Source organism: Vidua macroura, chromosome 3 (genome assembly GCF_024509145.1).
Source record: "Vidua macroura isolate BioBank_ID:100142 chromosome 3, ASM2450914v1, whole genome shotgun sequence".
In the NCBI taxonomy this organism is placed as follows: domain Eukaryota; kingdom Metazoa; phylum Chordata; class Aves; order Passeriformes; family Viduidae; genus Vidua; species Vidua macroura.
The window spans coordinates 85485399-85554642 of NC_071573.1; the positions used below are offsets into that span (position 1 = coordinate 85485399).

The 69244-nt window shown below is 38.2% G+C and overlaps 1 protein-coding gene and 1 long non-coding RNA gene across 5 annotated transcripts; one reads left to right on the forward strand and one right to left on the reverse strand.

Moving 5' to 3' along the window:
- Positions 1–18649: 18649 nt before the first annotated feature.
- On the reverse strand, positions 18650–32645 carry LOC128805707 (uncharacterized). Of its 2 annotated transcripts, XR_008436532.1 has the most exons (4): positions 32439–32645; positions 20830–21078; positions 19715–19846; positions 18650–18686 (listed from the first exon to the last, which is right to left on the reverse strand). It is a non-coding gene; the product is annotated as an uncharacterized LOC128805707 (long non-coding RNA). The 2 variants fall into 2 exon arrangements; XR_008436531.1 differs by lacking the exon at positions 18650–18686 and having other exon boundaries at positions 19401–19846.
- Positions 32646–32963: 318 nt separating this feature from the next.
- Positions 32964–54138, forward strand: ASRGL1 (asparaginase and isoaspartyl peptidase 1). 3 transcript variants are annotated; one of them, XM_053974573.1, is made up of 7 exons: positions 32964–33042; positions 34073–34341; positions 38519–38661; positions 43646–43800; positions 48020–48138; positions 50021–50131; positions 52776–54138. In XM_053974573.1, the coding sequence occupies exons 2-7, from the start codon at positions 34155–34157 to the stop codon at positions 53009–53011; spliced, it is 951 nt and encodes a 316-aa protein (XP_053830548.1). In that variant the 5' UTR covers positions 32964–33042; positions 34073–34154; the 3' UTR covers positions 53012–54138. The 3 variants fall into 3 exon arrangements, with proteins under 3 accessions (XP_053830548.1, XP_053830550.1, XP_053830547.1); XM_053974572.1 differs by lacking the exon at positions 32964–33042 and adding an exon at positions 33127–33691; XM_053974575.1 differs by lacking the exons at positions 32964–33042; positions 50021–50131 and adding an exon at positions 33125–33691.
- The last annotated feature ends 15106 nt before the right edge of the window (positions 54139–69244 follow it).

A 69244-nucleotide genomic window follows, 5' to 3' on the forward strand; every position in this document is an offset into this window, starting at 1 on the left:
AGAACAGAAGAAGTAAGGGTGACGTTCTGTCCCCTGCTGCTCTAAGGGGTTATGATGGAGACAGCACTCCACTCCTGTTGAGCAGAGCTGGCTGCTTCATAAGGCATCCTCCTCTGACAAAGCTGAATGAGACAGAACTCATCTTAAATATAGAGGATAGGAGCTCACAATTGCTATAGGTCAAGTGCTTTATTGCTTATTCATTAAGTTTTTTGTTTTTAAGTATAGGTTATTCATCTGTGTAAATGTTTAAAGCAGGAAATGGAGCCCAGCTGACACTTTCTTGATTTAAAATGTTCCTCATCACACCCCTCTGTCTACTAGCCTTTGCAATTTCAGTTGAGCTGGATACCACTGTGTAGAAACATCTACTGTAGCCTGGCTTACTCAGCCACTGCCATACCAACTTTTCTTCCATTAATAAATATATTCAATGCGATACCTCTCTGAATAATGTAACTGATTATAAGAAAATTGAGCCCGAGACACATTTTTGAAGGTTGACAGGTAACTTAGCATCAAATTTCATTGTAAAGAAACAAACATGGCAAGACCCCTGCTAACTAGCCATATAAATGGGTAAAAATGTATTTTCAAAGTTATCTCAGTATTCAAAGTATTTGTCTGGGACTTTGTGAAAACTGTATTTCAAAGTCAGAGTAGACTTGGATTTTAAGATATGCTTTTGTTTTCTCTTTCCAGGTGAGTTTCACTGCCAATTACATCCCTAGAGTAATTCTTATCACCCTTAAAATTTATAGTAATTCTTATCATCCTTAAAATTTATCTGGCCCTTTTCAAGGATTAAAAATCCCTCATAAAATTCATTGCATGTTAACTGGGAATGCATTGTTGTGTGGCTTCCATTCCTTGTGTGCTTGTAGCCTGCACATAAAGCAAAGGCTGGTACTAATAATCTTGCCTGTATTACATACTAATTACTGTCAGTAAATTCAGAATTCACCTCCTCATCCTTCTCTTTCCTCAGTCAACCAGTACTCACCAATATATCAACCATATCTATCATATCACTGGAGAGATCCTGATAGAAGATCCATGAGGATGTTAAACTCTTCCCTCAGGAGCCCATATCCCAGTCAAGAATCTCTCCATTTGGTGTGTTTCTGACTTCTTGGGCCCTCTGAAGTTCCCAAGGATTTTTTACAGATTTCAAAAGGAACAGGATAAGGATAGTAACATGTATGCTCACTGTTCAAAAGAATCATAAATATTCACACTACTTCTGGCAGGTATATTGTCTGGTTAGTCAGGATAGAAAACAGCAGGCAAAGAACTCTTTTTGTCATTAAAATCCTAGTGGTTCTTTATCTCTGTTCATCAGTAGACTTTGCCTTTTTGCCCTTCCCAGGCAAGTCCTTCAGGCCACATCTCAAAGATTTAAGGCATCCTTTGCCCAACAGTGCTGCTATCAAAATCTTCTCTCTCCTTGTAAACTGCCTTCTTTCTCCCCCAGTTTAAACCCCACATTTTTGCTCTCTCATTTCTTCTCCTAGAAAAACTAAATTATAAATTTTAGCATCTGAGATTGCTAAAATACAGAAGGTATGAAATCTTGTAGAAACAAGATACACAAATGTTCTGATGTAGACCAGGACCTTTTCGACCTGCAGAGCATGGAGACAAGACCTGTAGTATTAGATAAAATTAACTAAAAACAATGCCCCATTCCACTGGCATCTCATATGAAAATAACCTGGGTGATTGTAGCTCCTTACACCTTCAAGCTCAAATTTAAGAAGAAGAAGAAAAAAAAAAAGTTGTTTATTTGGCTCTCACTGGTAGCTATTTTCAAATTATATTGCTTTTTCCTTTACAGATTGAAGTCACCCTTGATAACTTGGCATCTACAATTTCCAATTCTAAATTCTTGGAGCATTACAAGAAAGTTTGTGTGTAAATATCTTTAGAGAAGCAAAACTTTCAAAATGCTGTCCATGTAAAGCATAGCAACTCTGCATGGGTATCTATTTTAATTGTCTTATTTGTTTCTTAGTGGCAATAACATTACTAGTTCTTTTATCTCTTGCTGGCTACTCCATTGCTTCAAGCAGGTTGAAAAATAATCTAACTAAAAAGGAATTCTAAACCACTCAGTTATCATGCTTTCCAATTTACTATGCTTGGAATACTGCCATTTGAAAATAAAGGCCACAGAATTAGAAAGAGTACTGTGCCTTGATACTTTTTCCCCCTCCTTATATATAATAAATACTTATTTCCTCTCTACTGATGAAGAGGAAACTCAGAGTGATTAGCTTAGCAGTAAGTGGCTCTATTGTAGACATCTAAAGTTAGATGAGATGAGACCCATCTTTCTTCATAGTGGAATATTTCAATGCTGCTGGCTGAAATCTCTTGCACTTGCTGGGACTCCTTCAGCAAGTTTAAGTGAGATTGTCCTTTGGTGACCTAACATCTTCACAGCTATAAGCTCAGTGAATATCTGCAGCAAAGCAGCAACCTCTTTCCAAAGTGAGATATTACATATTATTCAACATGGACTCAGTGTTTGGAAACACCAACTTGAATTTTCAACTTTTTTGGTTAAGAGTGTACCTTTATATCCTGGCCAAGATAGCAAATTATATGCACATCTGCAATAAGTCTCTGTACTATTGCTGTTCAATAGGCCATGGACTAGATTATCCTCCTCAGAGAAGAACAAGATTCTTATAAAAATTCCTTACTCTCAATGGTTTTATTCATGTTGCAGTCACACAGCTGTTACTGGTATTGCTTTCTCACACTTTGAATCTGGAGATGGCCAAAAAACATACCAGAAGAATAGGAAGTAAAACTGAGAACAACTTTCTGGTAAAAAAAAAAATCCAATTGCAACTGCCTCAAGCAATCATATAACACAAACTCTTTCATAACTCAATCAAGCACTTTGTTACTGTTAGAAGATTCTTCCAGAACCTGAATGTTTTGAGTACTAAAATCCTTCTTTGAATTTCAAGCCTGGAATTAATTCATGCCAAATTCTCTTCATCTATGCTGTACTGCTGCCCCTTAGTTTAAACAGCTCTACTCCTACACTGATCTTTATATTTATAGGCAGTGATCATCTCTCCTTCTAGCTCTCGATTTAGTGCACTGAGAGCCAATCTCCCACAGGCTCTCCATCACCCTAATTGTCCTGTTCACCATTTCAAAAATGCATTCCGCCTTCTCTTTTTGCACACAGATGAACAGGACAGCATAAAGTATCCTGCACGAAAACTCATCAAACTATATTAAACTTGCATTAATATTTGCAGATCAAAGAAAGCATGGTTGGTGGAGATTTTTGCAAAGATGTAGGCAAGAAGGATGTCTATTCTTTTTATCTAGGATATATACAATAGCCACACCTCCTTTTGAGACTAAATGGAACTGTTAGAGATGGATGTCCAGTACACACCAGCCTGATCAGGAGTTACAAATGCAACCAATTACACACACGTTGCGTTCCAAGTCATTGCTGCTGGTGCCCTCCTCAGGGGTTTTTGAGATTGCACTGTGTGTACTAAGTGCAAATAATAACAGATAATAATGCCAACCACATAAAACTTCTTTTCTTGTGTATGGAAAAGTGATTTAAATAACCACCAAAGAAGATCTGCTGTTCAAAGAAACTCCAGTGCTGAGGTGCTCAAATGCTTGTACATTTTGGCAGAACAAAATGCCGACTTCTAAAGCAATCTAACTTCACAGCCATGACATTCATCAGAAGACTCTAGAAATTAGTACTTATGTGCAGGACGTGACACAAACTAGAAATTAAATTTCCCTTATTTTCCATGTTTTGAAGTGAAATCTCTGGCATGACATATGCCATAGACAGAGACATTGATGGCATTTTTGCCAGGCACTGCAAAGGCTGCTGGAAAGGAAGGCTGTGTTTTCACAGTACAGGATCTATCTCTAGAAATCAGCATGTCTGTAGAAGGAGAACTGTGATGTTCAGTGTTCACAAGGTGTTGAAAAGGATAGTGGGACATCTAGGTGAAATATTTTCTTGTCTGTCAATCATTCAAAAAGGCAAAGGTCCGGTTGTTGGTCTCCACAATAGTTCTAGTTACTTGCTGCTGATTCAAGATACACCACTTATATCACAGCTGACATTTCTACTTGAACCAGATCCAATCCATTTTATGCTTATTCCATCCTTTCCAGTACATAAGGAGGCAGCAATACAAAAATCAAAGCATAAATAATACAGAAATACCTAAGTATATGTACCTAATTTATGCCATGAAAAATGCATTTTAATTAATTTTTCAAGAAGGCAAAGATGAATTAGATGAGCAGAAATAAATATTATACACCAAATGACATAAAATTTAGACTATTTTATAATCTTCACTTTAAAACGGGTGATGGCCTTACATTTCAAAAAGCTAAGATATAAATATTCTCCTCTCAGCTTTGGAGAATATTGATTCAACTGCAAAATATGCATAGATAAAAACACCTTCCTGGGTCAGAACTGTGGCTTAACCAGTCACTAGTAACAGACAAAGCTTTAGAACCTGATGAAAGTTCCTTGGATGACCAAATTCTGTGATTCTGTGAAACAGTAGGAACACTGAAATATAAAGGAGAAAACATCCATTTTCCTTGAGATTCCTTCTAAATAGCAGTCCAATGGTTTTCTCACTGAAATGAGAAAATATCTAGACTTTATAGCACAATTATTTCTGTTCAATTATCAAGAGGTTTTGAATTTTGGTGAGATCTTGAAGGCATTGTTTTGAAGAAGTAACTTCAGTGTACTAATTGTGTGCATGTAGAAGTGCAATTATGTGTTCCCCTTCTAGTCATCCTTTCCAAATATGAAATTGTAGCAAATTATAATTTTACAGATTTTGGTAAGAGGTTTTTCTGAAACAATAAGAACATTTTATTGATAGAATAAGGGAAGAATTAAAAGTATGGAACAAGAAGATAAAAGAGAACTAAAAAGAAGAAAAACAAATAGTCGTAAGATAATTTGTAAAGTAATTATAATTTTGGTGATTCTGATCCTCATGTGACCAAAAATCTATTTATAAGGAAATTTGATATTAGATTATAGGAGGAGAAATATTTTTCAAAATAAAATATTTGCAGAATTACTACTCAAGAAACCAGATGAGGCTGAAAGTAATAACATTATGTATGAAAAAAAAAAAGCTTGAAAACAGATCCTGTATTAAGGAAGAAATTTGTTAACTGATCAAAAATGGGCTAATAAGAGAATGATAATACAGAGAGTGGAGACAAGTATGAAAAGACTGTTTTAAGAAACAGCTACTATTATGTTTATGTAACTCAGACAAGAAGAGAGGAATCTTCAGTGTAAAAGGTAGTTCAGTAATGAAGCACTAAAATTGTTGAAATGGAAGAAAATTGGTCTGACTAAAGACCGGGAAACTATGTATTGTTAAGACTAAGAAAACAGAGGAGAATTAGATTAAATACCATAAAAATAGAAGAGGACATTCCTACATAGAGGATGCTGAAAATTAGGTGAAAGAGAACGACAATATGGAAGCTTAGACTGCGGAATTTCTTATAAATAAATGTTTTGAACAAAGTATTCTCATGTCTGAGAAGAAAAAAGCAGACTTAAAGGCAAATGAAATGTTGCTGGTTTAGTCACATCTCTTAGGCAAAAAGATCCACAGCTTTTATAAGTCATGCATATTGTCATGGAAACAAAATTGGAAGCCTTGCTTTGGTGAAGGGTATTTTGAGCCCAACAAAAGCAAAGATGCACATTTGCTTGTTTCAGTTATGCTAAACAGAGGAGGTCTGTTGTCAAGTTATCTTTGGATAACTCTGTTATAAAGACAGCTTTACCTAATGCTTTTAACTTATCCTCAAATACAGAAGGAAGAAAGAATAAATAAGAAAACTATTTATTGTAAACAAATATTACTCTATTTTCGCAATTTCCATTTAATTTTCCTATTGGATGAATTCAAACAAATTTACTTTCTGGATTACTAGGTTTACATTACCATCATACAGAGAAAGAAGTGTTCAGATGTTCTTGGACCACTGTTAAAAACAAACTGTGTTATCTTTTAGATAAATCACATATAAAGGGGAAATACAACTTTGGTTCCTCCTTGCACTATTCAATTCACTGATGGAAAATATTATGGATGGCATCTGAAGTTTCTGACCATTCTGAAATATCAATTGATTAATGCATTGTTTAAAACCCAACTAATGTGACATAATAACCATGCGACCTAGAAAAGTTATTTGGTCTAAACCAGACTCTCATTAAAAAAGAAAGAAAAACAGGAAGAGTTTAAAAAGGGTAAATTAACCTAGAAGTGATTGAGAAAACTCTTGTATGTCAGAGATGTTTAGGATTTATCTAGGCTGGAGTAAGGTGTGCTAAGAACTATGTCTTCCTTCTGAAACACTGAATAAAGAGATACTTTCAAAACAGACTAACAAAGATATTCAAACCATGGAAATGTCAAAATATTTAAAATTTGCTGTCCAAACAGCTTAAAAATTTGAGGTTTCAGTGAATACTGTTCAAAAGGTAATTTCATCTCATTAGGCAGTCACACATATCTACAGACATTCATTTCATCTCTAATGGGCTGTTCAAAACGTTTTCCAAGAAAAGAATACAACTTTAAATGAAGACAATAGAAACCTGGTTCAAAACAAAACATAGAGGAATTGTTTAGGTGCAAGATGGCCCCAGACAGGGATTCCTTTGCCAATGGGGTCTGGATGTTTCCATTAACTCAAAGGGCCAGTATAAGTTAATGGAAAATAAATCCTCTGACGTTACAAAAAGCAGAAATCATATGAAGCACAGGAAGTTCCCAAGATGAGGATGGATAGAGATTGGTAGATTGTCAGGTGTAAATATCAGCCTTGCTCTCATGTTCTCTATTTGCTTATTGCTGCTGTTGGATTCATGAAAGGCAGCCAGAGTGATCTTTGGTCTGTCATACCATGCCTGTTTATGTGTTCTTCTAGTCTAAGCACTTCCTCCTCAGTTAAGAAACTTGCCTCTCATTGCCATGCTACCATATGTTCCAGTCATTTAAACCTTCTAGCCACAGGTCTTGAAAAACATAACCCGGTTTATACAGTTCTTTCTGATACCTTTTTTTTTCTCTATCAGATTAATTTCTGTTCCCTAACAGCCATTCAGCCATTTTTGGTGTTGATTCAGTAGTTTCTGTGTGTTTGAGTTACTTTTTCAGTAACTGCTGTTTCTAAAACAGCAGTTCTGCCATGTTGCCTGTCTTTTAATATTTTGAAAATGCTGGGGAGCAGGTTCATGTTTGAACTGTAATTCAAAAGCAAAGAGCTTTATTACCTCTGCTGTGCAATCTCCACCTTCTGGAAGTCACATCTCTGAAATCTCCATGGTAGTTGGTGTGACCGATTCATGCCAAGCATTGAGAGCGCTGCAGTGCCTGCAGCTCTGTCCCCTTCTGAGAGCCAAAGAAATGGCTAAGGCAAGAATCTAACTCATGTCTTTGCGTTACAGGTGAACCACTTTTCCCAAACTTGCATAAACACTAGCACCCAGTGCTCATCTAACCTCTTTGCCTACATTTTGGAGGCATTTCTGATATCATTCCAGTGAAGAGATCTTTCAAATAGCCTAGGAAATTGAGAACTTTTCCTAGTCTGGACTTGTGAGGGCTCTTCTTTTGCCATTTCAGGTGAAAGTGCTCCATCTGTGTGTACTTGTTCTGAAATAAAAGATCACTGCCTGCTTGTACAAAGAGTCTACACAAATCAATAGCAAGCAGTGATCAGCAATGTTTTATCCTCTCAGAGGACACTGAAGAGGATGACACAGGATAGAAGCAAGGGTCTGGCTGCTCCCTCAGGAAGGAGCAGAGGGCGACCCCAGCATAGGCTGGGGGCATCCCGCAGGGTCTGAGCGCATCGGGCACAGATGGACACATCCATCAGCAGTGCCAGGCACTGCAAGCAGTCCAGCAGCTCCAGAAACACTGGCTCCTTCTGCTGAGGGAAGCAGTTAGCAGTATCCACCATGTAGCTGGGCCAGGGACTGGCCACCCCAAGACAGGATGAAATGGAGCTGCTGGGACTCAGGAGAGGGTTGGGGGAGGCCCTGGGAGGCTGGGCTGGGACATGCAGGGCTATCTGTACCTTCCAGGCTCAGGCATTGAGTTAACCTTATGTCCAGTGAATATTGCAGTACTATACATGGGAAAAGGAGATGTCAAAGGGGAAGAAGGATACAGTATCATGCTAGGAACCATAAGCCAAAACCTTTTCTATTTAATTAGTATGTTCTTGTTACCAATTTTTTTTAATCCTGGCAAAAAGTTAATATAGCTGATTAGATTTTTTCCTCTTCTGGCCAGTCTAAATGCATAGTGGTCAAATCCTTCCTAACTAGGATATCACATATATATTTCAGTTCTCCCTCATTACTCCCTCAAAAAATTATCTAATTAGTTAATAGAAAACATCTGGCAGTGAATTAAACCTAATTGGCTGATTTAAAAAAATCAATATAGTAAAAATGGAAAATTAAATACAGAACTTTCTATAGGCAGTGGTTTAGTTGATCAGATTCTTAGACTTTTTGAAGATCTATGATGGGTCCATTGTAACCTTTGGCATCTAAACTAGCTACTGTAGACTTCCTTTTAAATCTGGCAAGACAAATACATGCTTTTTAGGTGTGTTTATCCTAAACCTTGTATCTAAAATGTGCCCTAGAAACTTCTCTTCATGGATCATAAAAGTGTGTTGGCTACTTTAGAGTGTAAACACTGCATAGCAGACAATTCAGGATTAGGTGAGAGAATCCCACATTGTCTGAATGAAGACTAAGATTTTGTTCAGATTTTCCTAAAAATGTTTGTTCCTTCTTTCTGGTGTGTAAATCATCCTATCAGCAAGATATTTACAGAAGTGTGTTCAGTTCTGTCTAGCTCCATTTAACATCTTTCTCTCAGCAACACCAGAACATGCCTTGCAGAAGGAAGCAAGTTTGCTAGAAGTCATTTGTCAACTTTGATGTCTTCCTTCCAGACACTCAGTTCTGTGAAACTTTCCCTTACTCAGTTAGACTGTCACAGCTCATTATTGTCATACTGTAGCTCGATGTATTAGCTTTGCAGTCTCAGATAGCTTGATAGCCATCAATCATTTATAATACAAAACTCAAACCCCTGGCTAATTTTTTTATGAGGCGACCAAACCAAATTCTTCTTATTACAATGTCATTCTGCTTGTTTTCTTTGTTTGCTTTTGGTCACATGAAAGTAGGGACTATATGATACTTCCATCTATTTGTCACACCCTTCAAGAAAACAGTGACACCAAATCAGCCCAAAACAATCATATATGCCTAATTATTTTAATTCTATTAGAAGCTTGCCTTTATAAGACATTTCTCAAAACTATGCCACAGTTAGCCCTTTCTTAAGTGAGAGCTACTTGTTAGGCCATGGAAAGTTAAAATAACTTTGTTAATTGAAAGCAAAATGTTTTTGTAAAGAGGACAAAGTAGAACGCTTATTTGTACAAACACACTCATACAAAACTTGTATAGCTGGTTGAAAAAAAATTTGCTGTCACATTTTTCTACAAAAATGCTATTCCATGGAAATCAAAACTTTCTGTAGGAATGGACCAGTTTTGGTGACCTTTCATAAGGAAAAGGCAATTCAAGTTGAAGGATTCCAAAGGGATCAAAATATTCCACTTTGATCTCAAGTTTCAATTTTTCTTATTAAAACCTCTCTTCATTTCCAAATGTAGTTTTTCCACTGTGAATTATAAAACTTAAAAGAAGAAAACATGAGAAAATAAGCCTTTCATTTTACTAAGAGGGAAATTTTAAATAGGTAATTTTCTTGAAAATTTCTTGAAAGTGTTTTTCTTCATTCTAGTATTGAAGAAAAGCAGTTCTTTAAATCCATTTCCCACAGAATATGAAAACCATTTCCTGAACAACTCCAATAATTTCTGAGGCATATATTTCAGAAAGAAATCCTTCTCCACTTACCATTTCTTCTAAGACAGACAGATGAATCATGCCCTGGAGGTGCCTGTTTCTTTCAGCTGGCTATAAAGGGAATCTAGGTTGATGAGTCTAGACATTGACAACCAACTTTCAGATATTTACCCTTAGGCAAGACGACTACTTTCTATTGAAAAGATGAAAATAGTATACAATTACTTTTCAGTAAGCATGATTTTTTTTAAATCATGCTTAAGGGAATGTTTATCAACAGTTTGTCTTCTAATTATATGCCTTGAAAGATATTAGCTGGGGAGGTGGTGGAATCCCTGCCATCCCAGTGCAAGAATTTACTGAGAATAACTATGGATACCTGACAACACCTTTGTATCATTTCAAATTCAGCAACCCCAAATTTGTGAGAAAGCTTAATAAATACAGATACACAGAATTCTGTCCTCCCTCTTCTTCCCTTGGGGACAGCAGCCTTGGGAAGGCTGGAAAAAATCCTAGTGTCCTGCTCCCAAAGAAAGTAACTGCAGCATGTGGCAAGAGCAGCATGGGTGAGCTGTGGGTCCAAGAGGAGGCATCAGGGGATGTTCTGTACTATAACAGGAATTCTATCAAACCTTGACACGTGATCAGAGAAAAAAGTGGTGTGCTAGTGCCTTAAGACATATAATAAACTACATTTTGGGTTATTTTGCCCAGAGAAAAGGAAGCTCAGGAGGGGCCTTGTCACTCTCAAAATGACCTGAAAGAAGATTGTAGAGAGGAGGGGTCAGCTTCTTGTCCCAGGCAACCACTGACGGGATGAGAGGAAATGGCCTCAAGTTCCACCAGGAAAGGTTTAAATTGGATATTTGGGAAAACTTTTTCAGTGGGAAGGTGGTCATGCATTAGAACAGGCTGTGCAGGGAAGTGGAATCAGCATCCCTGGAAGTGTTCAAAAGGTGTGTGAATGTGGCACTTGAGAACAGGATTTAGTAGTGAATATGGAGGTGCTGGGTTATTGGCTGGTTATTTCCAATCTTAAATTTCCTATGCATTTTAGAAATTTCATGGAGAAAGGTGAGTAGAGTCAGCTTATAGGTATTTTTTGTTGTCAAGCTTTTCAACGCTGAAGCTGGAGAATAATATAATTTATGTAGAGGCTAATTGAAAAAAGAAAAACAAATAGTGTTATATTGTACATGTGCATCCAGACAAAGATGTCATAGCTGAAAAATTTAGCAGGTGAGTTGTACTTTTTTGGACTAGGGCAAATATGACCACAGAGAAAACATAAGCAGCTTCTCTTTCCTTACAGTTTTGGAGCCAGAAAGAGAGAAGTTATATGTTTATTGGGTCATTTTTCAAAAAAATTAAGAATTAAGGTTAGTTGAGAACTGAAAATAACTCTTATTTTTTTTGTTTTCTAGGAGTCTAGTGTTGATTTTCTCAATCTGAAAGGGCAGAAGATATGCCTGGGATGCCTTTACTGCCTTAGCAGAGTTTTGCAGCAGTGAATTATTTTGAAGAGAATGCATTTACATTCACTTTTGTACATGCCAGTGGACTTTCAATTAGTTGCAGATACCATTTAAGATGTGGCTATAGTGATACAGTTCAGGTATGCAAAATCAGACAGTGTTTTTCCTTGGCCCTTACTGGAGGAGGAAACACCACTGTCAATAGCACACAGAAAAGGAAAAGGCCAACTCACAGGGCACAGACACAAGCGTCCCCCAAGGCCAGTGAGCAGTTGTAGGGATCCCATGTCACTCTTCTCTCCACTAGCTCCAGGGGTGACAGAAATACCCAGTTCCCATCCCTAAATTTCTGTTTGTTATAGCACAATGGAGATTGGCTAATGGTTGTCTGAAATACTGTATCAGAAAAAAGAAAATAACTTGGCTTTATAGCTGATGATGTCAATGACCTTTCATGACATGACAGTTACAGCAATAGTAAGCACTTAAAAACAAGTTGATTCTGCCCCTGTCCTCATCTACTTCCCCATTCCAGATTATAAAAGTTATACCCACACTGGCCATTCAGAGCCTGTTCCTTTTTTTTCATCCCATTACAGCAACAGTATTTAAGAAGCAAAAAACATTAATAGAATCTAATAGTTGTTATAAAAGCTTGCTCTTGCTTTCTCCAAAGGCTTCCTTTGGAGAACCCCAGGACAGAAATTCCTCAAAATACTTCTCAGAACCTCCATGTCCATAATACAATCAAAATTGAATAAACATACATATTTCACAGCACTTACACCAGCTATTCTTTGCACATGAAAAGCTTCTCTGGGTCATTCATCCAAGCACTGTTAAATGAGTGCAGGTACTCCTGGAGCAGAAACAACCTGGAACAGAACCACCTCTGTCCTCCACAGTGCGTGAAGGAGGTCTGTGATAGCCCCTTGCCATGAGCTTCTATGGGAGAAAGGTGAAATGCTTCACATTGGCTGGGAGATATCCCTCATTTACAAGGGAAGAAAATGGGGAACTGGGTGGGGGGGGGCAGCAAGACTACTGTCCTTTGTCCCTCTTGCTGCTCTATTCTTTCCTTCCTCTCTGACCTGAACTTCACTATACTACCTTCCCTTTACCAGAATGATGTCTTTTGGTTCCTGCTCTTGCCTCACCCTTTACTTTGCTCCTGTGCCCCTTACATTTCCCTTGTAAAACACAGAGACTGTCACGTCAGTTGCCTTATTATATATTGGATTCTGTTAATCCAGACATCTGAGAGATCCCTATGGGCTTCTATAAGTTCTTGCTTGTGGTAGCAGCTCTCTGGTCACAGAAACAGACAACTTTCCCAGGCATTGTTCTGGGAAAGGCTGTGAGAAGACCAGAGAAAAGAATTATAAACAATTCTTAACTTGCTGCACCTGATGTCCTGAAAATTGAATGTGTTATAGACATATGTTTACCAAAAGGGTGTTTTCTTAATTAGCCGATGGTGTTTTAATTAGAGGACCAATCAGGTCCACCTGTAGCAAACTAGAATATAAAAAGCTATGGGTTTCTTAAAAAAGTGAATTAGCCTTCTGTGAATGCCTTGAGAGTCTATGTCACTTATTACCCAGTCCTGACCCAATAGGATGACACTTGCTCAGGATTAAAATCTGTTAGAAGTTCTAATCTTAAAACCCTCTTTTCCACCCTGTGAAGATGTGCTTAAACATCTGGTTTTGTTGCTTGGTAATGTTTTCATCTCAGAGGAAAATGAACAGCAGGTGAACTCTTATCAGGATTCTATGGTGAATCTATTCAATTTAACATATGCATATTTTCTCTAATAAATTTAATTTATGCATAATATCTATGAAAAATTAATTTGCCATGTATGTACCTCTGAAATACTTGCTTATTTGGAAAAAAAAAAAAAAACATAAAATTAACACTCTATACCAAATTATAGTCTGCTAGAATGCTAAAAATAACTAGATTTCTTCATTATGTGAAGCAAACAGCTCAGATTTATTCTGGAATCTTTTATCATACCTTCAGGTATTTTAATTATAATTAGAGTTAAATGAAAATATTCCTATTTTTTTGATGCATTTTGTCTTTTTGCTGTTCCTAAGTTGTTTATGACTAAACCAAGCCTTTCTGGAACTCACTCTTGATTTACATTGCAAAACCAGTTTGAAAACATGACATTCTGAAATCACAGCTGAGGAAATGCAACCCCTGAGGTTTGGATACAGCTACTCATGGGTACCAGGAGGCTCACCCAGTGATGGGATTTGCCATCCTTTTTTCCCCAATGTTCCCAGACTGAAGTGTGAGGAGGGGCAGCCACTGAGCCACCAGGCTGTTGCTTCCAGTTTCTCCACATGGTTGTTCTCCCTCATAGGTACCATCTCACGTGCAAGACTGAAAGGTAACCCACTAATATATATATATTTGGTTATTTTTATTTATGCTTGATTATTTTTACTTGGTTTTGAGTATATTGAGGGAAGGATGTTTGGGGAAAGAGGTAAATCCATTTTGACATCAATCCCTTTGAAAAGAAGTTACTGCAATTCCTTACCAGTGTTAGATAAAATATCAGAGACCCTTTAGAGTCATTCTGGTGACATTCTTCAGCACACTCCTGTTAGCCAGAGATCAGCACTGCCCAGGAGCAAGGGCTGTTTGCTTCACTTATCTCCAGCAAGAGCCCAGTGCCAGCTGATCTATTCACCATCAGCAGCCTTCAGAAGCTCTAGCACTGCTTAGATGATGCTGTATTAGTGAAACCTCATCTCTGTGAGAGCACTTTATTTTATTAAAAGTGCAATTAAAACAAAATCAAATACTTTCATTAACTGCAACAACTAAAAATTATACTCCCAGTTGCTTTCTTCTCATTAAGAAAATTTGCATTTGAATAACTTTTCAACTGTGTGTATTTGTAATTAATGCAATTACAAGCCAGAGATATGTTCCCAAAAGTAAAGAAAACTTCTTTATCAGTTTTACCATTTTAATTGAAATAAGACTTTGTATAGTGAATTATTTAATGTCTGTTATCTGAAAAGTACATATAGAGATAACAAGTCAGCCTCACTATTTGGGACTGTGCTCATTTATTTTAGAGCGGATGCAAGTCCTGGGAGCCACAGAGGATGAATTGTTGGGTTCAGCCCTGGAATACTGAGTATTTTGACTTTGTTGGTTTAAAACCAGGGCCTATTGTTTATTTAACTCTGTAAATTTATATTTTTCTTTTCCAAATTAATATATGAGAGATAGGAAGATAAAAATTCATAATAGGGAAAACAAGCTTTAACTAGGATAAGGGAAGATAAAACATGTTCACAGCAAGAAGGGGAAAAATTATATAGTTTATAAATAAAATAATGCTACCTGGAATTGTCACATAGTCAAGGCTTTCAGACATAATCAAGGCAATATCATGCTGGATGCTGCACAAACACATGATTGGAGCCTTTACTTTATCATCTCTGTGTTCAATACTGAAACTTTTTTTTTTTGCAGATTTCTTCTGGACTTCAGAGAGCCTCTTGGTCAGGCCTCAGCACTGATAGTCTACATGTAAGTATTACTGCAGGGCCCTGCATCTCCATGCCTGTATTTCATGATGGAGCCTAGTTTGAAACAGGAGCCACAGGTGTGCCACCAGTAAACTGGCATGAGGCAAAAATAGTTAAAAATATATTAGTCCATAAATTAGACAGTTCACAAACAGCTTAAAAGGTTTTAAAAAAGTCCATGCTAGCTATTATTGCTTTGGTAAGAACTTGTCACCAGGGAATTTTCATTAAATTCCTTCTTTGACTACACAGAAATATCTTTCCTTAACTTTCATTTTTCGTTCTGGAAATGTATTCGAGATGCATAGAATTCCTTTAAACATCTTCTCTCCAGTAGTTAGAGAATACACATTTTCCATACTCCTATGACACAAATACATTAAGATTTTTCTTATATGATATGTTCAGCAGCAAAACAAATCATATGTAGAGAGTAAATGAGTAGAAAAAAAAGACAGATTGAATAGATAATTTTTCAAACTTTTATGCTCCCCCTCCCTTTCCTCCCTCACAAGTACAGGACTCACAATATGTCTCAAACTGTCTATCTTCTAGCTTTGGTTCACTGCTGGAAGAATATTCCAGGTGAAGAATAGAATATCCCAGGTGAAAAAAAAAAAAAAGACCAAACTGCATAATGACCTGAACACCAAACGTGCAACCATATGTAATGGACAAGAAGGAAATCTAATCCAATCAAGAATTGCTTCAAGAATATCCTCTCTGCTACACAGTAGGTCAAACAATATGGTGACATTATCTCCTTCAGGGTTATATTGTTATTAAACTAGGAATTTGCCATGAGTTGCATCCCAGAATCATAGAAACGTAGAATTGTTAAGGTTGGAAAATAGCTCTAAGCTCATGAAGTCCAACCATCAGCCTAGCCCACCACCATATATCCATACAGGATTGTCCATTAACTGGTGGTTTTCCAGTTTTTTCCTGCTTTTTTCCCAAGCCATTTACTGGTGTTTTTCCATAATAGAAGGTTTCCTCCTCCTCCCTTGAGGGCATTGTTGCAAGAAGGAAATTTAGCATCACAGGAGCTGAGTTCTAGAACTGATCAATACAACTTTTCTTAATTTCATCCTCAATTCTATACTCTGTTCATTGAAGTGTGTAATTCCCATCTTTTCCTGTACACTATTCAAGTATATATAAATTTTGTAGAGTTTTGGCTCCCATGTAGCCAGGTGATACAAGTTTAGTCTGACCCTCTCTTCTGCTTCTACAATATTTTTATTGCATTTTTGGTGTTACTCTGACTTGTTGACACCTTCGGGACACCGACTCATCCAGAGCAAAACACACTACACCATGCCTGGTGTGTCACCAATGCTACAGAACTCTTCAGCTGTTCTGTATTGTTCCCTCATATACATCAGGTAATTTCCAGGTCCCTGCAACAGCTTTCACTGAATTTGGCTGTCTCTGTTACAAGGATTTCCATCTTGGATCAATAATCTCAACAAGAACAAAAATGCTTACATTGAAATTTGTGACTCATGACTATGTATAAGGAACTGGCATTTAAAAATTCCTCTGCAGGTAACACATTTTAATAATTTGGCAGCTTTTTCTTATCCATTAAATTAAATAAGGGCAATATTGCAATATCTTTTCCAACACTCCCCAGAATAATTTAAAATTTGAGAGCATTACAGGAACCCATATTCCACCAATGCAAATTTTAACTATGACTCACTAGCACTTCTCATTTCCATTAAATTTCCACCCCTGTTAGCCACTGATGACATTATCCCTCTTTATTTCTTCTGCCTTTTTAGTAATAGTACACTAGTTCAATACAATACATAAATCATTAGAAAATTTAAAATTTGCATCACAATCTTTGCTAGAGATTTTTCCACAGTTTCATATTATTTTACAGTGTTCTCACTTATATATCATTTGGAGTTTTGACTTGCAAATATTTTAATAATTCCACTGAAATAAATACCCATGCAAGAAATTTAAAATTAAATCTAGTATCCTATAAATATACCTCTCAGGTTTGAACAGCAATATGGCTTCTTTGATGGCTTTTTAATAAAGAATGCTCTTATACACAATCCTTCCTTCAATATTGCTCAAGGCACCTCTCCTCTTTGAACATCTTTACAACATTCCTGAAACTTGTAGAAAATTAACTCAAAGTTTTGCTCCTTCTCAAATTTGGTTGAAAAGGGGCACTAGATTCAAAGGTTCTGAAGGATAGAAGAAATATTTTCTATCAAAGCGTAATTATTTCAAAGAATCTACTGTCCAATTGAAGCGAAATTATATTTTAGAAGAATTACATAAAAAAGAGGTAAGAACTTCTAATGAGGAAATTGATGATTAAAGGATGAGTCTGCTGTCACCTACACATAATGGGGAAAGTATATTTTGTCTCATAGGAAATTGAAAAAGGCAATCAAATTCCTCAAATTTAAAAAAAAAACTAATGACAGGTTTCCAATATTGTTTTGCAGAAATTTCTGACTGCTCATATTTCAGCCTTTAATTCAAATACATATTCCTTTTACAAAAGAGTTACTTGGGATACTGGTGTGCAAACAGAAATAATCTCTGTGCTGCTTAAAATAGACTGGGGTCACTTAAGCTGCATCAGTTTGTTAAGTCAGTCATTTCTTAATAAAAGCTGTAAATTCAGTTTCAACCCTCTTTGTAGAATATACATGCTGGCAAAATAATCTTAAAGAAAAAGAAATAGGAAATATAATTTATCTATAAATTTAAAAAACCCAAACAAAAAGCAAGCCCCAAAACCTGCTCCCCAAACTGTATTATACTAATTATCTAAAATACTTGTTCTGCAGTGATTTTTTGAGTTTTTTATGCTCTCAAAAGTCTTTTGTTTGCACTGAATTGCCATGCAAAATCCAGAGTCAGCCAGATCTTTACCCAGTGTTTTAAGGTGGTGTTATTGGTGTGAGGTATCTAAAGGCATTAAATCTGAGAGACATCATATGAAATCAAGTTTGTGCCTTTTTGCTTGGAAATACCTTCTACACTGCAACCACTCTGTATTTATGGAGGTACATATCACAAAATAGGCATTTCTCTTCTTTAGCAAATGGCATTATCATCAGATAAGTAGAGGCTGGAGTCAGACAAACTCAAGCACTTTGAGGTGGAAATTTAGAATTTTGTGCTCTTATGATACCCAGCAAAATGCAGCATATTGACGATATCACAATATAAAATAAAATATCACAAAATAAAATAAAATAAAATAAAATAAAATAAAATAAAAACAGTCCCACTTCACATTGTTTCTTGGGTTTTTTTCATCTAGACTGTGGATTGGTAAAAGTATTTTGGATCAGTGAGCTAATGTAAAAGCACATATTTGATGCCTATTCTCATATTACAGTCTAACCTTAGGCATGTTGAGGCCATGAATGAAAAAATGCAAGTGCCTTATGAAACATCCTGATATGTGCATAGCAGGAGCAACCACTCTTCACAAAGTCTCCCATGAAAAAAACACTGTGTGTGTCCAGAAGACCTAAACATGCCAACATATGGTGCTCTGTCAAGAAAACTTTTTTACAAAACCTGTCTGCTATGTTTTTCTGATAGCAATCAAGTAAAAGAGCAGCATTAGCACTGACCTTCTGGATGCTTCTTTTCCACTGCCTTTGATATTCTAGACACACTCTAGACACAGTGAATAAAAATGGGGAGAAAAAAAGAGTTAATTACAAATACCAAAACCAAACTCTATTAAATATTAGAAATAACAGATATTTAAGTTTGAAATTGTCACCAAAAGGGGATCTGTTGAGAAACAGGATTCAGCATATCAAGATCAGCCATGGAAGATATTTGGGTAACCTACTTCAAATATTTTCCAACAGGAATGTTAAAGAAACAGTAATATTATACAGCTTGTCTTGCTTTGGACAGAAGCTCTTCTTGAAAATAGGTTTTGATAAAGAATGAAATTGCTGTCCTCTTGCTCAAGTGGCAGCTCCTGCCTTTGTAACAGTTTTCTACAGACTGGAAGAGTTAATTAGTTTCCATTAAGAGACTATTTATATCCATAGATATATAGATATACATGTCATTAACCACTATTCACTAAATACATACAGGTACAAACATGAGTCAGGCACATCAATGGGAGGCAGTGTTCTCCACTCCCCATTTCCACACTGCATTCTGCTCTCTCTTACAGGTCATATTTTCTACCGTGTTTGTATTTGTTGTTGTCCTCTGTATTCTCTTTAATGGTGTGTTTTTTACCCTCTAGTAGCCCAGCTGATGCCACACAAATCACATACCTCCAGTGCTTTACATATGGTATTTATTTAATGCACCACAGAACAAGCTTTGGCTTTTCAACAGCATCATATTGCCAACTTAAATTGAATTTGCTGTCCGTGGTGCTGTTTCCTTTTCTGTGTTGTCCCAACCTACTGAGGAGGAAGGTGGAAAAGGTATTATTCTGATACAAGAATCTGTGGGTGGGATGAGATATTGTGACGAAGGAGTGATACTGAGATGACAATATAAAATCAAAGCTAAATTAGAAGCTTGACTATTTACTTCACCAAAACCAGAAGTAGATATTATGTTGGAGAAAACTGCCTATCTCATGCACTGCTTAGTGTCAAAGGCTTTATACTCTCTTTGAATTGTATCTTTATGAATATTTGCATGAAACTACTGGTGAGTTTTATTACCATATTGAATAATAGAGTCCAGAGCTGGTAGGAATCAAATGACATATCTGGTCCCAAGGCAGCATCTATTTTCTCTGACAGATATTTGTCTGACCAGTTCATAAACAAGCAGTCCCAGTGCTTTCAATATGCCTGGCAAAAATAATGTAACAATAATATTTAGCCTGAAATTTTCCTATGATTTAAGCCCATTTTATATTTTCCTACTCCCATTAGCCCACAGCACAGCTTATTCTCTTTCTACTTTCAGGTCTTTTAAATATTTGATATTTGTCATGTCTCCCCAGCACAGTTACTTTTTTATAGTAACACAACACTGTTGACTCATGCTCAACCTAAGTACCACTGTCCGTTCCTCATACTATGTTTTAGATAAGAAATACCATCTAAACAGAGTAGTACTTTGAAATTGTCCCTGAACTGCATCCTAATTTTCTCTGACTATTTTTCCACATCAGTATTAAACCTCACTTGGGCATATTTCAGTCCTCCCAGCTTTAAATTTTCTGCAAACATAAAATAACTGTAATCAATATTGAGAAACATATCTCATGGATACTATATATATCTGCATTGCATACAGGATATTTTCTGCTGTTTGAGATCAGTGTGAGACAAGAGTAGTCACACCAAGCACATTTATTCAGAAAGTAAAGACTGGAGAAGCGATTCATGTAAGGAACAGTATCCCTAAGCAATTGTAATTTATGTATCTTACATTTACAGAACATGGCAGAAATCCACACTTACCCAGCTTTAATGGTATGCACATCCATATGCAAGCCTAGCCTTAACTATGCTCTTAAATCTCTTTTGTACAGGTGTTTAGAAATGCTGAATATTTTGTATTTTAGTAAATGTTAAGCTTAATATTTAAGCCACTGTTTCCAAATACAAACCAGCTAATTTCTTGTGGCTTTAATCAAATTGGTAGGTATATGTTCAAAAGACCCACAAATAAGTTAGTAAGGCCTTTTCTGTATCTTCCCCAAACCAAGGCCCATTCCATGCTGCAGTTTAAGGCTTCTATTCATCTCTCCAACCATACACACAAACTCAGCCATCTGAAAATGTGCTGTTTAGTCCCCAAATACAGTCTTTTAGCTTGCACTTACCCGTTACAAGTTTTTTATATAATCATCCCAGAATGATTTTACTTTTCATTCTGTGAGATAACCATGGAGATCTGAAGAGGTTGACGTTTCACAGCAAGGAGGAGTAAGGCAGTGCTCCAGAGTCTTTGTAGAAAAAGTAATCCAAAACTAATCCTGTTTATTGAAGCAATAGTTGTTCTACAGCCTTCACAAGTCAACATTGTTCAGAATTTTTAGCAGAATTTTTTCTTCCTTAATCTGGATGCAGTTCTAAGAAAAAAAAAATAATCAGAGAAAAATGAACATTTAATTGTTGTGGACAGTGAGCAACATGAGCAGTTATGTCAGAAAAACTGCAACAGCAGCTTCATGTGTTGTTCCCAGGCGTGTTAAAGTGAGCCAATTATAGCAACCCTTATGTATTCTCAGAACGTGTGTTCATTCTTTATGAAATTGCAGGATATCTTAGTAGAGGGTATTCATGTAAATTATTTATGATTAATCCTGTGGCTTGGCTTTGCTTATGTCCACTCTCGGCGAAAGAACTTTAAACTTTTCAAGTGGAAGCATGATGTAAAATATTAAAGAGAAATATTTATATATATATTCTCTTTCTATCTATGGATTTCAGACATGAGATAAAAGGTTTCTATTGTTGATTATTTCAGCTCTCTCGGTACTACTGCAAAGCATTTACTGCTGAGCTTGAAGCTACAGCTTGGGGATTTCAAACTGACAGAGAAATGCTCTAAACTAGCAGTTGCCTTTTGATTTGCCAAGAAGTCTTCTGAGCTAGCAACAGCAGTATTCTGGTATGAAAAAGATCAAATATAATGAATCATTCTCATCACCCTCTAGAGAAACAATTACATTGCTCTATTAAATAAAAGCAGTTTGTATGAGGTAATGATTTCAGGAGTCCACAATGGAGTCTGTCTATATAAAGCATCACTGAAAGTTTTGCTCCAGGTAAAGGAGATGTTAGCTGACAGCACAGCCAAGTTTATATTCAAAACCAGAAAACTTCTCACAGTCCTTTTTTAATGGATGCACTCAGATACAGAACTTGCAATGCTGTCCAGCCGGTTATCTTTAGAGTATGTTTGAAATGAAAATTAATTCAGTGGCTGCTCAAGTAATTTCCATTACCCTGCTTAATGCTCCCTATTATAGACAAATCTTCTTTATGGAACCATACAGTGACAGATTGGCTTTCCCTGTTATCAGGTATCTAGCAAGTGAGCCTCATCAAACAACTCTGGCGACTATAAATGATGTTCTTGTTCCCCTGGGTACACCCTTGTGTCCTTTGCAATTTTACCTTCCTTTGTCTTTTATAAGAAGAATTACCAAAGAACAGAATTTGAACTTATCCACTAGATTCAAGGTTGTTTATTGCCTTAGAAACATTCACTATTTCTTATGGCTACCATATAAAAGTAATTTTGTCACCTGAACACCTTCACTGGGCAACAATTCCCCGGGGTACAGCACTTACAGTTGTTGCTTGTCTTCTGCAACATGCCTGCATTTCTTCCTGAAAGACTGGAAACTCCTCCTCCTCCAGGTGCTAACATAATATCCTATACTGTGCTTTGTCTCCAGGTGAGAAATTAAGATTAATCAAGGCTGATTTGTGTTCATGACTTCTCTTCACCCTTCACTGATTTTGTGCTTTATGCATAAACTTGGACTTCCATATTGAATGACAGGAAAATCCACAGATCTCAACTTACCATGACAATACATTTCTAAATTCTGGAGATGATTTTTCAAACTGTAGCAAATCAGTTAACACCCTGAATTTCGAAGCCCTGTACAATCTGCATAAAGCAATACATAACCAGTTATTATACTTTCAAAGCTACAGTAGGAGTGTACTACTTTAGGTAAAACAGCTTTGACCAACAAAAAGTAGAAGAATTCATTGTGCTGTTTGATCCAAAGCACTGTGTTCTGACTCTCTGAATGCAAGGACAGGTGAGGAAGGCCTTACAGTGTCTGTGCCAGGCAGCAGTTTGCTACTCAGGGCCTTGCAGACACAGTAGAGGTTAGAACTGTTTATGATTCAACCAGAGAGCACCCAAAATGAAAGCAAATTTTCTGAGAAAACCAAATGGATTTTGCTGATTATCCTGGACATCGAGGAGGGTGCTCAGTTAATGAAGTCACAAGAAAATAATTCAGAAGTTAGCATGCTACACAGACTACATACACACCACTGCATTACCATTGCTGAGCATACTATGTACATTAGCCATGCAGCAGGCACTGCTAATGCATGCCTCACATTCAGAAATATATTCTCAATATATTCAGAAAAACATTGCACTCTGAGTTGACAAGGTATTACTAACCTAAGAATTATGGTAGAAAACAACAAGGGGAATATTCATGTTTCCCACTTCAACAGCCTACAAAACCAGTCTAGGCTTCCTCCACAGTAAATATAGAGGGATAAATAAGTATCTTAGAGATTATTTCAGAGGATTCAAGTTAGACAGCAGCAGAAGGAGGACAACCAGAGCACTAACTTCCTGCTTACCTGAGCTGCTCTAAATTGTTCCCTGGAGGTGTCAACTCTACTCTGCTGATTACAAACAGTGCCTAGACTCCTTATTTAGAAACCTAAATTGGTATCTAAAATCAGATATGGTGAATAATTCCTGAATATTCCCTAAGACCTCAGAATTTTCAAATCGGGCAAGTGATGGGTTTTAATTAAATATTAGTGAGTTTAAAGCTTAATTTTTGTAACTTCTCCAAAAAATGGAGCATCTGAAGCAGCAAACAACGAAGTTAATGCCCTGCAGACTGCAGATCTTCATGCTGTATTTAAGTAAATCCATGCTAACAATCTGTTACACCCCACCTAATGGATTTTACATCCAGTACCACTGGTATAAATACAAAGCTATTTCAATACACAGCAATTTCAGTAATGGAAACTGATGCAGAATAAATATCACGCTCATTGTTTCATAGATCTGTGTAAAGTAAGTAACACGTATCCCTTTCCAGTGGGATTTTTAAGGTAAAAAATGTCTTCTTTTCCTCACCTTGATATAGATTAATTTAGCAAGAAATAAAATCAACATATTTATGAAAGATACAGGAGGATAGCAATGCAGGTCCATCTCTTTTTCAGCATATACTGCATGATCAGTGGTCATACAGACTTCTTCATAATGACTGCATACTTGATCCTCTTTTCATTAAAAGACATTGGAGCTTTCTCTCCTACTAACTACCAGTCCAAAATTTGGCTATCTATGGTAAGTTAGTCATCTAGGTCTCCCTCTGTCGTCAGTAGAGTGGCAGGTACTTCCACAGGATGAGTCATGTCATCTATTTTAGACACATCTTTTAGAACTGTATGAATCACTCTGAAAATCCCTCTCCCCACAGCTACAGAGGAAGCCTAGACAACTAGCTTAGCCAGGACACTTAACTTTTTGCCAGCTAAGGGAGGCAACTTGATGTTCTTGCGAAAAGGATGTCAGTTAGGAAAATGGCTTTTTGAATGTAGACATGTGTCAACTGATGGCAATATAGAGTCTTGTTCATGCCAAACTACCAGACCATAACAGCATTAAATCAGTATTAGCCTGCTTTGGTACTGACCTTGAGGTGAAAAATTCCCTATTCCTCTGCCAGCTTTTTGTGCTAACTAATTCACAGTTGAACACGTTGATAAGCAAGCATCAAGCCTATAAATTAGTGACTAGACAGTAAATTTTTTCTAGCCAGTTCAGATAGTCTTTAATCTCTATTGGTTAATACCATGTATTGCTTTTATATCATCCTGATTTAAATTAATACAAGAGTGCTTTCCTATAAATTCCATTCAAAAGATGCAGTTAGATTCAGAAAAGAATTAAGTATTATGACACTGCTATATATATATATATATATATTCTTTTTTTTTTTGCCCCACACTTCAAAATGGACTAGAAAAGGAAATCTGCTAATTAAATTACAAAATTTTGAAGAGGTCAAAATAGTGTAACACACACCAAGCTCTAATTCAAAGAACACAGGAAGCAGAGCAATTCGGATTTGTCATCCTTTGACACAGACTGTAACAATGTAGTCCGAATTTTTAGAGAAACACGCAGTTTTTTCATTCTTTTTCTCCCTCAAGGGTCACTGCACTGTGATCTATTTTTACACAGGAAAAAAAAAAAAAAAGGAGTTTCCATTGTTAAAACAAGTTGGATGCTTCCATATCTCATATTCGATCAGACAGCATTTCAGAAAGCCTAGTGTCCTCCTTGCAGTCAGCTTTGAAGCATTTCTACTGGTTATAGACAGCATTCATCCACAATATAGTAATCATAAAAATGTCTTTTTTTAAAGAAGTGGGGAGAAAATGTGACTTCCAAAGACTTAAGAATAAATGGTATTGAAATTATTTCTTTTAAAATGCAAAAGATAGAAAAGGAATAAAAGCAGCAGAAAGATAATAGATCTAACCACATATCCTCAAAATTTTAGGGATACTGATGTTCAGATGTTAACTACTTTTTCTTCAAAATTCCTCTGCAGAAATAGCTCACTAAATATGATGAATCTAGTACTACCTCATGTTTTTGAATTTCCATCAACTTGAAATACCAATTCTGCATTGCCAGTTTTTTCATGAAGCCTATTGCACAGAAAAAGGAAATTTGGAGGAGTAAGGGAGGAGACACAAAGATGAAAAAAGTGGAGGAAAGGAAAGGGCAGCAATGGCAGTTGCCTTGGAATTGACAATGTCTTCCTGATTATAGCAGGAGTCAACTTCGCATACCAAACACAAAGTATAGTTAGAATAACACAGATCACATTTTAACCTTGACATCCTAAGAAGGAACACAAGCTCTGTCACCAACACTGAGAGCTCCAAGCACTGTCAAGGCTCACAGTTGTGCTACCTCAGGTCCACGCCACAAACCTCCTTCCCAAATACTGGTTAGAGTTCAGCTCCCCTCTATGAAATATCCAACAGTTGTAAAAAATCACAATTCCTGAGAGTCTCCTCTCCTTTCCTTTAACACTAGAAACTATCTGATATTCAAAACCAGGGGTTTTTTTTTGCCTTACCTCAGCACTTTTTTCACAAAGCCTGTTCCAGTTGTCTGGACAAATATGACACTCAAAACTAAGTTTTGAGATTAGTATTGAAACTGTGCCCTTGAAAACCTAGCATCCATTGTTCTGAACATACATGCCAAGTAAGTTTTATTAGATGTGCAAACATTTGGATGAAGAAATAAATCTTTCCTGCATAGGCCAGCAAAAGTCTCAATATAACTTTAATGTGTGAATGCCCTTAGCAGATCTGTTTCATATTGTGCTAATTTATACCCAACTGAAGGTGGCTACTGAATGTAACAGTATGCATGATGATTTATTTCAAAATTCCCTTAATAACATTTTAAATTGAGACTATATTACGAAAGAATACTAAAACAAGGACTTAACAGACAATATCAGAGGCTATTCATAAGTGTGTGAAGTAGAAAAAAGGAGAATTAGTGGTTCATAAAATACCTGATTTGCAGTTCACAACTCCACCTAAATCTGGCTGCTTTAATACAAGGTATCATGTTTGCATTTGTCTCATTTCTTAACATATACTTCAGTGCTGAAAACAGTAGAATGATACCAACATTTTGAACCCTACTTTCTTGATCTTTTGTACACTCAATACTCATCTTAAACCAGTCCTAATTACATTTGTTCATATGTTTGTGTTTTGCTAGTACTGCAATAATTTTAGTCTCTTCAATAAAATACACTGTGAATCCATACCCATTCATTTGTCTTTACTCAAAGAGCAGATGACAAATTGCCTCTTTTTGCAACCTTAGAATAACACCTAATCCTGAGTTTTCTTTTCATATGAGTTTCTTTAGTAATATGCTGGCACCAGCAACCTGATGAAATCTTCAGGAAGATAACTAGTTTTGCAGCCATCTAGCAGTCCAGTATGCATATGTAAGCTGCATTTTTGCTTACCTGAAGGCAAACAGTTTGTTACTCTCAGCAGCTTTAGGAAGCTTCCCAGATAATGGTATCAGGATAAACAATATTCCCCACTCCTGAGCAACACAAGTGACACTATGGAAATCTGTACATCTGGTCTTGAATTCTTCTCCAAGCTCTCATGGGATGATCTCTTCCTGTACTGCAGCTGGGGGCAAACATCATTGCTTTCATCCCCATGACTGAGGAGAAAGACAAAGCAATGCTCCCACTTTCATCCAACTCCACTGGTTCCCCATTCATGTCACAATCAGTTGAAAAGTGCTTTTTGTCTCCAGTACCTTTGCATGGCTTATCCGAAGATCTCACACAAATTTCATCACCTGTTACATTGCATTTACAGAGACCTGACATCAATTCTCACTATCATAGATCTATGTCTGTGCCTGGCAGATATCAATTGGCTATCTCATTCAGTATTCTCATTTTAAAATACACCTTTTTCCTTTTCTCTACTTGATTAGTTTTCCCTGCCACCAGCCTTATGATTGACTTCTCTGATTTATACTGGAGAATTTTCTCTTAGCACACTATTCATAGCCTACTCTCTGCAGTATTCTTGCATTTTACAAATAATTTGATAAAAATCTTAAAAACCCATCCTGAAATATGACTTTTAGATGTATATGCAACAACATAGGTTTTAGGTACTTCAATTAGAATTTAGTTACTTACAATTAGAATTGGGGTGCTGACTTAGGGACAGAAATAAAATAGAAGGTGAAGTACTCAAAATAAAACCCCTTCGCTCCTGGCATTTCCCTTGTATTATTTTCATATCAAAAATTATAACTACAGTGATGTCTTAACTGTAACCTTTTCCAACTGCATTTTTTATCAATTATTACTACAGTATTACACATACTGTATGAGTTTATACTTAGGTGGAACTAAAGGGAAAGAAATGCAATTCCTCATTAAAAAAACAAAACAAAATGTTTCTTTAAAACCAGTCTGACAGCAGATAAGATGCATGAAAAAACCTGAAATTTTCTTAAGAAATAAACTGAGGAAGAACTTTGGAGAGTAACCTTTCTAAAAATGCCTTTGAATCTAGTTTTATGTACATGGCACATATTTTTTCTAAATATTTCTTAATGTTAATTACTGTAGTAGGATACATAAACCATTTGCATTAAACTAACTTTATCACTTAAAAATCCATCGTTCTTCTACTGTCACATCTCAGCTTTTTATTTCACTAAAAACAAACATCATTCTAATAATACACTAAACATTTGAACTAAGCAAAACTATCATGCCTTTATTTTTCTTTCTAATGGCCACACATGGTGATCATAATCCTCCTGATAATTGGGTAAGTGCTATATATAAGCATACCTGCAATAAAACGCACAGCCAGCAAACTTCCAAAGCTTAATTTTTCCCTTCCCACCTTTCTGCAGAAGTAAATATCTCCACAGGGTCACCTGCAGGTAATGATAGTGACTCCCTGGAGCATCACTTACTAGGTTTTTATGATTTGAACCCTATTTCAAATCACAAGAGGGAATGTTTTATCTGACACAGGAGCCCTGTGATTCTCTCCAATGCCTGGCAACTTGGATAAGTCTTTAAAAAGTTACTCAAAAGTAATTGAATTCCATGACTGTGTGTCTTAAGTTGAGACACACAGTCATGGAATTAAATTACTCTTGAGTAACTTTATTTCGATTTCTTTCGTTCAGTTTCATTTCTTCCTATTTCACCTCTCAAGTACAAAGAGCATCTCAGGTCCTGTACATACACTTGGTATCTATCTGCCATGATGATGTTCTTTTATTTCCTGCATTCTGTGATTATTTCCTGCATGCTGCAATTAGGGTCACTAAAGGTCCATATATTTGAGTGACAAGAAGTCACAAAGAAAAAAAAACTTGAACAGATGTTCATTTGTCATTTGATTACTTTTGATTCTGTTCCCACATTGTGACAGGAAAACCTCCTATGAATTACTATAAACTGTTTTGTGCTATCTTTTCTCCCAAAGGTGTTCTGTATCTTGACAAAATCCACCTAAAATCTTTACTGTGGATACTTCTATCACCCTCATTAGCATCCATGCATGACAAAATTCTTAGAATTGTTCCTTTGTTAGTGCTAAGGTGTAGTATAAATTTTCCTGGAAATTCCTGGAGTTTTTGGAAGCTTAAGTCCTTATGTCAAACAATATGTAAGCAAACATTTTCTAATGCACCTTAAAAAGTAATGGTCGTTTTGCCTAAAATATGGGCTAAGCTGAAATCTTGTTTTAATTATAGCCTTTAGCATGTTAATTGTCCATCAGTAAGAACTAAGAAAACTGCATTTTTTCTAATGTAATCAAAATATAAGACAAAACAAATCTGAGAGTTACATAAGAGAAATATTTCCTAAATTCTGGGATTTAAAATGTTGTCATTGTTGTGGTAGCTATGGAGTTTGCAAAGTTTTTTAGCAAGGAGCATGGGATTGAACCAAATCTCCTGTAACCCCTGCTAGCCTGAGGGTGCCATTCTCTCCGAATGGATCGATCCAGAAGCCCCCTGCACTTGCTGGGAAGTTGTCAGCCTCTGACAGACACACAGACAAGTTCTCCAACATGCCCTTGTCTTTCATGCAGATCAGCCAAAACAAGAATGTCTGAAAGAGTTTTACAAAGGAGATATAAAGCTTGGGATAAACAGAGAATTGAAAATAATCTCAAAAAATTGAACTTGATCTGGCTTCTTTGAAGTTAAAGTGATTAGAATGGAGCAGACTGGGATTTATAGACTTCACAAGCTATGGGAGGGACTTCAAAAGCATAGAGGTGACAGAGGAACATATTTTTTCAGCCGTGCAGTGACAAAAATGCAACATGGTTTCAGGGTTCTTGAAACAACAGGAAGAATAGGAAAACAAAAAGTTCTAATTTTAGTCTCTGCCAGTCATCCATGTGTCAGTCTGGTTGTCTTCTACTCAGGATACTCACCTCAAATGCACCTTCAGCAGAGCACACAGCTGATAAATACTGATAAAATCTCAGTAAATACACGGGACAGAGAAACAGGAACCACCAGGACCATTTTTAAGCTTTAGCTTTGAAAACTGGTCAAAAGCACGATGCGCACAGTTCGAAACTAAGACATGAACAGGGATTTCCCATGACCAGTACCACAACCTATGCCACTCTCCCTTCTTCCCCTCACACAGGTTTCTGAGACAGGCCTGTCACAACCATCCCCCTGCATGCAAAATGCTTAAATACTAGGAGCAGTAAGGCACTGCTAACTTCTTGTTTGGGACAATCTGACATGAGGAAGACGTCTACGTTCTATGGTTAAAATCTCCCCAAAGTGGGAAAATAAACCCATCTCCATTTTAATCTCACTTCTGTGCAGAAGGGGAGGAAACATCAAGGACACTGGTAAATCTAGTGCCCCTTCCCAAGAAAATATGTCCAGCTGAACTATTTAACATACAGCTCATTAATCAATTAGAATTGATCTAATTAGAATTGATCACAACTGTGTTTTAGTGAATACCTCATCTACAATTTACTGTCCTACTACTGCACATTTCACTGCTGATCTTACCGGAACATAACTTTTAACTTTGCATAAAAAAATTAAACTCTCAGAAGAACTGTTTTTTCCAGCTCCCCTAAATGGTGGCACACTCTTCACAGTAAGAGTATGGAAGTGGTTTACAGGCTTAATCAAGTTGTGCATATGAACGAAGTTATTCAACATGCATGAGTTTTTCCAGAGTGTGACCTGAGCATCCGCAGTGATCTCCACATGACAGCTCTGTCTAATAGAAAAAGATCCAAGATTGCAGACTTTGTGAACAACATTCTGTTTCTGCATGCTTGACACTTGCTCAAGCAGCCTTAGCCTTGATCAACTCTGTATGTTCCTCCAATCCAATTAATAAAATATAGAGCACTGCTTTCTGTGCTGCAGCAGATTTTGAAGATTTTAAAATAGTTTATGGATAAGCACACAAGTTGCTACTTAAACATTTATTTTTAAAATAGTTTTATTATAAATATGCATTAAACCACTTACTTTTACAATGTATTTCACTTGCTTTGCTGGTTCCTAAAATTAACATTTCAATGAGATTCTAGGGGAATTCTTTCTCTAGAAGGAGGGCATGTCCTTAATTTATGCATTTTTCAGGAAAATAGAAGGCACTAAAATAAAAATATTTTAGTCACAGGGAATGCAGGGTAGACCCTATGACATCAGAGTATTTTCAGACACATGTTCCCTATCCACATGTTCCTGGATCTCCTACTTCCCTGCTTCAGCTCTCTACCCTTACTCACCTAGAGTAATGTGTTCCCACCTATTTCAAATAAGGCACATTCAGTTTACAAGCAGGAAAGTTAATCTCCACAAGGCTCCACACGCAACCCTCCTAATTTATTCTGTACATTTTAAAAATTATTTCTCAGGCAATTATATTACACAAAGGTCTCTTATGAAAATTAGTGAGAACAAAATCAATAGATTTCTGGAGCAATTATTTAAAACTTATTCTACCAGTTTACATAGCTTTAGGACAGGTTCCTGATGTGCAATTCAATGTGCTAATTTAAAAAAAAAATCAAAATAATAATCATAAAACTAAATACTAATGCTTTCCAATCTGCTGAGAAGCTTTACAGCATTTTAAAAAGCACATAAATGATTTGACCACAATGACAAAGGCAGTGGCCAAAGAGGGCTTAAGGTAAAAAGCTGATGTAGAAACAGATTATTCCAGTTCTATCAAGTGACACCCTTGTTTTGATGAGTCATAATGTTAGACTAATATTAAAATTTCAGCTTAAAGTTACTATATAAATTTGTGTTCAGCTGTCCATAAAAACAACCAAAATGATTCTTCTAAACTGTTTAATCTAAACAGTATTTTTTTTCCTGTCTTGACACTACCTGAAAACAAGATAAATATTCTACAAAAACTGGCAGCACTCTCAAATAATTAATGTAAGAAATTTTAATGCCTCTGTCTTAAGCCTACCAGTGACAAAGAAAAACCGTCCGGAGTATTTCCTTTTAATTAAACCATACTAATTAATTTTCAACAAACCTTCAGGATCAAAACAGAGCTTAAAATTGAGTGACTTCATGCTGCCATAAATCCTTGCCCTTTTTGCACAGCCATGTCCCCTAGACCCCCTGAGTGGACAGAGCAGGCTGCATTCACTGTCTCCCTGCAGCCTGGACTACAACACCTCCAAGAGACAAGGGAGCAGAGAGGCAGGGAGCAAAGCAGGAATGGTCAAGGGAGAAGGAGATGCATGCCATGTAGTTTGTACAAATGTTCAGAAATCTTTGTTCACACTTCTAGTTACACAGGTAAGGGAGCTCAGAATTACGGGAGTTTTTTTCATAAACTCTTATTTTTTTACTTTTCAGAAACAACCTTTAGCAGCTCTACTTTTAGTTAACTACTGTTTGTTCCACCAGCAGTGTATGATTAGAAATAAAACAAACATCAAGCTCAGTTCTTGTCTTTGCCATCAGTTTGGGAACAGTGTGGACACATACAGCTTATCCTCATATACATATACATATACATATACATATACATATACATATACATATAATGTAATGTGCCGTGCCAACCTGGCTGGGATGTGCGTGATGATCCCCACAGACCAAAGCTCCCTGGGCCTACAGTTCCTTTCAGCTTACAGAACTCCTCATGCAGCCCGAGCTTTGGGAACGGGAATAACCCGGCCCGGCCAGAGGGAAGGGTGGGCACGCAGGAAGTGCTGCTGGGGATCGATTTTGGGGAGAGGTGCCATTTTGCTGATTTAACTCGAGGGGAAATCAAGCGGTGGCAGGCGGTGAGCTGGTGTGACGGCGCGGGTGTGGCCGCCCACAGGGCAGCGACGGCAGCTCTGCGGCCGAGGGGGAACCACGCCGGGCTGAGCGCGGTGCGGTCGCACCCGCTGTCGGCAGCGCAGGGCCGGGCCGGGCCGTGCTGCCTCAGGGCCGGCGGCAGCGGCCCGGCCCCTGCCGGAGCGGGGCGGAGACCGCGGGGTGCGAGCGGCAGCAGCCGCCACGTTCGGTGCGGGCACGCCTCGGCGCAGCCGGCGGCGCCATGTCTGTCAAGGGCGGCTGCCGGGCAAAGGTCGCTGGGCCTGCGCCCGCCCCGCGCTGCCGCGGGCACCGGCACAGCGCGCCCGGGGCGGCCGTGAGTCACTGCGGGGACGGGCCGCTCCAGGTGCGATCGGACCCCGCACTCCGCGGGAACGCCGGGGGCGGGCGGGAGAGCGGCGCAGGCCCGCCGGGAGCGGAGGTGCCGCCTCGGAGCGCGGCAGGGCTGGGTCTACGGCCGAGGGTAGCCTGTGCTGAGTGAGGGAAGAGAGCGTAGCTGCTGGATGAAATAAAACCTGAACGGCCTCGCTTACGGGATTTTATGCCCCACAGCGGCCCCGGCTGGATTTCCTCTGCTCCCCGCCTGCTGCCCGGCCGGCCGCCCTTGGGGTAGCAGTAGTGCGAGGGACAGGAGGAGCGCGGGAGGCTCTGTCGGAAGGGTTTGCTTGTATGATGAGAGGAAAGGCTGCTGGATTATACTCTTCACAGCCTCCAAAAATAGCCGTCCCCGAGAAGCTTTTCACGAGGGGAGTTTTCTCTGGGAGGTGCCCCAGATTTCATTGGACATGAGTTAGCTGCTGCTTCTTTGCCTTTTTCTGGAAGCAAACCCCGTGATTTGCATCTCCAAAGATGTGTAGCGACTTTTGCTCGAAGGAGGCCATGAGCAGTAACAACACGGTGTTGGCTGCCAGGTGTGAATGAACACCTTGTTTTCCTGCTCGAAGTTCAAAGCATTGCAAGAGGTCAGAGGTCTGGGATCCAGATGGTTGAATTGGGTAAGCCTGTAACTCGGGTCGGGTCAATTGCCTTTCTTTAATGCTGGAGATATTACTGTACTCTGACAACAGGCTGCCTGTCTAAAACAAAGAGCAGTTAGCAGGTTCAAGGGTTACTCAAATGCTTATTCCCATGTAATTTATTATTACCAGACTAGGTTCATACTAAACAAGCAGATTGTAGAGTAACTTAGCCTGAAAGGCCACTTGACCCAGACCCTTCCCCAGAGCGGGGCTGGCCTCAGAGTATCACCAAGTTGCATGGGGCCTCATCAAGACTGAATTAGGAGCTCCTCCGTGTGAGTACTTGGCTTCCCAGAAGGTAAAATTGTAGCAAACTACCCGTATGTGTCACCTAACCTGCAGCCCCTCTCCTTGCAGAAAGAAGCACATGCCAAAGACTGCTCCTTCCCATCGACTGACCTGCGTGCACGGCTGAAAGCCTGGGGAGGAACTTGGCAGGATGAAGCCTGTCATCGTGGTGCATGGTGGGGCTGGCCGGATCTTCAAAGAACGAGAAGAGGGATGTCGTGCTGGTGTTGTCAGAGCTGCGCTGCGAGGTTACGCTGTCCTGAGGCAGGGAGGCAGTGCCGTAGATGCGGTTGAGGAGGCAGTACGGTCCATGGAAGATGATCCTCATTTTAATGCAGGTAATTTTTCAAAGAATTAAGTGGACTTAGAATCGTATTATATTTCAAGTATTTTGCCCTGATGCTTCTGAAAATCCTAGCTTGTATTATTATTATTATTGCATTAATATTAATTTATGTACATTGCAGTGGAGTAAATACTAGTGTCACAAAATAGGTGGTTTCTCAGCATGGTATGCACTGTAGTTTCTCATAGTACACTTAGGAAGATGAGTTATGCTTTTTCCATTCTTCGGTGTTATGTACCTGCCATTTAATTTGTGTAGTGCTGCTTTACTTTTCTGTAAATCTTCTGTTACTGTGCTATGTATATCCAGTTTTAAGGCATGAACTCGTACAGAATATGTGTTAAGTTAATGAATCTCTTTAAGGCTCTTGGATATACCCTTGCAGCATAGTTTAATCCTGAGTGCTTGACCTTTACCTATTGCGACAGAAATACTGGTGTTGAGGATTTTAGGTGGTTTTCTCTTCATTAATGCTTGCAATTAGTTATTTTGTTAATAATACTAGGGAAGCAATGCAGTAATGGTATATGAGTTGTAAATCTATACCTTCCTATAGTAAAGGTTCATAACTGGATTTCCTAATCAGTAATGTGAATTAATGTTAGTGGTAGTAATCAAATACTTTGTCTTCTTCTTAGGACCTCAAGTTTATTATTTTGGTGAATTTCAGCAAAAATATTTCCCCACTTCCACCATGATTTGTCAGAAAAGAACATGGAATGAAATGTAGGTGCTTGGTATTTTAGGTAACATAGCTATTAGTTATGTGCTCAGTTAGTTTGCAGAGGTTCATTGTTCTGTCTCACCTTGCAGTCAAGAGCAGCTTTTATTTAATATGAAAGTTTCATTTTTTTTTATTGACTTGGGTTGAACATTTTGATTTTTAGAGCACTCAAGCTGAAATCATGAAGTGGACTTGAAGGTGTAGTGTGTACTTTTATATAATTAGCATCAGGGTGGCATCCTCTCATTTAGCTTTTGCTTAACTGGACTTGAGCCTTCACCCATTGTTCAGGTTTGACTATGATGATCTAAGTGGCAAGTAGTCTGTTACTTACAGATATATCTAATTGTTTTAATGCTCATTAGGTACAGCTGCTCTCAGAATCTGGCAAAAATGAGCTGAACGCTATGTGAAAAGAACCCCCATTGGAGTGGCTGTGTAAAACTCATTGTGTAGTATTTATCTTCATAAAAGGATAAAACCAGTTTTGCTATAGTATTTTCTAGGCAAACAGACATTGCTAAGAAACAACAATAAAGATGGGAAAGAATGGGCAGAATAATCAAGTTGTGTCCTTTTTTTTGCATGATAGGGTGTAGCCATGCTGTGTAGGGTCATCTTGATGTAGGCTTGGTGCAAGGGCTCAGAAGCTATACTGGTGTATAAAATTACCATTTTAGTGACTTGTGCAGCTTGATAAAGTCATCAAGTTCTCCTTGTGGCGTGGTTATATTTCTGTGTGATCTTTTTGGCTAGCAGTATGAACCAGCTTGGCATGAGTACTCCAGGTGTAAGAACTGACACTATTGATCCTTGCACACTCTTTCCTATGCAGCCTTTGCAGGACAGAGGACAGATCTACCTATCTACAGATAGAGGGAGTTGGAGTACTCCTCTCAGTATCCCAGCTGTGATTAGGCTGATGTCAGACATGTTGATTATTTGTTTCCTCCTAGGCTTTGTGTCTTCTATTTTTCTGTCTCGTTTTCCCAGCCCTTTGCTTAATAAGAAGCCAAAAATGTTGTTTGTTTTTTTTTTTTTAGCACTACTACCAATGGATGCCACAGCCTCAGAGGCTGGTAGTCCCTACCCATTGCTTTGGAAGGCAGGTGAAAAGGCAGCCTGTAACCACAGAAGGAAGGTTTCATCCTACCTGAGATCACTTGAAGTTCAGTAACTGGCTTTGCTGTGGCGTACTGTGGCAAGCACATTTCTCTCTCTCGCAGGATTTTTTATTGAGGTGCACAGAGAGAAATGAAAGAGAAAACAATTTCTATTTCTGCTCCTTGTTTTTCTCTTGTGGAATGTGTTTGGAGAATTGTTTACCCAGAGTGATCGCTTGGCTGGGTCATGGTGGATTGTTTGGGCCTGATGGCCAATCAGATCCACCTGTGTCTGGACTCTGGCGAACAGGGTCACGGGTTGTGAGTGAGTTAGATATGATAGAGAAAGTAGCATGTAGTATTTAGTATCCTCTTTTATATAGCATATTAATGTATTATAACATAATTATAATAAAGAAATCATTCAGCCTTCTGAAATGGAGTTAGACATCATCATTCTTCCCATTGGGTTCGCCAACATCTACAACAGCGTACAGACTTTCATGGTGACTAGTGGAATGAGAAAAGTTGGCTGTACAGCTCTCAAAGCTGGAGGAGTTGTGGATGCCCCGTTCAAGGCCTGGTTGGACCAGGCTGTGAGCAACCTGATGTAGTGGGTGGCATCCCTGTCTGTGGAAAGGGGTTGGCACTAGGTGATCTTTAAGGTTCTTTCCAGCCCAGGCCTTTCTGTGAGTCTATGGCAAGTGGGATGAAGTGTTCTTAAAAGGCACCTACCAGTCTCTCTTTACCAGCTGTAAAAGGAGACTTGTTTAGAAAGCTGCCTTTGATTACAGCAACTGTCTGCAACTGTTGTCTGCTCAGCAAATTTTCTAAAATGCTAAAGTGTATCCTATGAAATGTGTCCAGTAGACATGGGATACTCTTAATGCAGTGATGAAGGGGCCTGGTTGCGTTTCCCCTGGAAATGGTTCTGGTCACTGATGCTTGAGAAAGGGGTACCCTAGTTCTAGTGGGAATTTTATGATCATGGATTAGAAAGCCTACCCTGTCAAAGGAAGTTAAAAGAACATGGCAGGGTTTAGCTAAGAAAACAATTCCTTACCAGCATAAGAAAAAGCTGGAAGAATGATGTTCACATGGGTGGCACAAGGCAATTAACCTGTAAGCTCTTTACAGACCAGTCTAGAAGTTAACATATTGTGAATGATGCAGGGCTTAATTGTGGAATAATTTCTGCAGTTGGAGACAGGTAGAAAAGTAACTTTTGGGGGGTGTGTCTATATGTAGCACGGGCAGTTTTTGAGATTACAAGAGGAGGATTACAGGATTTAGCTGCCTTTTGTCAGAGGGGATTTAATTTCATATATTCAGGTCTGAAGTACATTGGTATAAAAGTTTAATGTCAGTTATTTACAGTGTTTTCTGGACTGCTTTAATGTTGGTTTAACAGAAAGGAGAAAAACCCTCTGGATTAGTTATGTACAATGCTCAGGCTTTTTACCCGAGGTACTGTGTAAATCTGCCATGTTTGGTTTTTTTACTTCTTTTCAGGTTTGGTCTTCACCATCTCTATTAGCAAGGCTTGTGCACTTGATGACTTACAACCTGTTATTCCTCTGTGGTACAATTATTGGCATTATTTAAAAAAACACCTTATTTGCATTGTCTCATTTTGTATGTCATTAATTTTCAATTAGGTTAGTGATAGCACTGATAATTATAGAAGAAGTTAACTACGTGATGTTTTATTACTTAACTTTTATTTTTTTTAATGACTTTATATAGTGTTTTTATTTTTTAATGGAAGAACTTGTTATTTCAAGCTTTTGGTACAGTAGTGAGGGGACACTTACTCTGCTTCATTAATTTTGGCAGTTTCTTGGAGTGCTGTGTGATGTTAATCTGTTGACAGGATCAAATGCTATTTCTTTGGGTGGTGTATTCTCCTTTGGAAGAATTTCAAAGGCAAAATACTTTTTTACACTTAAAAGTTATCTGGGGAATAAAGAATTCTGTTCATGATGGTTTGTTGATTTAACTTTAATACCAAGTATAGGATTTGGATGGGATTGGAAGTGTGTTTTTCATCTTATTTTTAAAAATAAAACTTAGTTTTAAAATAGGTGTTGTACTCTGTGAGACTTCTGTTAATGGCTGGATTTTGTGGTTATACTCAGCAGTGTTTCTGCTGGGTTGTTTGTATTTGGGAGAGACTTTCGGTGAGTCAGCAAAGTGGGAAAGAGAAAGGTTGCTTGATGAGAGCTTATAATTGAATCACCTGGGTGGTTAGCGCTTAATGACTTTCTTCTTTTTCTCTTGCCCTATTTTTTTTTTTTTTTTTTTTTTTTTTTTTTTTTTTTTTTTTTTTTTTTTTTCTTTAGGTTGTGGATCTGTTCTAAATGAAAAAGGTGAAGTAGAAATGGATGCCATTATCATGGATGGAAAAAATTTAGACTCTGGAGCAGTATCTGCAGTTAAGTGCATAGCAAACCCTATAAAACTTGCTCGACTTGTTATGGAAAAGGTATGCTGATTATGTACTTGAGTATGAAACATTTTCTTTTCCTTTGAACTTGATCCAGTATATTGATACACCTCAGTGATGGTGTTTGTGTAGTGTTTTAAAGCAGCAAGGAAGGGAGAAATGGATTGCAGTGTTTGGAAAATATGGTCATGACCATGAAGCACTTACTTCAAGGGCTTTTGAGAAATATTTATAAACAATAGCATTCTAAGGAAACATAACTTGACCTATACATGTTGGTCTCCTGTAGTTCTGCTGCTGGTATTCAAGGGGTTTTTTTGTTGTTTTTCACTTGTTTTTTGAAGAGCTTTTATGTTGTCACTGAGTGTTGTGCTTGATCTTGCAGGATTAAAGTTAGGTAGTATGCTGTTCACTTTGCAGTGATATGGAACTGAATTAACTGACCCAGTTACATATTTGGCTGCGTAATGCATTCCTGTGTTGTTCTGGCTAGCCTTCTCCACTGTGACCTAATCAGGTGGTAGCACCATAACAGTTGTAGTCTTCCACCAGTGGAAGATAACATTAGCTCTATGTGGTGCTGACAATTTGATTCCAAGATAATCAGATTTATCAGGGCAGTAAAATATTACTTGACCTTCTATATAAGATCAATCCCACCTCACTCCACTAAGAAGTCCATCTAATATTTGCCACAGCAGACTTCTCTTATTTTTTAAATATGGTGCAACTGATCTATGTAAGGATGGGAGTGAGTGATCTGTGTGATATCTGTGTCTGTTTTACTATTACAAGGCTGTGACAGTATCAAAAATTTTGTCCTGTCTTTGGAGTTTAGATTTTCATCCTACTAGTATAGCTGCCCCGTTGTTGAAAAGGTTCATATTTATAAAAACACTTATTAATAAAGAAGACTTATGTTTCTTTAACCTTTCAAAGTTGCTTTTGAGGGAACAAAACCTGTTTTGGTGATCTATAAAGATGATTGACATTTGTCTTCTCAGTGGCCTGCAAAGCAAATAGAATTTTTCGTGTCCTTAATTGAAATATAGTTCTGATATTAAGATCAGAACATTTCACTAAAATATTGACTATAAAGACTTCAGTGAAATGTATGTTTACTAGAAAACAAGGTTAAAACTTGTGATGAATAAGGTTTTTTCCTTCATGCAGGTTTTTTTTTTGTTATTAACTAGATCAGTAAATAAGTATAGGTGGTAGACAGCTTCACAAAGACAAAATTTGAGAATATAGATGAAGGGTTGGGGGAGAGATGTCTCTAGCATATTAAAGTGAATGTTGTATTTTATTTTATTTTCTTCTGTAGAGAACTTATTTTAATGCCTATTGTTTACTTCTTATTCCAGAATTGCTGATTTATTTTCTTTGTTGTCTTGTCCATGAAAAAAAATCCTATTTAAGTCAACAAGAATAAGGTCAAAATGACACTGTTGGATTTTGAGAATATAAATTTGCAAAGTGTGTTTTAAAAATTAAACAGAAAACCCCAAACCAACAAATAGAAAGCCCTCTCCTCTGTCTTGTCTATTAACAAGGTCTTTCTTGTCATTGCATGGTGCTTCTGGTGTTCAAAAGTATTCAGGCTAAATTTGAAATGAAATCATAAAATTCCACTCTACAGGACCAAGTATGATGGTGTAGCCCTACCACCATGACATTTTGTGGTACAGGCATTGCTATTTGCCAAGATGCAAAAAAATCTGTGTGCCTGATGATAAATTTCAAATGTAAATGTTGGCCTAAATTGCTTGATGTGTCTTAAGATGAGTTTCTGTGCTTCTCCATCTCCCATAAATGGGAATACCAACCGATGTTGCTCTTTGCTCATTGTTGCCCATCTGTTCATCTTGGACAGGAGTTTTGGGACACCACCTCAGAGTGTTTCACAGTACATTTCATGGTGTGTTTTGTTGTACTGTGCTTGATTAAAAAGCATTTTTAACTGTGAGACTTGGGGGTAATAAGGGTAGTTTTTCTGGGGTCTTAAGTCTGTATGCATAATTACCAGTGGTTTTTAGCTGCCTTAATGCCATAAAGAATTTGGAAACATGCAGCTCCTGAAAACAAACAAACCAACCAAAACCACTCTGTACATCTGCTTGTAATTGTATTTCCATCCTATTGTGGAACAATGTGGGCTCCATCTGGTGGCCAGAATAGCTCCTCTTGATTGTTGCAACACATTTGTCCTTTGGGCTGTCACTTTCCCGCTGGGCTCAAACTTGTCCAAATTCATGAAGTAGAAAAAAGGAGGGCAGCAGAATAATTTCCATTCATAATTTACTGTAATGTTGTTCACAGGAGCTTCTAGAGGTGGAAGACTTTTAGTACACTTACTAATGTAATACATTCTTGAAAAAGCACTTAAATTTCTGTTGAATTATTCCTTTTTGTATTGAACACAGAATGATGCATTTAATTTTTTTTTTAATTTGGGGCATGTAACCCTTCTCAGCTCCAAAACTTCATTAGATGGGCTTCTCATGAACATTAGAGCACTAATTCATTGGTATATGTAAGCTGTGTATATTTTCCCCTATTCTTATTGTCTAGGACTTTACATTAGGCAAAAGAGAATTTAGCTTAGAACACAGACTTCTTGAGGCAAAGGGCCAGGTTTTTTATCTATGCTCTGTGCTGCCAGAATTTTTTAAAAAAGAGCTGTGATGGTGTAAACTTCAGGCCAGGCAGAAATTTGGGGTATTTTCCCCATTTCCAATGAAATTAACTAAAAGTGCCAGCATTTGTTGCTTGTTTGTAAGATCTCTTGAACCCTTTTCTTGTCCTTTTGGATTACTTTATGTAAATGTCTTCCAGAAAAAGTAGGCACTTTACATTAACAAACATGTTAATGAAACTAGGAGAATGGGACAGAAAAATGTGCTTTTACATTGTTTGGCAGTGTTCTGCTAGTTCTTTTGATTGACAGCATCTGCTGAAGAGAATAATAAAAATCATCTTAAGACATCTTCTTTTCAGTGAGGACTGAAAAAGAAGGAAAAAAGGAAACGCAAACACAAAGTCTTATCGTAGTTTATTTATCAATATGTATTTCTTGTTTGTGTAGCCTAGGAAGGTGCATGTTATGCAAATTTGCATAGGGGATGGAATTCTATGAAAAAGCTTTTAGAAATAACTTCTATTTTTTATAACAAAACTTTTTATTTTTAAAACGTATTTAAAGGATGCTGTAGTCTTAGTTGCTGAAGAAAGCAAGGGATGGAGGACACAGCCTTCTGGTACAGATCAACACTAAAGCAAATTTCCTACAAAAACCCACCAAACAACAAAAAAACCCCAACCCATACCCACAAATAAAAACCAAAACTATTTTGAATATTGTATTGTGTGCTTCTCGTGGGTTAGTGGTAGTGGCAGAGGGGGGCAGTATTGCACAAAGAAGTTGTCTTTCAAGTCGAAGAACACTACTTGTTAGTTTTGTTACAAATAGGTTGGTCTTACATCGTCTCGTAATATGGTAACAGCACACAGCACGAAAGCCCGATGTCAGCTTGCACATATACAGGGGACTTCTTCTTGTCACCCTTAGTATTCCCTAAAGCAATACTCTAATGAATTAAAGATTAATTAGAAAGGCATTTAAATTTTCAACAGTGTTTGATGTCAGGGCTGCAACATCAGAAACGTTTCTAAAGTGTAGTCCTCTGTCCCTGTCCAAAGGGCTCAATGCAGAGGCTGTAATAGGCTTAGGTGGAGATCGGTGTCTCTGACTTGGGAAGAGGTTTGTCTGGAATCCTTTAAAACAATGCAGTGCTGTGCATTGGTCATGGTAGTGGTTACTTGTCATTGCTTTAGAAATCAACAGCAGTTGGTGGTCTGCAACATCTTAACCTGAACCTTTGAGGCTGTAAATGTCCTCCAGAAAGTAGCATGGTACAGAAATACCCAAGCTCTGCTGTCCTTGCTTCTGTGCCATGTGGGTGCTTAACAAGGCTCTGCAGACCTGCTGCCTCCAGCATCATGGCTCTCTTTGGATCTCAGCTGGTCTGCTGTGCTGTGCTGCTGCATGGACAGAAAGGCTGGCTGTAAGTTAGGTGCTCTGCTCTGAAATTGTTCTGTGCTGTATAGTCAGACTACCACTACTCTAAAACCTTCCCAGGCTCTGATGAGCAATTGACAGCTGTGTAATTGTCCAAGAAGCTGCTGCTTACTTTTTGACATATTAAAACAAAACAAAAAAAAAAAAATCAGATTTCAGAGCTCAGAGTTACTACTAAAATATAAGGACTAATTAAATAAATTTATCTGGCAAGTTTCTCTAAAATATGAATTAACCAAGCTCTACAGACTTTGAAGCATGGAATTAACTAAGGTTGTTGAATTAAAATCTGGTTTGAAGTGCTTTGTAAATAAAGGAATCAAAATAGAACTTCAAAGGATTGTTAGAAGAGAGTAAACATTTTTTGGTCAAACCCATTAGAAAGTATTCTGTTCTTAAATTTGATCCTCTGAGTTAATAAGAATAGCAGCTTGTTGAAGGAAATATTGAAAATGAAATTGTTCAGCTGATGCTAAGGAACATTTTAGTTGTATGCTATTTACATTTGTTGGTTATTTTACTAGGTGTAATGCCTTTAAACAGGAAATTATTTAGCATTCTTTTGAATAAAAGCCTTCTAAATCTCTTAGTTAAATGGACAAAACAGTTAGTTATGAAGTAATTTGGTGATTCATTTGAAACAGTACAAAATAGTTGCATACAAATTAGCTAAAGAACAAAATTACCAATTTTTCCTCTCCCATTATAGTAAGTGTTAAATAGATAAGTACAATCTTTTCTATTGATGGTTAAACTTTGTGGTTTGGAGAACTGAAAGCTTCTTCATCTGTAGTAGAAGGGGATGTGGACAGAAGTTTAGAAATTTTTAAAATAAAATTTGTGGTTTTCTTTTTGTGGATACTTCTAAGAATAGCAGTTATATAAAACTGCTCAGAACAAGACAAAATAAGAATTGTCAGTTAATCTCTTGTCTTTCTGCAGACAAAGCACATGCTGCTGACTGACCATGGTGCACACCTGTTTGCTCAGGCCATGGGTATTCCTGAAATTCCAGGGGAGAAACTCATAACTGAGAGATCCCGGGAGAGATGGAAGAAGAACCTTGAGCCAGATTCCAACCCTGAAGAGTTTCAAAAGTAGGTAAAATACATTTTATTTTCAAATTTGGATAATTTACTTTGGGCTATCTGATTACAAAGAAACTCAAAAGAAACCAAAAATCCCCAAACAAACAAAGGAACCAAGAAAAACAAAACCCCAAACAAATAAACATAAACCTCAAAGGCCTGTATTGCAAATGTTATGTGGTTTGATACAGTCTTTACAGTGTGTCTTTCTTGAAAGCAGTAGAAAATCAAGCTTTCAATGAATTTGCTTAAACTTAAATGAATGGAACAAACTTGATGAAACTTGTTGCTGCTTAAGAAGATTATTGGTCACTTTGACCATAGAATAGGTTTTGTGGCTTTATTGGAGAACAAAGTTAGAACTTGTTACTGCTCTTAAAATTGTCAGTTACAGAAGTGCAGAGAGTAGCTTTTACAAACAGCGGGTATTATTTTGTATAGCTTTTTCTGTGGGTGAACTGATTTTAAAAAATCCCCAGTTGACATACTAGAACAAGTTAATGAAAAACCCCAAAAATCTAAGAAAGCTGATCTTCGTTAAGTATTAAGTAGATTATCAGATTTGTCTTTAAATTGGATTAGATAGTTAAACAACATCAGAGTTTGACCAGTAATTCCTTTTGAGTGGTGATTGTGGCTGTTGGTTATAAAAAGGAATGAAAAAAAAGACCAAGTTTAGTGGTGGGTGGGAATAGAGATGCTGCTGGATGGTATTGCCCAAAAGCAAAATTAATATCACTTGGAAAATAAGTAGTCTCATATAAAGTAGAGGGGAAGGTGAGGGAGACAGTAAAGGAATGAAAAACATCAGGTGTCAAGAATGTTTTCTGTGCCTGTGAGGGAGGCATAAACACTAAATTGTTTTGAGCTTCCATTTATACATCCATGGTTGTGATGCAGGAAAACACTGTATTACATTACATAAATGCTGTATTATGTGGTGTTCATCTGTTTTGTGAAACAGGAGTAATGGCAGGAGCAGAGCGGAATTTGTAGAGCAGAAGGAGGAAATTTCTTCTGTGAGCATGTTAATTAAAGTCCATGAAATTAGGCTATAAATTACAACCTATATGTTGCTTTCAGTAAATTGCTGGAAGGAAAAACAAAGTAATGAGACAAGGGTAAATATGGTCTTGTAAACAAAGTGATGTTGTTCCTTGACCATAGTTTGGTCTTCATCATAATTTATTTTGTATCCAACAGAAGTTTTCTTTTGATCTGTGGTCTGTCCAAGGACTGTGTGGTATTATCATTGATTGCGAAGAATTTTAAGGATGGTTCCTCTAGTTCTCTTGAACATTCCAGTTGGAATAGCATGGCATTTAGGTCTTCATTAATTCCTCATAACTGCTTCATTTTTAGCTTTTTCTTTTTTTTTTTTTTTTTTCCTGAAAACAGTGTTAGGCATCTTCAGTTTCAGCATGGACTTCTTCTGGAATATCTGATAATAAAAAGCTTGTGTATTTCTGAAAGGCTGAAAACATTTTCTTGTCTTGGCCATGCTGTTCTTTTTCTGAAAACCAAAACATCAGCACAAATTCACAAAGTTTAAAACAGGTCTTTTTTAATGCAAGCCTGTTTCATTCTGTATCACACGTGGAATGTTCTTTTTCTCTGTTATGTCCACAGTGATTATGCAGAAACTTGCCTGAGGTGAACAGACTGAAAGTGAAGCAGTATTAGTCAGAGGCAACATAATACCAGATCATACCGGGAATTTGAAGGTTGCTGTATATTTTACTTCCAGTCCCCTGATCCTCACAGTGTTGGAAACCCTGGGGTTTCATAGGCTTTGCAGGCAAAGTCTGGTGTCTCCATAAGAGATACCTTTCTCCTCTGCTGGTTAGAAGCTTGCATTAATTTATGCTGAAAGCTTAGGATTCCATTGCATGTACAGCGTTCCATCTTGCATGCCTTTTGTCGATAGCAAGGCGTGATTTGATTTATCTGCAGTCTCCCACTGCAAAGACTCTGGCAGTACCCTTGTTAACAATTACTGAAGTTTGCCTGAGAATCCCACAGAAAGGGTATTGAGTCTGGCTGTAAGGTAGTAAATGGGCTCCTAGCCCCACTGTGAATCACACTGCTAGAGTAACTTGAGGTATAAACTAACAAGGACCCTAAGAACAATAAACAAAAAACCCCACTACTGGTGCAGGGCTGAGAGACAAAATAGCTTTTAACTAACTCATTAGTTACATGGAGATAGTGTAAATACATGTCACTTCATGGGTGTTGGATAATGAAAGATTTAGACGAAAGGAAATGAACAAATCCAAATGATACATTCTGTATCACAGTATATGCAGTATATAGGAATAATTCTTGATTGAAAAAAACCCTAATAGCATCCTCTGGTACATCACAGGTACTTGTTGAGGTTCTTGCTACTGTAAATAACTAAAAATAGAGAGATGGTTATAATTTGATAGCAGTTTTGTCTTCTTTGTGAATGTTTCGGAGTCAACTAGCCATGCAAAAAAATTTATTTGTATCTTATTTGTTCTAAGGATCATCAAAGGAAAGGTTAAACTGAAGCAGTAAAAAAGGGAGTGTAAGAAATCAAGTGCAGTTGTCTATTTGCTTGACTGCAGATGAGGTGTGTTGGACACATTCACTTTATTTATTGCCAGTTGTGCTCTCATACCAAAGCAGGTAATTATTGCCTGTGTCATCTGTGTGCTTTTATTTTCACAGTTGCTTAAGGTAAATACTTATCTAAGAAAATGTACATCTGGATACATCTTTCTTAGTTTCTCAGGAGGATCTAACTTTAGTTGGTTGAAGGGTGCTACATGAATGTGCAAGGGAGTACTGAATTTACTAATGTTCTTTTCAGCAAATCACTTGTAACAGATGGGTGGGTGGGAAGCCCATCTGCACCATCATATCAGTTTGAGATGAGGTCCATCTCTACATAAATGTCAGAGCAGCCTATAAGGCCTGTGATTCATCAGTCAACTTTCAATTGCTGTGAATGAAGTGTAGGGACTGACAGTATGATATTTTACATAAGCAGGAGGGAACAGGAAGTTGGGTCTCTGAGAAACTGACTATGGGTTTCAAGGTCCACAAAGACTTTGTCTCACTTAATTAGCTCTGATTTTGCACAGCTGTAGAGAAACACTAGGCAAATTCGAAAGGTATTCCTTTTCCAGTTGCCTGTTGGGTAGTTCTGTGACGGATTGTTACAAATTATTTTTCTGTGTGGAAGGATTTAAATTATTTTGGGGATTTGGTGTACTTCTCCTAGTCACATACTGATTTATGTTCCTACATGAATTGCTAAGACTGGAATATAAGGATATTTAAACTGTTGCTTCTCAGTAATGCCTCACTTGTCAGTGCAGCAACTGTTACAGTAAGTCACGACAGGCTTTTTTTTTTTTTTTTCCATACACAACTACATTTCTATTTTGAGCAGGCTATTGTATATGACTTTTCTGTGTTGAAGAAATAAAGATATAGTTGAGACTTCTGTTTTCTTCAGTGCCTGAAGATTTTTAAACTAATGTGCAGTTTCAGCAGAATCTACTGGCCAAGTGATTTAAACCTCAAGATTACGTAGCTACAGAGTACAAAGACTAAAGTATGTCTTAATGATGCACTGTAAGCAATACTAGTTGAAAGAAAAATAAATAAGCTTTTTTTTTTAAATATATATATAGCATTCAAACATTAAGGGGAGTAAGGAAAAGGAAAGAGGAGGAACAGGAAGGAAATGATTCAGTGCATGCATAACATTACTGTCCTTTTCTGTATTCACTCATTTACGTGCATTGTCATTAATAATTCCGGTTAACCTCCTGTTGAAACAGTGGAGCCAATTGTTGCATCTTTGAGTTGCCATTTAGGGGAAAGTTGTGTGTCAGTTTGTGTGTCAGCCAAAAAACTACTCCAGAATATAATGACTAGAAGTATTTCTGCCCTGTGTGCTTTTGTTTTGCGGGTTTCTTTCCTCCCCAAGTTTCCATGCTACAAAAGTAAACAAGACATGGGGGAAAGATCAAAAAAAAAGTGTTTTCTACTCTATTAAATACAAAGCTTGTGAGAATTATTGCAGGTTTCTTGTTATTTTTGTAATGAGAAGCATGGCAAAAATAGCTTTATGATAAGCAGTAATTCTGTTGTAGAAATCTTCTTTGAAGCTACGTGAGAAATAAGGGCAACGTGCTTTGGCAGGTATGCTTTAATTCTGTCTAATTTTATGAACTGTTTTTCTTGGCAGAGACCTTGGAACAGTCGGTGCTGTTGCTATAGACAGTGAAGGCAATGTAGCTTGTGCAACATCCACGGGAGGACTCTCTAATAAAATGATTGGCCGTGTTGGTGACACAGCATGCATAGGTATGGGGTGTGAGATCTTGTCTTTCACTTTTTGGGGGCATCTCATTTAAAGAAAGAAAAGAAATATTACAATTCTCCTTTTCATTAGTGAAAAAAAACATAAGTACTAGTCCATCTGAAATGGAGGTCTGACATTCAAATCTATCAAAGCTAAAGCTCCTTACAGCATGGAGATTTGCAAGAAAGAATTGGGAGTTCTGTGTGGAAAATGGGGATGAGAGTTTGTTTTTTCTTTGTTTGTTTCTTCAGTGCTAACACCTGTGTTTCCTTTTTGTTGATTCTGATAAAGCTCTCCTTTCTTATGGCTCTGCTTTCTGGTAACTCAAAAACTGTAGCCTGCTCCATATTATGATGCTGTTTCCTCAATACTTAAGGAAGCGGGTATAATTGCAATTACTACTTGTTGTATCAGTGAGCAAGAATTATAAAGTGACTTGCAACTTTGAGTAAATTCCTGTTCTTAAGAGAGCCCCGATAAGACTGTCTCAGAACCTAATAGGTGTGGTGTGGAATAAAGGAAATATTTTAAGAGCTTTCTTATCCAAGTATAAAGAGACACTTGAAATCCTTTCCACAGACTTCTTCCTCTCATGAAGCAGACTTGCCAATTGATTGCTTCAGGGTTCTACCATGGCGCTGGGATTTGGAAAATAATTATTTTTATCAAAACGTTCCAAACTCAAATAGCATTGCTGTTGGCAGTATATGATTATTATAAAACTGTCTTTCTTTCTTTTGCATACAAAGTTGCCGACATTTTGGTATCCTCTGGATTTTGACTATGGTTTTCAGTTTTGTGTCTGGCTGCAGCCTTCTGAATGCTGCAGAAGTTGAAAGGAAAATAAATCTACACTCCTCCTGTGTAGATTATGTTCAGTGTTGTTATGTCAGTTTGGGACATGGGTTTGTGAAGGAGAAGTGAAACTGGGCACTTGTGAGCATATTGCTTGCAACTTTTGGTCTTGTTAGGTGTCTTCAGGATTTGATACAGAAATGTCAGCTGTGCTTTTAAGCATTAGAAGCTTTGGTAAGGGGGCACTGACTTAACATGGCAGTGTTTTTCCACATGTTACTCAGAGTCCGTTCAAAGAGTCTGATCAAGAAAGTACAGAAGGGAAAAAACTTTCATCGCTCTTCGAAGGCCTCTTTCCCCTCCCTCAGTACCTTGTTTATAATGCTGTGGTATGTTTCTTCCTAGCTCCTGGGAAATACTTTTCTTAGGAGATGTGCTAGAAATATGGGTATTGAGCAAGCAGAAGCTTGGTGGAGAACAGGGTGTGGAATGTGCCAGCAAAACAAGGATGGGAGAAAAAAAGGGGGGGGAAGGGGAGTTCAACAGAAGAAATACTCTGCTTGTGGTGAGGACTCCGAAGATTCTTCAGGGGTACTTTGTGAAGTTTTACTAGAGCCCATGCTCTTTGAATCTCTCATGTGCTGTGGAGGGTAAGTTCCCCTCAAACTGGTCAGATCACCAATGGCCTCACTGTCTTCCTTTATATCTTCTCAATTGATATGACCTGGCATTCTGCATCCCGACCCTATCTTGCTGATCTTCAATATACCCTCCCATCCTGTTCTGGAAAATATTTTTGCCCATTCCTGTGGAGTGTTGGCCTCCTTCTGCCTCTTGTACACAAACAGATCACTAGTCTTCTCTCTCAACTTTGCAACTGACTTGCTCCAACTGTTGTTCATCTCTTTCATATATTTTACTTTTCATATTGTGGCAGAAATGAGAATGAAGCTTTTCTGACACTTTGCTCTTAGAAATGCACGTAGCTAATGGACCTAAAGGAATAAATGTTTGGTACCTATTTTCAACAATGCAGGGCTTTTCAATTGTATTACAGAATATTGCCTTTTTTTTTTTTCCTTTGAAAAGGAAGTGGAGGTTATGCTGACAACCATTCTGGTGCCACTTCAACCACTGGGCATGGGGAGAGCATTATGAAAGTGGTCTTAGCCCGACTGATTCTCTATCACATGGAGCAAGGTATATTCCAAACTTGCTGTAATTGAAAGTAATGAGGATAGGAAACATTGCCTAATCACAAGTTTCACTGTAGATACTGTCATCTTAGAACAGCTGTCAGAAGAGTTGCTCTCAGGGGTACGTGGATGGGTTAAAACAAAAACTTCAGAAACAAAGCAAAGTATTAAATTATTAATAAAGCTAAAATAGCTGAAGTAAACAGAATTATCTCTGCTGCCTGGTACTGAATCGTGCTTTAGATCAGTGTACATTGAAAGACATTACTCTATACTTTGTTTAACAGAAGTTGTCTTAATATTTTTTTCTCAATTATAAACTAAAATTCTGTAAACAAGAAAGAGAAAACAAGTAAAAATAGGATATATTTAAGAGAGCAGTAAGGGAGGGCTAGAAATAGATAACTGGAGCTGAAATAGAAAGTATGGTATATTGCCTTTCTCATGAACTGTAAAGGTCTTTATTGTAACAACTCTGATTACAGCAACAGAAATTATTTTAAGACTTTTTAATCATGATTTCAATTTACATTTTGTTTTGGAAAATGTATTAAACTGACTGGGTGGGTATGTGGTAAACAGCTGACACAGTATGTCTTATGTGACTGTAATACAATCTGACTTTGGGATGACCCTTTGTAGTTTTACCTTCATGACTTAGTCTGTCATCTAAACCCTTGATTATGTTACAGCCCGTAAACATAGACAGACAACATACTTGTGTTGCATGCAGTTCAAGAATCATTAGTATAGATATCACCATTATTTTTAGAAAGCTGTAGCTTTGGGGCAGTACAGTGTAACTTTGAGATCGACCTAAGTGGAAATAGTTGGAAAATATTCAATTTACATTTTCATTGGAGAAGCAGTAAGTAGAGAGACAAGTAACAGCTGTGAATATTTTGTTGTGCTTTCTAGGGCTGTTTGCATATAATGGGTGCATTTCTCTAAATCTCATAGCTGACGTGACAGTTTCAGCATAAAATACAACCTACAGATTATTTCCCAAAGCTCTTAACACGTTATGCTCTCCCTTTACTCTCTAAATTACGTCTGTGAGTATTCAATTTGTAAACAGCTTTCTAAGCTCTTGTCTAAACTGTATAAACCAGTTTCTTCTCTGGCTTGAAGTTAACTGCATTGCAAGACTTATGCATTGATAGCAGTTATCTGGCTTGTGATTAATCAATTTGAAAGGCAAATGAGTCTCAAATTAAAAAGTTTCTTGGAAAAAAAGAAAAAGAAAATTAACCCACATGTATTCATGTCTAGTTTGTTTGCACTTGTTCACCCTGTCCATGCTTGTTTTACCTTCATTCATCCTGCTCAGAAGTATAACTCAGCTGCCAGGCAAACACGTCAGCAATTAGGTGCCCCCCGGCCCCTCCTCCCAGCATGTTTCCATGAAGGCACTGAAAACGAACCCTTAAGTTGTTACAGCTTTTTGAGTCCTTGAACAGTGAGCTGAAGTTGTGTGTGTAAGAACAACTGCAGAGCCCTCATAATTCCGTTCAGCTATTCGCTAATTCGCACACTAAATATCCTCTTTTGGACGAATGCTGCAAAATTTACTTCTGTAGTTCAGGAGCAAATTGCTTTGCCAGTCTTAACAGCTGTTGGAATTTCAATCTTATGGTGGCAGCTGTTGTCTTGGTGAAAAATCAAACAGTGAAATACTGACCCTTTGAAGACAGTGCCACTGAATTGAATAGTCACAGTGTCACCCGTGCATCAGAGTAAGGAGCTTTATCCTGTCAGTCACCCAAGCTGTGAATAATTCTGACTCTGCTGGTTTTATTTGGTTTTAACTCAAAATTTGCAGGGAAGGCATGAAGGTCAGGTTTTGTTCTATAACCTAAGCTGCATAACATTACTGAGGGTCTATATCTTAGGGTAATTAGGCCAAGCCAACTGCATTCCTGAATGTATATTTAAACTTGTAGTGAACAGATATTTTGCAGCTATTACAGGCCTGTGTGTATGATGTACCTATTAAATTTGATTTATTTAGAAAGTACTCCTGTTAATACAAATCAAGTAGAGAAAAGCTAAAGTTGCATTGCTGGTCGTTTGTCTGATGTTTAGTACATTGAGACTTCATTTTGCCTGATGGTTTCAGAAGTTTCAGGAAGAGTCATGCTGATGTCTGCTTTTGATAAATTATGACAATGTGTAGTACGTGCTTTGAGCTCTGTTGCAGCCAGTGGAACTAGAACAGAGATGATTACTGAAATTTTCAATTGTTTTGATGTGTGTTTTTTCAAATCGTAAATGCTTTAGATCTAGTTTGTCACAAACCTTTGATGAAAACCTTGCAGATTAACATTTTTTTTCCAGTCAAATTATGGTATAAGAAATGGTGTGTCTTGAACATAAAGTTTGTGAGTTAGTTTGTATTAAGCACTGAAAATGAATCAAAATCAGAAGCTATGTAAATGAATACTTGGAGCAGTACCACACCACAGCAGCTCTTTGCAACTGTCCAGAGCCTTTCAAAAAATGCATCCTTTCTTAGACTGGAAGTTTCTTGCCAATTTAGTTGAAAGGGAAATTGGATTTGACTGGTTCCATGGGGAGGGGTGAAATTTTAAGAGAATTTTAAAACTGCCAGGACAGGTACTATGAAGTGATTTTGTTTTTCTTTTCAGGAATGTCACCAGAGGTAGCAGCGGACACTGCATTAGACTACATGAAGACACGAGTTGGGGGTTTGGGGGGTGTCATCGTTGTCAACAAGGCAGGAGAGTGGGCAGCAAGGTTCTCCACCAAGCAAATGTCCTGGGCTACTGTAAAGGATGACAACCTGCATTATGGCATTTATGCTGGGGAGAAGCATATAAAGTCTGTTGATGAAGCTCTTGCATCTGAAAGGGAGGGATTCTAAGAATGAAGAAAGTTGACTGACAGAGAAGAATTAAGATCTCCAGTTTTTGCTGGAGGACAATGACAGTTGATTTTGTTTTTCTGCAAGATCTTTTGATTCACAGGCATTACCACATTTACAGTCAAAACAAAATCTGGACATAGTTCTTTAGTGGACATGTATATATATGGAGTCTTTTAATACCTTTGTGAAGTTAGAGCCTCTTTTTTAGATTAGGAATGGTCTGTAGGTTCCTTGGTTAGCATGCCTTAATCTTACATTAAAGGGAGCCTGAGTTTCAGTATTAGAGGAACTCCTTTCCACATCCATTCTCAGAGACTGCTGCCAGGATGATTTGAGAGAAAAATACCTATTCATTAAAAGCTGAATTATGAAAATCCAGAGTATTTTGAGCAGCCATCTCATGGTACCAGCTTGCTAATGGTCAATGAAATACCACCAAAGAGCAGTGAAGAGTTGAGACTAAAATTGTTCTCACAGGCTTGAGGTAACTTGTCACAGGATATAACGAAGCAAAGAAAGTAACTCTCCAGAGAAAAGAAACGTGATGCTAAGGAGCCTAATTCCATTCATCGACATAACAACCAAGTAGGCTACAATGTTTCAAACTGTATGTGGACAGTTAAAAGGAAAGATGCTATGGACTTCGTATCTGGGGTAGTAATAGAGAAAGTCATGCTTTTAATAAAAATAACAGCAATCTTTTCTACTCAAATGCAAAGGTGATAGGCACCTTTTAAGTCAAAACATGAGACAGAGATGCCAATTAACTGGAAACATAATTATCTGAAAGTAAGTGATCAAAGCAAGTTGTACCAAAATAAATAAAACTGCCTGTTAACAAGCTTCTTGTGTGAAGTCTGAAACATTATCTGCAGAGATTTTCTTTTTTTAAAAAAAATTATATTCTATGTTACTTCTAATACAGTTTCTTCATTAAGATTTTATATTTTTAAAAGAAAGAGAAAAAATTTTCTTTTCTGACTCTCAACTGTATAATTTTTTTGTTAAGAACTGTAATAATTTTATGCATTTCAGCTGGTGACTAGATTTTCTCTTACATACCATCATTCTGTGGAATGTTCCCTTTACAAGATAGCCCAAATAAACATAACAAAAATCTTAAATCGTGGTTTGAAACTACTCATACCTGTGTCCCAATTACAATAAGCTGCGTTACTGAGTTGGCAAAACTGTCTTAACTTGCTCTATGCTTTGATCAGTGGTTTCTTGGACGTTGCAGATGATTGGACGTGGACAGCAATGGTTCAAGAGAAGATGGTGGATGCAAAACATGACCATGGAGTACTTATGCACTTTATTCAACAGAAGATCATGTTGAAAATGGCTGCTAACTGCGCATCTGAAGTTCAGAACACAGTAACAGTAATTCTGATGTGCTCATTGGTAGAAAAAAGTAGCCTTCTATTGAGTAAAAATTAATTTGTTTCCCCTTCTGTACCTGAGATACAAATCCTACAGGGCCAGGCTATTCTCTGGGGGTAAAAAAAAAAAAAAAAAAAAAAAACAAAAAAAAAAAACAAAACCACAAACAAAAAAAAAAATAAAAACACCAAGTAATTTCATTTCCAAAACACCTCCGAAGTATTTGTCATCAGTAATCTGCTTTGCTTATCTTACCTGTCCGTAGTGGAAGATAAAATTGAGGACAGGCAACAGAAGAATAACCTCCATGATTCAGCCAAAATTCACTTTGCAGCATTATTTTCATGAAATTGCTCAATGGGTTTTTTTTTTTAATGATAAATAATCCAACTTGAAATCTGTTTTGTAGAGCTAAATGGTGATGCATATAGGCATGGATGTAGGCTGCACACAAGAATACAAATATCTTGTCATATATATTGGCTTTGTCAGATGAAAGAGTGCATGGAAGGCACACTTGTTATAACCTTTCCTTTGCTTGAGGTAGCTGGAGGGAGGCATATTTACCTGGTACTGCTGTAACACCTGGTGTACCTCCTTTGTAAAGCTGTTTGTGTGTTAACAGTTTTGGTTCTGGTCACGCTCCAAGCTGACCAAAACCCAAGTGCTGGTTAGCGTAGCAGCAAGCATAAGCTGATACACCTGCTGGGTGGTTGATTGGCAAGGATTTGGTGCTATGCTAAGCCCGCCAGTTGGCTTTGGGTTAGCTTTGAACAAGTTCACATCGACCCAAAAGGCACCAGCAACCTCAGCAGCACCACACACTGGATCTCATGGATGTCAGAAGGAGTAGTAAATGGCTACTAATTCACCTCAGCTGTTCTCAGGAATACTATGCAATAAATTGCTGGCACTTGACAAACTCATTATCCTCTATAGGTTCTTCTGTCACTCATAACTAGAGTCGCTGGGCACCTTCCAACAGTGCATTAAGCACTGTGGCTACCATCTGCTCTGTATTTCTTCTGCCTAACCTACCCCTTGGTGCCATGCTCAATATTACTTTCCTATAAAAACTCTGATTTTCAAAAATGTGCATGGGCTGTTAGGTTGCCTAAAATCAAAAGACAAAAACTTGCAACTGATAAAAAGCAGATTTTTAATGAAAGCTTTCAGGTGCACAGAAATGGCTACCTGCACATGTGATAAAGGATTGCTACAATTTTTGTAAGGCTAATTAATTAGTATATCTAGCAGGTACATCCAATAGGAGATCAGTTGCCCCAGTAACCCAGCCTTGGTTTAGCCCCTTGGAGTTGGTACAGGCCTTGCTTGCCCTATTTGTTGCGTCTCTTGAGTTCTGGTGGAGAACTAGATATTCTTGTCAGAAATTCTCTTCCTAAGAATAAGACTAAACAGAATTTCAAGAATGTGTTAGAAAGACCTAGCTTATTATTCTAAAATGTGAGAAATGTCTAGAAAAGTACTAGAAACCATACAACTGTAAATTAAAAATCTACAAAGCTACAAGTATATGAAAAAGCTAAAAATCTTCAGCCTTCAGGCTGTTGTTTGCTCCACAGTTCAAATTATGTCAGCTCAGGCAAAGCACTGGTCCAGGCATTCAGGGCTATATGCTTTTCCAAGTCATTGCCCAACACTCAGTAAAGGTATGTGATTTCCTCACCTGACCTGGATAGCAGGTACACCTCTTACAGGATAGTGTTCCTCTCCCCCATAAGGGGAAATGGCAGCAAATGGTCAGGAATGTGGTAGACCTTATTTTCAAAGAAGCTTGAGAGCTGGGGATGGAAGAGTTTTCTCCTCTCTCTTGCTTAAGCCTCTTCAGTCATGTTCTTTAGCTAGAACAGGGTGAGAGTTCGTTGCAGATGATGTAAGAGGTTGCTGGTATTGCACAGGACTCCCTAATTCTTTAACATGCTTACGTGTCACCTGACCTTTGTGAATATTGAGAAACCACCCTTTATAAGGGCTTTAACATTTAACAGCTTTTATAAATAGTTGCAAGATGCTGAACTTAGGGGGATACCAACAGCAGGACAGGAAGCTGTGTGCCCGTGCTGTGCACTGCTGCTGGAAATGAGCCTCTAATCCAAATGGCTGTGACCTGGATATCAAAGAAAGAAAAGTAGAGGTTTGTTGCCAAGAAACTGGGTGTCCTTGGCATCTAGCAAAGCAGAAACAGTTTTAATTATCTAATTAAAGTGGGGCATCCTGTTATTTTATATCATTTAGAAAGCCAGTTGTGGATGTTGTCCTGTTGCTTTCTTAGTACTCTGTAGAAAGGGTCCCTGCATGCACAGATAGCTGTGATGAGTCTACATATCAAACAAAGATGTTAACAAAAGCACCAGGGTGGTGACCACTGACTTTGTGCACATATTGTTAGTTCTGTGTAGGTTTTGCTTCATAATTTTTGCAAGTTACAAGTAATCAAAACCTGTAGGACACCAGTGTTTGGAAACTTATTTTTTTCAGTGCTCTGCTTTGTCCTACATTTTAGTTCTTTGTCTCTGGAGTGTTTTTCATTGACTTTGAAATCTAACTTGGCAAAGTTTAATGGCACTCACTGTTGTGCTTGTTTCTCTTCTGGTCTGCTTTTCCTTTGATATGCTCTGATAAATATTTGCTGTGGGACAGATTTCAATCTCAGTTACGTCAGTATAAATGAAAAGCAAAAAGCACAGTCACTGAAGTCTGTGATTATGCTAAAGGAAGTGAAATCAGTCATGGGCTCTCCTGTCTAAAGTCAGTAGCTCTGTATTGAAACAGCCTTTGCTAACGAGGGAGAGAAGAGAGAGGACAGAGAGTCTGCTGCAGGGAGTCACTGCCTCAAACAGGACTCTGGTCTCTGGCAGTTTCAGGGTAAAGATGATGCCCAGGGAAATGGTTAAATATGCATACTGGGAAATAAATAAGTGTCAAATTATTCACATGAAAGAGTCTTAAGAGCACACAGGGTGAACAAAGAGTAATTTTGTTTTAGACGTGTAAACCACAAAGGACGGGAATCTCATTTTCCTTTCCACTGCACTCCTTACACTTGGTTTACTGGGGGCATGTAGATACCCTGCAACCTCTGTGTAATTGAGTTTTGCCAGACCTGGTCACGTGCTATTATTTCAATTATTTTTTAAATGTACATTTTTTAAATTCTTGCCTTTTGGCCTTTAAAGTTCTCCTTGCTTGAAATGAGGCTTTTTCTTGCGGTTCCTCCCTAAGTTCTTTTCCGCTGAGACAGGATGGGTTATGATGCGGTCTGCGTGGGCTTTAGCCCTCCAGCCCTGCACTTTTGACCCTTTCCTGCTAGGGCTTTACTACAACTTAAGCTATGTAAATGCACAGTAGCATGCAGCTTATTAAAAACTCAGCCTCTTGCAGACGTAATGGCTCTGCCGGGTCCTGCCTGCTTAGTGGCATAGCAGGCTGTGTGCTTAGCAACCCGGCTGCCGTGAGTGCATCGCCCCCATGCACTGCCTTCCCTGCTGCCTCACCACTGAATACAGCAAATATTTCCAGCTTTTTCTGGAACAAAACCTTGCCCAGGTTCGGACATAACTACCACCTGCCAGCCACAGCCTGTGTATTTTAACAGCATCATGAGAGCTGACTATGACAGGACCTCTAACCCTAGGCTGTTAGAGGTGCTCAACCCTCTTCTGCAAGTAGTAATGGCTGTAAAACAAATATACATACCAGTAAATGTACACCTGATTGTTTTAGCACTTGCTTTTCCTTAGAAATATCAAAATTTTAAAAACTCATTGTTTCAAGAACAATTCATAAACCACTGTTCTTTTGGGTTGGAAAAGTGCACAATTTGCTAGGATATGGGTGCACTTGTCCTCTGTAGGTGGAACTAATTTCCTGTATGGAAGAGAGATACAGCTAGTAAATCTCTTTGTTCCTACATTAGAGAAGGTAATCTGTGGTGTCATTGGTTGGTTAATTTCTTTACTTGTTTTGTTGGTTTTATTTCTTAAAAGCTGAAGAAGGTTATTGTGACTTTACTTATCTTTTATTTCACCTCAGCTAACCATTCTGAGATCCTCAGACACAAGTTTAGCTCAGCTAAGCCTCCAGTAAGATGATCACTCAGAAATTACTATACTGGGGGAAATGAGTTGTAGGTTTTCAAGTATTTTAACCCAGGAGAAATCACAACTATTTCCTAGTCTTAATGCCTAAATAAACAGGCCATAGGTCCTTCTCTCTGTTATTTCTGCATTAAGCAAACAACTTCTGTTGAGGTGTGGTCTGCTCTGGCCATGGCCAGAATGAAAATGAGGATGCTCTTTGGGAGAAAAACATCTGTAAAAGAGTGGGAGGAAACGATGGTGTGATGCCAGATGCCATTGTACCTTCTGGACTGCCACCAGGCTGTGCTTCAAGCTTCTATGGAGCCAGGGCATCCACTAGAAAACAGACCTGAATTTTCAAATCCAAAGATACTTGGTATTTTCTCAGGGACAAACCTCCAGAAGTCCTGCATGCACTGGTAATATTTATATAACAATTCAAAGGAGTATACAGAAGCTGTGAACTGATCTGCACAGCAATTCAGTGGAGTTTATTATATTTGAACTGTTTTATCTCTGGCGAGCATGCAGGGAGATTAAGCAACTACTTTGGAGCTACCAAATGCATCTGAGGTAGGGCCAAGATTAGAATATTGATTTCTGGCTTCCTGAGTTCCAGGCTCAGTTCACTACATTATGTTGTCTTTACAGATAACATTTAGACAAATAGATCTTGACATATCAGAAGCTCAGTAGCCTCTCAGTAAATTGAGCAGGGCTTCAGCTGTTCAATTCCTGTGATTTGTGCATGCCTCACACTTGGTCCCAGTAATGTCAGTAGCTATTGTATATTTACAGTGAAGCCCACTTGTATCCTGAGGCATACTAGACTTCTTTTTTTCTCAGAGTAGAAATAAGCCTAAGTATGATACATTTTCCTCATGTCAGATTGAGATTTACACAAAGAAAAAAACTCAAAGAAATGTTGCTTCAGTCCTCTTTACAAAAATCCCCATATTTGTAGAGATTTTCAGTCCTGACCAGGGGTGGCTTGTCACTCTTTCTAATTTCTTGAGTAAGAAGTCAGAAAAATGGGAAAAGTTCTACATACCCAAAGTTCAAATCCAAGTACTTTTGAAATCACCACATACCAAGGATACTGAGTTCCTGATATACAATTGCCAAAGAAAAGGCAGCTATTTACTTGAAAGCTGAAATACATTCTACAGAGAAAATAACACAGGTATATTTGTATTAGAAAATTTGTCTCCAGGTATCCACAGAGGTGTAAGACTATTGCCATCGCTACAGCCCTGAAAAACTTCCTAACTACACCTGAGCTTGCTGAGGTGTAGGCCAGAATTTTTTTTTCCATTTCCAAACTCCAGGTATCCCATCTGCAGCTAACAAAGGACCCTGCTTACTCTCACAAAGCCTACTTGAAGTTTGACAGTCCTACAAAAGCTGTACTGGTGTTTCAAACACATCAAGTTGTCTAATAGTCTTCTCCACCCCTCTTTGTCACTTGATGCAGCAGCACAATGTCATTTGTCAGAGCACCAGAACTGGAGACATGCTGAATATGTGAATACCAAGGAAGTGGTTTCCTTAGCAATAACAGGCATGTGAAAGTCAAAACTTCCTTTCCTCCTCATGTGACCTTTTTCAAAGCAATTCAGCCTGGGGACAATAGGAGTGAATTCCAAACACCCGCAGTGTTCCTGCATGGCTCGGCAAGGATCCGCTAAATGGCAAATTTATCTTACCTATTTATGAAGGTAAAATTATATTTCTCTTTAGACATTCTTCTGTAGGGATTCTGTGCGGTTTTGTATAGGAAAGTGCTTCTTGAAAGCAGAATTACCTAATGCCACATAAACAAGTATATAGAATATAAGTAATTTTCTTGCCATTGTGGACCAAAATTTTGTTATGCATAAAATCCAAAGTCCTTTTGGTTGTCAGGAAAGAAGAGCATGGAACTTCTTACCAGCTTATTTTAATAGCTGGACTTCCCTGATGACATCTTGCCCATTTCATTTAAGGTGAAAATCAACAATCCTAAGGATAAAAAAAAGAGAAAGGGAGACAATTTATGAAGGCAAATAAGAGGAAGATGACATTCATGTCACCCATCCTGCACACAAGAGCAGTACCTCTGTTGCTATTCTTATCGTATTTAGTAAGGCCATTCTCATCCCTAAGGAGACAGCAGTGATAGCCAGAGTGCTTGCACAAAGCTGCCTGTCCAAGAATCCTAAGGTATTTTCTAAAAGTAGCTACTAAATTCAAACCTGAGCTGTCTATTGAGTTAGGGAGCTATTCTCTCAATTTTTTGAGCTGGAGAGGTGACACGGCAGATAGTTGTCAAAAGGTCAGAGAAAATTCTTGTTGGAGCTAGAAGTGGTCACTCAGCATACTTTTTGTATTATAATGTGTGACAGACTGTCTTGGATTTCAGAAAGTCAAGGAACGTTGTGGTATGAGAGTTCTCCCCAGATTTGGTGTTGTTGCTGGACCACCCATACACATCCTGTTGCCTTGCTGCCCACTGATGGGATCTGTATTCAAGTCCCTGGTGATTCACAGACAAGGATTTAGGCCTCAAGGACCACTGATTCTCACCTCACTTTTAGTCACACATGCCGTGGTTTGCTTGGGTTTTCTCCACCACTTTCAGCCTTTGGTTTTAAACTCTAGAGCATAAGTTTTCAGAAATGAACAATGCATTGTGAGTAGCTGAGTTTGGAGCTGGTCCCATCAGGCAGGAGAAGAAATTTGACAGGAGACAGTTCCTCTGCAGCTTTCTGTGAATCTGAGAAAGAGATGTGCTGTGGATTTGGAGCCTTAATGTCTGGAGGAAAACAGGCAAGCCATCTGCTCCCACAGGTGCTGGCGCATCGGTGCTTTGTGCTGGTTCCTCCAAGGCAAAACGTATTGTCTAGCCAAGCATTCATGTCCAACAGAGTGTGTAAGTACCTGCGGTGAGTTGTTGTATGAAATCCCAATCCACCCTTGGCAAAATGTCATACCAAGCATGTTCATGTTTAATGCCACGAGCTATTCAACTGCTCTGCAATATTCCTGTGGTTTCTGAAGGTGGACTGTTATGAGGATTCTTGAGGAAGGATGCAAATGGACTGTTCTCTGTACATGGCAGCAGCCTCTGTCACTGATTCAGTGCCCAAGGGGGTGACATTCAAATTAATTTTTGATAACACCCTCAATAGCTGGAGCCAGACATGATCAGAAACAGGGGCAGCTGAAGCAAAACAAACACAACTGTGGTGAACAACTGCAATGAGCCTTTCTGGATATAGGACACCTGTTCCACACAGGGAACAAAGAGCAGGAAAACCAGGCCTGTGCTTCCCGTGGGGGAGCAAGTGAGCAGCAGCTGGCTCATGGTTCCAATGGCACCACGGAGGTGGTGCAGCATGGAGGTGGGCTTTCTGCCATCAGGAGGCTTAGCAAGTGATGCCATAAGCCCAAAGCACCACATTACTCAGGCTGTGTGAAGTTGGTACAGACTTGGAATAGCAGTGGTGGTGAAACCAAAGACAACTGACTGCTCCCAGACAGTGCCTTGACATAAGAAATGAGTAGTCAGAAAAAGGCTCCTGCGTTTTCTTCTGATGTGGCAGAAAAGGATCAGGAAAAGGTGTAAGAGAAGCCCAGAAAATGCTCTCTACCAGAGGAAAGGTGGCACAGGGTGGCCCATAAGTCCCCCTCCAATAGTAACTACATAGGCAGGGTGAAAGTTGAGCAAGGCAGTACCGTGTTGCCACAGTAACACCCAGTAAACTACTGCACTACCGAACTGCTCATTTTGTTACATGTTACTGCCAAAATGAGTAATTCAGGACTTACTCCACTGTCTGCATGTTGGTGCTCTGCGTGCAGCGCTTTCCAATCTGCTGTCACCTTGGCCAGGGTTAAGGTCTGTTGCTGTCTCTGTGAAACTGGAAAGGCATGATGAAATTCTGGGATGAAGGTGAGCACGGTGAGGTTGTGGTGGACACAGGGTTCCTGGGAGCCTCGGGAGAACATGGTGCTCAGGAAGGGTGCTCACCTCCCAGCAGAGTCACAGCAGAGCAGAGGTCCCTCCAGCCTCTAGCCTGCTCCACACTGGAGGATGTCTCTCTGGCCAGGCTGGGGTTTAGAGAGGTGCAGATCAGCAAAGGCAAAAAGCAGCTTTGGCCAGCACTTCGCCTCCCTCAGACAACACTAGCCCACCACTATCCATGTGTCTTGCTGGCAGCACCTGAAGAATTCAAATGAAATTCAAAGGCTACAAGTCTGCCAGTGGGGAAGCAGCACTGTGCATTAACCACCCCAGATTACAGGAAGAAGCACAGACTGGTGCAAAAACAGAACAGCAGTAAAAAAAAGTGAAAGACGGGAGAGGTGTGCCTGGGGCTTGGGGGAGACTGGCACCAAGCTTCCTATGTCTGGTTACAGAGTAACCTGCTGGGGCTCCGGGAAGTGTTTTCCTATCAAGGACAAATTTGGACATACAGGCTCAGTGCATTGTAATTACCCAACACAGAGCAGACTGCAAGATGTTTGTCTCATGCTGTGGGACCAGGCACTACTTATAGCAATCCCATAGCAATGTCATAGGATGATACGCTCAGCTACATTAATTAATAGATGTTTCTTTATTCCTTTGTTCATGTTAAGACATGCTCTATTTCTTTCAATGTGTCATTTAGATCGATAAATTTAGTTGAAAAATTACTCAGCAAATGTTCAAGCAAAGATTCTTTCAAAGTTTTTGTCCCTTCTGGAGAAAATCTGGCCAAATATCTTTCTGTTTCTTTGAAGGAGAATAATACAGTCAGGATCTGCCAGCTCCTCCTGTATAATCCAGTTTTGTTTTTTTTTTTCACTTAGTTTTTCCATGCTTCAGTTTTACGATTGCTCCCATGGGTCATAATAAACCAGGATATAAAGAAAATATATTCAGTATATTTTGAAAAAATAACAAGTTATATTCTTTACAGGAAATGTGGGCTGAGGCATACTATTACAAACTTTTGTCATGTCCTTTAATCTCACTTAAGAAGGGCATAGTTCAGCCATGCTGGTTTCTTTAAAGCATGTACTGATAGGATTTAATTAATAAATCATATTTCAGATTCTGTGACTACTACAAAATGTTTAGTAGCAAAGTCACTTTGACAGAGCTGCTTTTCAACATATTATCCTTCTACTGAAAGATCTCCCAATGAATCCAGTATTTGTCTCAAACACTGAGGACAGCAATGACCTGCTATAAAAAGCACTATCTGGTGGTCAGAGCTTGCCATAATTAAGTTACTGCTACAGAAGCTCATTTGCAACCTTGCTGAATAAAAACATGTACTAAATCATTCAGCTGATGGGACAAAATGCAGATTTTTTTTCAGTGATATGTACTACAATGTTACTAGACTTCAGTTTTTGAGTTATGTGTTTTAACAAAACTGGCTTCTAGGAGATGGCAGTGCAAGCTAAGGCAGAGCTATATGCCTTAATACAGCAATTTCCCAGCTATTCCAGCACAACAGAGCTGCCAGTTTAGTGCACTTCTGAAACTTGCTATGAAATTATTATGGCAATAATGAGAATCAACACATCATTCTGGAGCTGTTCCAGGTGAAATGCCCAGCAAAATGAAAAACTGAGTGGCTGAGAATGAGGGCAGAATGTAGAGACGAGGGTGGGATGTAGAGACAAAGGTGGGATGCAGAGATGAGGGCAGAACACAGAAACACGGTGGGATGTGGAGGCGAGGGTGATGAAGATGAGATGAGCAGGCCTGGACAGACACGCAGCTCATGTGAAAGGGCTCTTTCACCTAACAGCAGTTGTAGCCTTTCTCTCAGCACAGACACACAACCTTGCCTCTTCACAGTGATCTCTAGGCCCTTTAGTGTTTGAGAGCCATCAGGTAACAGGACTAAATGAAAAAGCATCTCTACAGGAAAGCAACATTGTGCTCCAGAAATTTCCTGATTAGCTCAGAAACATGCAATCACCCACTAAATCTATTTGCTGTTGCAGACAGCTGAAGGACACACAGAAATTCAGCATCTCTACTATTGCAACTGCCAAGACCTGAAAAACTGGTTTGTTACCTGTTCTAGAGGTGTAATGGGAGGAGGATATGATCTCCTATCTGTGGTTTCACTTGTTCTCGGTGCTTGTCACTTGATCAGGCAGATTTGTCCCTATTTCTGGTTCATTCTTCCTTTGTTCCAATCTGTTTCACAGGCAGTGTTTGTGAAAAGCACCTGCTACTCCAGCATTGTTTTGCATCAGCAGATCTCCAAGAACTTTATGAAATGAAAATAAATTGAAGGAATGAGGCAGATTTGGGGCAGTTGGCAGGGGCAGGTGATTAGGGAAGCACTGTTTATCAATGGATCACCCTTGAAGAGGAGCAGATGGAAGAGCTGTCACATGAAAACAGTGTGGCAGGTTCTGGAGTGATAGCCAAGTTCCCTGAATCCTCTGTGGCTGCCACTACTGCTGAAACCCACCGAGCAGACCTGTTCTTATGCTGGTCCTCCTACAAAGAATAAGCTACTGCTAAAACCAAACAAATGCTGCTTCAAGCAGGTGTGATTTCTATGGGGAGCCTAAACATTTCACCCCTAGTGTGCTAATGCCATGATGCTTTGGGGATTTCCTCCTCCAATTTTTAAAGAAACTTAAAAGCTACGTTAAAAGAAAGCCACAAAATCAAACACTCCTTTTAATATAAGAATCACAGTTATGCTCTTTAATTCTTTGTCCCTGCATGATACAATCTTTAGCTAAACTCCACCAGCTACACTTTTAATAAAAATGCTGATGCTTACTTTTCCTGGTAATTTACTATAGAAAATAATACTATCATGAATGACATATTCAATGATTTAATATCACCAAGTAACAATGTGATAAAATATTTGGCATTACTTGTTTTCTCCTTATACTGTAGTTACTGTACAAATGTTTTAGTGAACAGCACAGAAAACCTGAAGCTTGAAAATATCTTTTGAGGAAAAAAAATAAAAAGACTTCTAGCCAATGAGAAAAATTATCTCCAAAAAAAAGCAAAGAATATGGACTAATTACTTTGCTTTCTTGCCCTACATATTCAGCTAGAGAAGAGGAGCCTTACAAAACTCATATGATAGTAGCAGCTTGTCTTGCAAACCAAAATTGCTAGTTCATGTTGTTTGATGGCATCTCCCCAGTGTACACAGGGCCCTGATCCTTACAAGCTCAGGCACAGTGCGTCCGTTCACGTTATACACATTTACCACCACAGAACTGTCCAAAAATGAGTAAATCATAGTTCCTCCAATACAGTATCTCATGTTCTCCCCTCTCTTGTTTCTAGAGGTGTTCACCTCTACTCCAAATTTTAATTTGTTAGGGAATTATACATATCATAATTTCTGGTCTATTCCTCATGGAAGATGCGAAGAGCTACAGACATTACTGTTCTCTTACAGTATTACAAATATAAATTGCTTTAAATTTAAATAATTATGTAATATCTTGTACCAGGAGAACTGCTTTTTTGGTCTCCAAAGATATTTATTAGAAATATTTATAATTGTAATTGTTTGTCTCTTACTAGTAGACTTTTTTTTTTTGTTTTTCTTTCTGCTGATATCAAGTAACTAACTAAATAGTCCTGTTGTCTTTAGCAAGACAGCTTAAGGAGAAAATTCCTTTGATACCAGAAGGGCAAAACCAGGCCCTTCGTTCTTTAAACAATGGTTCAAAGTCACGTTGCCCTTATTGTTGGCCTTCAGTACTAAAGATTTTTGTCATGCCTGGCTTCACTTTGACTTCATGGCTAAGGTTTCAGCTACTGATGCTATCAGACAATAGCAGAACGCAATTCAAAACAGCTACTGGAAAAATCCCTACACTCTTCCAAAGCTACTAGGTTAGGGTAAAAGAAGAGCTGTGACTCCACCTACTGTGAAGCAAACACATGCATTGAAGTCTATACGACATATCTCTACTTTGATTTGTTCATTATTCTTTAGGGTTTTGTTGTTTCAAATGTAAGTTGCAAATGGTTTGGTAACAACGCTTGAAAATAGATAGAGCTTCTGCATCTTTTGAAAATTGGCTACAGTTTTATTAGTTTAGTTTAGTTTAGTTTAGTTTAGTTTAGTTTAGTTTTTCAACCACAGCATTCCTTTGGAATTAACAATTGCATTGTCCCATGAAGCTCACCAGAAATGACAAGCATATGCTGTTATCAGTACATCATATCTAGTAATTTTCTTAGGGAACTCAGGTATTTTTTGTTAGCATATACTTTTTCTACTATGCTATATTGAGGTAAACTGTGGTATTAATAACTATGGAGAGAGAAGAGAGTAACTGGTAATAGGAGGGATATATATCATGTGTATCTTTGTGAGGCACTAAATTGAACCCTATCAGTCCAGATTAATATCTTTTATAGCTGAGATCTGAAGTCTAAAAATCACCTTTGTTTAAATTGTAAAATATTATTTTTGAAGTATTTTCTAATCTGTGTTAATTTTACTTTGAAATTCAGTTGCAAGACAATATTCCAGTTACTCTGATCATGTGTTTTGAAGGTAAAAGACTACATACCTCTCCCTAATTGTATCTCACCAAGTGCACGACAGAAGTACTGAGTTGGACATCTGCTACTGTCCTCTTTAGCACAGAGGCCACTTTAAAAAGCTGTCTGCTGTGCTTTCAAAAAAACCCATTGCTGTGTTCCAGCACTGAAGACAATAGTGGAGGGCAAAGATGTAACCTCTCTGGTCCAAATGTTATATACTCACATTACATCTCCTGCAGATGAAAAACCTTCTTACAATGAAGAAGAAAATGAATTTTGGAACAGTGTATTTTTTGAATTATTGTTGCAGTCGGAAATGAAGTGGCAGAACTGCCCAATCTTAGTGTTATTCATTAGGCAGATTCATTATGGTTGTATCTGTCAGCCAACCCACATCAGATCCTCTTGTGCTAGACATTATAAAAACCAAGAGCTGTTCTGAAAGTCGGACTATGTAGAAAATCATTTTGTACCACTGAAATTTGTTGCCTGGAGGGGTGCCTAGCTTCATCACTTTTTTAGTACAAACATTTTTAGAGTAAGAAAAATGGTGTAATATTAATTTCACTCCAAACCTCAGATTACATAGGCCATGCTACACAGAAACAGAACATCAGCCAGAATGCGTTGCTTGTTTGTGACTGGGAAAAGCCAGATAAGAGGTAGAGACAAATGGTCAGAGCTGCAAGGGAAGGGTAGAGTATGTTGACTGAGGGAAACATGAGGAATCAGTCCTTCTGATAGAAAATAGACTGGAAGAATGCTAGGAGTACTGAACAAACATTGAAAAAGGTATATTCTTCCTTAAGGAAGCAGAACTTTGTCACTACTGCTCCCAACTCTACCCTTGACTTGGTTTTCTGGTGGAAATAATATGTGAGACCATGAATATTGGCTCAAAAGGTATGTGAGGCACATTTATTGTGTTTGGATCAGAAGAGGCGAGAAGATATTACTGGTTTTGCCCTTAATGTTGCAGTGTGTTTGTCCTTCATTAAAAAATAAAATTAAATGTGCTTTTTCTTCCTTCCAGCCTCCTATCCAGCAGCTCCACTGCAAATCAGATGCCATGTTAGGGTAGGTACCTCTTCTTTCCAAATGCCTTTTTTAATCTCCTCCTTCCCTTCTGTTCATGTTTCTCTTACAGTACAATAAACCCCGGGCTTTGTCCACCAGTCTGTGCATATATATTAGATCTTCAACCTTATTTGTATCTATGATGACCTCTGGGGAGAATATATCACCACTTTTTCATCTCACTACAGCAGTGAAAGTGAGTAAAACACAGTTGTTTTGTCTTCAGGCAATGGATTTGATGAGGTGGTTATCTTGGTAATTAAAAAACCCCAACCTCCTCCACCCCAAGAACTCTGAATGACTTTTCCATTAATCACTACAAGAGCACCATTGACTTACCACGTTTGTAAGAGACATGCCCCTAACAAAGTAGACACAATTTTGTTCTAACTCAAAGAACATTTTATTTGGTGGTCTAATAGCTTTCACTCACAGATATTACATTAATAAACCGTGAGTGAAAAAAGGTAATAAATATGGGCCTGCACATCTTAAATATATGACTGAATTTTATATGTTTACCAATCTACTTTAAGTGTAAACCAGTAATGTTCAGGGCTGTCAGCCCAGCAAGACTGGGCTAACCTAGCCTTCTGACTGATCCATCTGGGTGTTAAAGCCTGGTGAGAGTTCACCTCTGATGGGGTTCCCAGATGTCAGCCAAGCAGCAGTGCCCATGCCTGCCCTTTGTCCATGGCAGTAGTGAGATATGATACTTTAGATAACCCTCTTCCCCTGCAGAAGTGGCTTAGGAAAAGTTTTTCTCACATTTGAAACTATTTATGAAGAACATGGCCAATTATCCTGGGTCAGTCAGAGATAGATCATAAAAGCAATGCAAATCACTAAGTATCTGCTGTGACCAGTGTCTTACTTCACCCACATTTTGTGGAGCTGGGCTTTTGTAGGAAGGATTTGTGCACCATGGATATGAGTGATTCCAAAATTTTTGCCCTGCTCCACTGCCGAGATTTGGTTTAATTCTTAGGTAATTATTCCAGTAAAAATACTAGATGTCAGTGGTCCTTCAGCACCCTTACACCTTGTCCAACTTGAGCTGTGGGTTGCTGGGGGTAGGTTTACCCTTGATGAGACATTTGTAACAGAATGGCATAGCAAGGCTCTGTCCCTGGCTGT

What these genes read in the sequence shown, in the direction of transcription:
- ASRGL1 (XM_053974573.1), top strand. Translation starts at nt 34,155, where the DNA reads ATGAAGCCTGTCATCGTGGTGCATGGTGGGGCTGGCCGGATCTTCAAA. An exon ending in TGATCCTCATTTTAATGCAG is followed by an intron (nt 34,342 to 38,518) that starts GTAATTTTTCAA and finishes TTTTTTCTTTAG; the next exon opens with GTTGTGGATCTGTTCTAAAT. An exon ending in TCTCTATCACATGGAGCAAG is followed by an intron (nt 50,132 to 52,775) that starts GTATATTCCAAA and finishes TTTTCTTTTCAG; the next exon opens with GAATGTCACCAGAGGTAGCA.